The following is a 71926-nucleotide window of genomic DNA, read 5'->3' on the forward strand; positions in this document are numbered from 1 at the left end:
CCAGGGCCCAACTGGAGGTTGGCAACCAAATACCTTGTCAGATGAAACATAATACTTTTGAGTTTGTATTGCTGTTGTTATTGCTAACTATTGTTGTTGTCCTGCTGTCCTTTTGTTGGGGAGGAGAATCCCATACTTACTCTGTGGTTCATAAAGTCGCCACGTCTCTTTTTGCTTCCACCATATTCCCATCCAAATTCAGGCTCATACTTTGCCTGAACGCAAGTCAACCGGGTCATAGACCCAGGGCCGGTGCTACCATTAGGCGAACAAGGCGGTCGCCTAGGGCGCAGGCCTCAGAGGGGTGCAGAACTGGCCTGAGCGGCACAGTTTTAAACCGATTCGTTTCTTGAAAAAAAATGCAACTGTCAATTTAAATATATATTTTTTAATTTTAAGATAAGTAAATCAAATCAAACCTTTATCGGCATAAATCTTTTAAATACTATATCCAATTATTAAAATACAATCTTTGAACAGTGAGATACCAATAACCTAGTTAAAACCTCTGAGTCTTAAAGTGCTATATATTCAGTGATTAAAATACAATCTTTGAACGATCAATAAACTGTTTGAAACTAAGTCTTAAACTGCTACGTAATCAGTTTGATAAGGGTTTGACGCTGTGGAGGAGCTTGGCGCAGCTTTAAGATAAGAACCACAACAGCGCGATGGAACATAATTAATTATAACGTCTTATTAAAAAATTTTGTGCTTTTATTTTTCTACAAGACATCTGTTTTTGAAAATTGGTTAGCAATGTGGGGGGGCACAGTAGTTAGCCTTGCCTAGGGTGTAAAAATGACTTGGCACCGGCCCTGCATAGACCCCCACTAGGGTTGCCAGGTCCCTCTTTGCCACCGGCGGGAGGTTTTTGGGGTGGAGCCTGAGGAAGGCAGGGTTTGGGGAGGGACTTCAATGCCATAGAGTCCAATGGCCGAAGTGGCCATTTCCTCCAGGGGAACTGATCTCTATTGGCTGGAGATCAGTCGTAACAGCAGGAGATCTCCAGCTAATACCTGGCAGTTAAAGTCAATCACAATTACAATACAGTCTCAGGTATACAAAATTTATCGCAATCTAGTGCTCAGTGCAGTGAAAGACATAAAACATACAACACACGATACTATTTGCAATCCTATGCTCATGATCCTACAAGGTAATAGTCTCCACAATCCTATCTAGAGTAGTCTTCTCAATAGTTGGTTGGAAGATTCAAAAGTCCCATAAGGGTAAAGTCCAAAGCGGTTCTCAGAAGACTAGTGAGGGGGACGATCGTTTCAATTCTTCTTCAGCCCCTTTTCAGTTTAGTTCAATAGTATTCACTCAGAAAGACATTTTCATTTCTCCCATCCGGGATGAAGGCGCTACCACGTATAAACTAATGTCAAAATGCCCTCCAAGGGTATATATTTCTCGGAACACGTGGTCGCTCAGAGGCTGCTAACCGTTCCCATAGGGATACAAACGGCTTTTAATACAAGATAGGAGGCGGCTTCTGTTTCCCAAGTGCAGAAGAAAAGAAAGGGGGTCCTTTTGTTCATCTCGGGGGGCTTCTCTGCGGAACCCCATTCTTCCAGCGGAGGGGACGGCCGGACCGGTGCAGCGACACTCCTCGTCCGGGTCGCGACGCCCAGCTCCGGGGGGGGGGAGAAGGGCGGAAATGGCGGCGGCGGCCGAAGAGCAGCCGCGCGAGCCGCCTGGGGCCGGCGCCCCCTCCCCGCAGGGCGCAACTGGCACGTCGGGATCCAACCCGCTGTCGCGCAAGCTCCGCAAAGTGCTGGAGACGCGGCTGGAGGCGGACAAGGTGAGCGAGCCGGCCAGGCTCTTGCGCCTCCCCCCCCCACACCCTTTCTTCCCTCCTGCCCGGCGAAGGAGCTTGCGACGCCCCCCCCCTTTCTCCCCCTAGGATTGGCGGGGGTGGGGTTTGAGCCAGTTCCCTCTTCCATCGCAGCCCCCACCCGACTCCTCTCCCCGGCTCGGCAGGGAAGGCTGTCTGGTTTTTGCAAGCTGGTAGCAGGTGGCCACGTTACATGAGAACATCAGGAAAGCCCTGCTGGAGCAGACCAAGGCCCATCAAGTCCATCAGTCACAGTGGCCAACCAGGGGCCTCCAGGAAGCCCACAAACAAGACGACTGCAGCAGCACCATCCTGCCTGTGTTCCACAGCACCTAATATAATAGGCATGCTCCTCTGATCCTGGAGAGAGTAGGTATGCATCATGTCTAGTATTCATTTGGACTACCGTAGTAGCAATGGATAGCCCTCTCCTCCATGAACATGTCCTCTCCCCTCTTAAAGCCTTCCGAGTTGGCCGCCATCTCCGCATAAGAACATAAGAATGGATCAGACCGAGGTCCATCAAGTCCAGCTGACTGTTCACACAGCGGCCAGCCAGGTGCCTCCAGGAAGCCCACAAACAAGACAACACAATCCTGCCTGTGTTCCAAAGCAGCTAATATAATAAGCATGCTCCTCTGATCCTGGAGAGAACAGGGATGCATCATAAGAACATAAGAAAAGCCCTGCTGGATCAGACCAAGGCCCATCAAGTCCAGCTGTCTGTTCACACAGCGGCCAGCCAGGGGCCTCCAGGAAGCCCACAAACAAGACAACACAGTCCTGCCTGTGTTCCAAAGCAGCTAATATAATAAGCATGCTCCTCTGATCCTGGAGAGAGTAGGTATGCATCATGTCTAGTATTCATTTGGACTACCGTAGTAGCAATGGATAGCCCTCTCCTCCATGAACATGTCCTCTCCCCTCTTAAAGCCTTCCGAGTTGGCCGCCATCTCCGCATAAGAACATAAGAATGGATCAGACCGAGGTCCATCAAGTCCAGCTGTCTGTTCACACAGCGGCCAGCCAGGTGCCTCCAGGAAGCCCACAAACAAGACAACACAATCCTGCCTGTGTTCCAAAGCAGCTAATATAATAGGCATGCTCCTCTGATCCTGGAGAGAATAGGTATGCATCATAAGAACATAAGAAAAGCCCTGCTGGATCAGACCAAGGCCCATCAAGTCCAGCAGTCTGTTCACACAGTGGCCAACCAGGTGCCTCCAGGAAGCCCACAAACAACATGGCTGCAGCAGCACCATCCTGCCTGTGTTCCACAGCACCTAATATAATAGGCATGCTCCTCTGATCCTGGAGAGAATAGGGATGCATCATGACTAGTATCCATTTTAACTAGTAGCCATGAATACCCAGAGTCACTGGAAAAGACAGTCATGCTAGGAAAAGTTGAGGGCAGCAGGGAAAGAGGAAGACCCGATAAGAGATGGATGGACTCAATAAAGGAAGCCACAGCCCTCAGTTTGCAAGATCTGAACAAGGCTGTCAAAGATAGAACATTCACAGTGGGTAGCCACGTTAGTCTGTCTGCAGTAGTAGAAAAGGGCAAGAGTCCAGTAGCACCTTAAAGACTAACAAGAATATTTTCTGGTAGGGTAGGAGCTTTTGTGAGCCACACGAAAGAAGTGAAGTGAAGAAGTGAGCTGTGGCTCACGAAAGCTCATACCCTACCAGAAAATATTTTTGTTAGTCTTTAAGGTGCTACTGGGCTCTTGCCCTTTTCTACTAAAGATAGAACATTTTTGGAGGACTTTGATTCATAGGATCGCCATGACTCGGAAGCGACTTGACAGCACTTAACACACACGCGCACACACACACACATGCACACAGAGCAGGTCAGGTGGCTGCCCCCCCCCCCTGGCCTGAGGTCTTGTCATGCATTTCTCATTCAAAAATAAATAAATAAAAATAAAATAATAATGAACTGCAAGATGTATGGCTCTCACATGAGCACACACTAAGCTGCCAAATACTGAATCAGACCATCAGGGTCAGTATTGTCTACTCAGACTGGCAGCTGCTCTTCAGGGTCTCAGGCAGAGGTCTTTCACATCACCTACTTGCCTAGTCACTTTAACTGGAGATGCCAGGGATTGAACCTGGGACCTTTGGCATGCCACACAGATGTTCTACCACTGAGCCACAGCCCTTCCCTCTCAAGGGAAAGGCTTGTGGATGCACTAGCCCCAACCCTGAAATTAGGATGCTTATCTAGTTTAGCAATACTCGACCAGTACAGGTACTAACCAACTTAACATAATGAGGGAATGGCCCCTGTATATTTCTGGAGTAGTTCGGATTTTGCATTATTAAATGTCACCCTGTACTTCCTGTATTGTATGGCCCGTTGACCCTGCAGTCTAGCTGTGTTTTTGTTTAACATCCCCTAGTATGGAGCTACTCATTTAGAGTTGCCAACTGGCTTCATTCATGGAGACGTCATGTGTGAAAATGGGCAGCTACAGCTTTTCTTGGTATGGAGGGACATAACATCTTGAGTCTCCGGACAAAAGGCAGCTGATAAATAATGTAAATAATCTTTCCTGTAAATTACATCCCATTAAACCTCTGTTAAAGGGACAGGGCAACTTTCTCTAGGCCAGTTGGCAACCCTACCGTCTGAAGAGGTTGGCTGTTCTCCATGGAAACATATGCTGAAATAAAACATTGTTAGTCTTTAAGATGCCTCCAGGCTCTTTTGTATTTTTGCTGCAACTGACTAACATGGCTTTTCCTCTGGCATTACTACATTTCACCTTGTACTTCCTGCATTTCATGGCCCCTTGACCCTGCTGTTTGTGATAGGTTTTTTTCTTATATCCCTACATAAAATAACAACATAGCGAGGGTCCACTCATTGCATCTAAATAAATGAACTGTAGTCCACCAGAGTTTAAAGTGGAATAAAATTCTGTTAATCTTTAGGGTGCCACAAGATTCCTCCTTGTTTCAGCCCTTGAACTGTTGACTCTCAAGCTGTCCGGTTAACTTTTGTATTTGTGTTAACCCAAGGATCACTGCTTTAATGCTCCTATCCCTCTGGTGCTTTTCTTTTCTTGTTCTTTCTTGGCACTACATTAATGTGCTTTGCAAATAGCTTAACCTGTACTGGCTTCTGAAACAAACAGATATCTTAATTGATCTGACCAGAACCATTGTCACTTTTTAATGTTATGAAATTGTACTTTCCCCCTGCATTTCTTTCACTTTGTGGCCTTTTTGACTCTTCTGTTCACTGTTTTTTTCTTCCTAACCCTATGTGTGTCTCTGCCTAGTGGCAACCCACAACATGCATCTGACAAAGGCCTTTTATGCAGGGACGTTTCCCTGCGGTCACCCTCGCCGACTGCTTCAGGGCTTCCTTTTGATTATGCATGCCTTATCTGCCCGTCAAGGGTTGCCTCGCTCTCCCCGTGTGTTTTGCCCATGTTTTCCAGATGCTGTTTTAACCAGAATCTGGAAAATGCCGGCAAAATGCAGGGCGACCTCTGATGGGCAGATAAAGCGTGCATAATCAAAAGGAAGCCCCAAAACAGTCGGTGAGGGTGACCGTGGGGAAACATTCCTGCATAAACAGCCATACGAACATAAAAAGCTGGCTTTAGACCAAGACGACAAGAATGCCAGAATAAAATGCATTATTTGCATGGCTACAGGACTGTTGTTTACTTAATCTCACAGTAGATCCGGTTATACCTGTTAACAAAGAACTGCAACTCCAAATGTAATCCACAACATGTACACTATAGAGAGATGGTTATGAGGGGGCGGGGCAGCAGAAAGGGAAGCCAGTGGACACCTACAGATGTTTGTTTAGTGGTCATTCCTCAGGAGCCTGTTTGTTATAGTGGCTAGGGTGCTGGACTGAAAGACGTGGGGTTCAAATCCCTACATGGGCCAATAACATTCTTAGCCTAACCTACCTCACAGGTTGGTGTCAAATCTGACAAAAGAAATCAATACCTTCGCCAGTTGTGCTCAGACTGCTGGTTCAGGCATGGATGTATATTACTTAATGACGGTGGGGAGACTGTGGGGGAATGCATTGTGTTTGAGGTGATGGGCGTAGATAGGGAGGTTCTATCTGTGATGTATCTGGATGGCCCATTCACACATTGCAGGCATCAGGTGTTAAAACATTCACTTTTCCAGATGGTGCAAAATTTAATACTTAGATAACACATCCATTGAACAGTTATAATAAAGGCTATTAGACACATCAATCAGTGAAGTTACAGAACTAGGCTTATGAATTTATTGAAGGGGCAGTCCCTTTAGGGTGTAATTACTCTGCGGACTTACATGGAATACAGTCCTACTGCGATCTTCTTGGATCTTTTTGAATTGGCATGAATTTTAGAGATCGTAAAAATCCACACTGATATTACAGCTGACACTGATGTCCACAGAGGGCATTGTGGAACCTGGAGGTCTGGTACTTCATGTATCCCTTTCCTGAAGGAGGCATTAATTTTTGCTTTCCACTGGGTTACTTTCCCTCCTTGCAGATTTAATATGTCAGGATGAGTAAGGATCAAGTGAAGAAGAAGCAGACCTCAGATTTCCATGAATGCTATACACATGCTCAGTTTGTGCAGCCTAAGAGTCATCCATGTTAGAAGTCACCGACAGAAACCCCTGGGAGCATTAATAGTATCTACAGCTCTCAGTTTGGCTCGGTATAAGACAGTTCATTGCTTTTTAGCCATTACAGTACCACAGATGTCTGGGTCGGTTCTAAATTGCTAACCTGCCTATTTGAGATAGAATATTATTATTTATGGGGCTATTTTGTTTAGAAAATTTGTGGGCCGCCTGGCCAGAACTACAGGCAGCTCACAGTCAAAACCATAAAACAAAGCCAAGCATGACAATAAAACCATGTCAATAAAAAAACAATCAATGAAACGAGTCCGTAAAATAAATTAAGACCAAGTCAATAAAAACGTCAATGAAATAGGCCGTAAAAGCAAACCAGGGCCTGAAGAACTTAAAAACGGCAGTGCCTGGTCCCAAACTGGAGGCAATATTTTTGTGTAATTCTTTTTCTCTGGGATTGTTGGAAAAATTCTTTGGGAGGGGGAAAAACCCTGGTGGTTGAATACAGTCTCAAAAATCATGCTTTCATTGGACCAGAACGTATTGTTGAATTATAGGAGGTTTTTTTAAGCATGCAAAGTTGTTGCGGAGACAAAATATTCAGAATAAAACAAAGCAAAATTATTTAAAAGTGTGTTTTTTCTGTTCAGAACAAAACAAATTATTAAAACATGTTTTTTTTTCCTGTGAATCTCTTTGGTGAGGAAGAGTACTTTAGAGGGCTCACAAATCGAATACGTCTCGCCTGCGTCTCCTCACGCAGCTGCAATTGAACATCTGCCCTTTAATCCCACAAAGCTGGCTGGACCCGCAGATAGAGATGGGTAGTTGAACATAACTAATTGCATGTATCTAGAACTGGATTGAGGCCCTGGAATAATTCCATGCTACTCGGATTTTAGTCTGTGCTTGCAAGTAATTGAACTGGTTCTTGTAGGTTATCCGGGCTGTGTGACCGTGGTCTTGGTCTTTTCTTTCCTGACGTTTCGCCAGCAGCTGTGGCCGGCATCTTCAGAGGAGTAACCAAGACCACGGTCACACAGCCCGGATAACCTACAAGAACCAATGAACTCTGACCGTGAAAGCCTTCGACAATAAATTGAACTGGTGTTTGTTTGTTTGTTTTTAATCACTCGTAGTAATTAGTACGTTTTCATCCAGTTCAGTAGAATCCTTTTTTGTAATGAGGTGTAAGGTTTCACACTGAAATGTGATGGTATCGGACAACGATTAGTATCTCCTTTGACGTGTGTCTTTTGACAAGTTAAATTTGTGTATATCTTGTCGGTATTCTTCATTACGGTGTGTCATGCCATAGACCAGGGGTCCCCAATCGTTTTGAGCCTGTGGGCACCTTGTGCGGTGGGCACGGTCACAAAATGGCTGCCGCAGGAGGCGGAGACTGCCACAAAATGGCTGCCGCAGCATAACCTTAGTCACACAGTGAAGATCCTTGTGCTGTGTGGCCGCCGCTGCCAAAGCGCTGTTTTTTAAAAAAAAATCTGCACAGCCTATCAAATCTCCAGTGGCCAATCAGAAGCTGGCTGGGGAAAAGCCCCATCTGGCCCCGCCCACTCTCTCAAAGCTCTTCGGCAGCATTTATTTACATTGCTTTCCAGTCTCAGAGCCAAACGACACGTTACTGCAGCCACGGGATGCCATTTTAGAAGGACATTTAGCCATTTAAAAGCTGCTATGATAGACCTGGATTGATAAAAGCATACGAATATATAACAATGGCGCAATTAACTGAAACACTACAGAAAGAGACTCAAAAACAAAATAGAGACAAATGGAAATCCTTCTATGAAGACATTAAAACCAAAAAATAACAATAAAATCTTATAAGACTCAGCAGACTCATATTTGAGATCAAACCCAATTAATTAACAAGTTAATGTAATATGACACTCTATAAGGGGGCAGTACTAGTTATATTAACACTGCACAATATCTATGTATCTATTTTTATAATTTTCCTTTTCTTTTATTCCCTTGCCCTTTTTTCCTTTTGTATCCCATTTATTATCAAAAATCAATAAAAATATTTATTAAAAAAAAAGTTGCTACGAGGGCCTGATCCTGATCGGCGCCAGATGCTCTTTCTTCTCTCCCCTCTTTAGTGCCTTTTCAAGTGCCAAAAACTTGAAAAGGTGGTGGTGGGGGGGAAAGATCACCTAGCGCTGCCACGGTACGGCAATTTTTCAACAGCTACATTTTCCTCTAAAACAGCTTTGGCAGCCACCGATTAGACCCATGGCTGCCATAACATGTAGTTTAGCTCTTAGTCAACCTAGTCCCACTGCATTGTTTATTGGAGGTATTTGTTGTAGGATTGAATTGGTTTTCATAGTTTGTAGCCCAGCTTGAGTCTCAGTGATGATGGTGGGATAGGAATGAAGTTGATAGTTATAATGTGGTCTTTATGTGTGTGTTTTTCAGGAAATGTTAGAAGCTCTGAAGGCTCTTTCAGTCTTTTTTGTAGAAAACAGTTTGCGTACCAGAAGAAATCTCCGTGGGGATATTGAACATCGCAGCTTAGCCATAAATGAAGAATTTGTCTGCATTTTCAAGCAAGTGAAGGAGGTATGGTATCTAATTAATTAGCACTACGTGTCCACTGCAAAGTTGTTCCTAAAACTAACTGGTGTTCTCAGGGCAAATTAGTTTTTGTACTGACTATGATTTAGAGATCGATCACGATGGGTTGATACTTTCAGAACCTTGACAGGTAGAATAACACATATTGTCTCTCAAACAAAACAACACTCCACTTAATGGATACATTAATTGGTATAGTCAGATTTACAGGACAAATAGTAAAACTAAAAGACAAACGGTAAACTTATGTCTGGCCAGGAAAATTTGCCCAGTTTTGGACACAGCTGATCTGCTACACTGATCCATGTGACTGCAACCTCAAGACTAGGTTGTGTGTGTAAAGTGCCGTCAAGTCACAGCTGACTTATGGCAACCAGGTAGGGTTTTCAAGGCAAGAGACTAACAGAGATGGTTTACCATTGCCTTCCTCTGCATTGCAACCCTGGTATTCCTTGGTGGTCTCCCATCCAAGTATTAACCAGGGCTGACCCTGTTCAGCTTCTGATGCGATCACGGCTAATACTAGATTAAAAAATGCTAAAGATTGTATCCAGTCCTTCCATGAATGGACTGAGTTTTCTATACTAGCTCTAGAGCTGAAACGGATACAAACATGTACCACCATGATCCTATAATGAGGATAGGAGACCATAGGCGTGTCTGTACCTTATCACTTGACACTGGGTTTGTTTGGGGTTTTTTTGGCTGCTAGCACAATATTTTTGAAGCCATGTGGCAATCCCTGAAACAGGGAATTGCATTAAAAGTCCATTGCTTCGCTCAGCTGTCCATTTTTTCCTCTCCGTACATGGAGCTAAAAAAGAAGCTGGAGGGAATGTGGAGGAGGTATCCTGATCATAGCTATTGTTATTCCAGATGTTGAAAAGCTGAAGCAACAGTTAACTATCCCATCAATCCTTCTAGAGGGATGACTGTTTTAGTTACATGCCACAGTGAAGCATGGATGCTTAAACTCTCTGCATATGCACAGTCCGTTTTTTGAGGTTTGACAATGGGTATAACTGATAATGTCTGATAACTTTGGGGAATACTCTGGGTAGGAATATTTCATCAGATAGTTCTTGTGTATGAGAAGATGAGGCAAGGAGATGCGGCAGAATAGCCAAGGTTATAAGCTAGCATTTTAGAACAATAAGAACAATGTCTGTTTCTGTATATTTTCAGGAGCTTGAAAGCATTAATGAAGATGTACAAATTATGAATAACTGCTGCCAGGAAATGACCAGTCACTTGAAGGTACTGTAAGAAAAAGGAATATTTTATATTCTGCATCTTGAAAATTTTGTTTTCTGTTATGCAGTATTTAAAGTATCCTCCTTCCAATATGTGCAACTTAGATTTTCCATACAAAAAATGTATAAACATTATGATCTCAATAAAAGGTTAATTCAAACATAAAACATAACACTGTTGTTCCAACACCATTGTTACATTTTTTGGCTTGGATTCATCCTGTAACATTTTGATGGAAATAGATCCAAATTTGATTCTTGAAAAGATAAATGGAAGGACACGCTAGTGAACATTCTAGATAAGCAGTGGAAATGCATCTGTAAAGAGCCAATTAGAGATCTGGCTGATGTACCTCCCAGAGAAAATTATTATAACAGTTTGTACTAAGCTGCTATGAAATTAAGAAATATTTATAGACAAGTCTTGGAGGTTTCTCGGAGATGGAAAAGGGGAGAGGATATTTTTTTTCCCTGCAAGCTGGAAACATTTTTTTAAAAGCTGATTCTGTATGATATTACTGGATAAAAGCTTACAATTGTCCCTGTAGTTGCTCTGTTGAAATATCTAAGAAAAGAGATTAAGAACATGGAAAATTACAGTGCTATCAAAGACTTTCCTGGGAGTAAGCCCCACTGAGTAGATGTATGTAGGATTCTGAATAGGCCTGCTTAGGAATTCTTTCTGACAGTGCATTCCTGAGCCTGCGGGCACAGTGGGCTTAGGAGGCGCCCAGACCCCAACGCTGGCATCCGTGCTACTTGCACCGTGCAAACTGGCATGGACGCAGATGTAGTGCCACTTGCACCAGCCCCCCAGGACTGCCACGGCAGCACGGCCCACGGATGCCGGCTCGGCGCCCTGTAGGTGCAAGTCCTCATGCTGTCATTCTGGGAGGTGTTCTCAGGGTGTTCGGGGGGTGGGGTGGAGCTGCCGTTAGGCAGACTCCTAACCCCTTTCAGGCCAGGAATGTTCCCTTATGCGTCAGCGATGCTGTGCCAGGTTTTTGCTGGCTCAGCATTGCTGTTCTCTATAAAAAATTTCCCAATTTAAAAATTTTTAGCTGGAAAATACCCCCTTTCCCCCTTGCAGCAGCCACGAAACCTCCTTGGAGGCATCGTGGCAGTGCTGCGGCCACACTGTCCCCAGCTGCTGCAGGGCTTAGGGATGAGCTGTCAGTTGACGATTGATTATAATGTGCATTCTAGTTTCAATGTTCTGGAAACATCTCAGTTTGGGTACAACAATCAATGTAAGTACAACAGGATTAAAGTTGGGCATCTAATGCTAATGACTAACCTATATTTATGGGAAGGTAAATGTAATTCATCAATTTTTTTTAGCACATTAGTGTTTTATAGGATATTGGAAAAGGACAATGGCTAGAGGAAATGTAAAGATTGCATTTCTGTGTTTAATGTAACAATATGGTTTCTTCTGTCTCTGCCTTTTACGTTCTGTAATTGTTTTTGTTTTTTTATAGAAAATAATAAAGATGATAGGCAATGCTGTAAAAATATAGACTGAGTGTAGCAGAATGTTGGAAATGTGTATGCATTTTCAAAAGGATTCTCCGTACATAGTGGCTAGGGTTGGATCCTGCCTGAAATTTCCATGGACGGAAGGATTTCCTTCCACAAAAGTGGAGCTTTCCCCACTTCCTGATGCATCCTAAAATGCGCCCAAAGTATTACTCCTGATAGAGTGGAGTTTTGCTGCAGGAGGAGGGGAATTGAGAAATTGCCCCTCCTTTTGTATATGATTGTCCTTAAATAAAACCTATATCTAATAACAGCAACAACAACACTGGAAGGATGTTTTGGCAGTGACAGGCCAGATGTTAGCACACAGAGAAAAGACCCAGTGGTGGTTTTACTGAACTATTTAAAAATTATCGGAAGAATACAAAGAACATTTATTATGGGAATGCTAATAGCTTGGGGGGAAGAAAACTACGGAGCCAAATCTGAGAAGTTCTGATCTAAACCTTCCAGGAAAGAGAGGCTGTAAAAAGCCGGTATATTGCACAAATGGAAAAACAGACATTTTTGGCTGATGCCATAGAATGTAGGCATGGAATCTTATAATAATAGCTGGGCAAAGTCCGTGGAGTTCTGAAACAACAAATTAGAATAGATGACAGGTCTCAGGCTATGTTTATCCCTCCTAGTGTTGTGCATTTTTAAAAGATGTATATTTTGATTCTGGTGGTAGTGGTGGTTTATATAAATCAAAAAGTATGACGACGAGACAGAGGTCTGGGGAAAGGAGGCAGGGGAGGCATCATCCTGAGGGAAGGAGGGGCAGAAAAGTTGCAGTAAAGAAACAAAGAAAAGCTTAGGTTGAGGGAGAGCTGGCTGTAGCTAAGAGAGAAAAAGTAGGTGTGTTTAGTTCTTTTGAAACCAGGCAGTAAAGGGCTGGGGAGTTGTGGGCAGGGTATGCGTAGGGTTGCCAGCCTCCAGGTGGGATCTGGGGATCCCCTGGAATTACAGCTCATCTCCAGACTACAGGAATCAGTTCCCCTGCAGAAAATGGATGCTTTGGAGGGTGGACTTTATGGTATTGTACCCCACTGAGGTCCCTGTCCTCTTCAGGCTCCACCCCCAAATCTCCAGGCGTTTCCCAACCTGGATCTGGCAACCCACTCCATCCCCTGCCTGTGGCATATCTGGCAACCCTAGGTATGCTTGAAGAGGGATGGAGAAGCATTGTAGGGTTTAGGCATGGGAGGGGTTGTTCCGTTAAGATGTGTTACTGAGTTGGGGAGTCTTAGAGGGTGCAGAGATTAAGGGGGAAGGGGGTGGCAAGAAGACGGTGGAAATGAGGAGAGACGGCAGAGCTTGAAAGACACATTGTGCAGTACTTCAGTCTCTAGCATCCAGACTTCAATTAGATTCTGTATTTCTGCTGGGCAAGGAAAAGAAATGTTTAATTACTTCTAAAATAGAGCAGCTTTCTTCTGCCTCGCCGTGTTTAAATGCCATCTAATTACATTGAAATTAAAACCGTATAAACCATACCTTGAGGCAGTTCAAGTGCGTTAGTTTTAATTAATCTGATTCCATGTCCCAGGCAGCCAAGGAGCAAACCCAGGACTTAATAGTCAAGACAACTAAGCTTCAAGCAGAGAGGTATGTGTTTATTTTTGCTTATATTTTACATCAAACGGCAGGGGCTTTATGGGTTCTGCTTCTCTGGATTGATTCACATGATGCTTGTTTGCTCAGCTGTTTGTATGATGCTATGTAATACTGGAAGGTAAGACAATGTTGTTGGCTTGGCTCTGCCAAAGCGTTTTGCCAGACAGAAGGCCTTCCACCCACTGAACGCAACTTTATTTCCTCTCCCCTTCCACTGTAGCCCAACATGCTCCTTCCCCCAGGAACCACATTTCAGGGGATGCTTTGGGCTGTCCCAGGTGGGACCTGGGGATCCCCCAGAATTACAGCTCATCTCCAGACTACAGAGATCAGTTCCCCTGGAGAAAATGGCTGGTTTGGAGAATGGACTCTGTGACATTGTACCCCACTGAGGTCCCTGTCCTCCTCAAGTTCCACCCCCACATCTCCAGGAGTTTCCCAACCTGGATCTGGCAACACTACCCCTCATCCCCCACTGGTGGCCAGGGGGGACCTGGCAACACTTCCTCTGGGGTAGGGCCCCTAGTTTGCTATCTGGCATTTGAAGCTGGGGCTCTGTTTTTGTGAGCAAGCCGTGTGGTGCTGGATAATGAGAAAGCTGTGCGAGCAAGCCCCCAGCTGTAGCTGTTCCCCTGATGTCTGCCTTTTATTGGAAGCTGGAAAGTGATGGACTGCTTGGGTAGAGAAGTGGCCCCTGCCCTGGGGGCTTGACAGGCCATCAATAAATATGTAATAGAGATGTAGTCATAAAAATCACTGAATCAACCTCATTGGCGTTGGCGGTGGTACGACTTGGAATAGCTCATCATGACCTGTGAAATGTAGTTAACCGAATTACAGTAGTCCCTCCCCATTCACAAGGAATCTATTCCTGGGTTCCCCGCAAATAGCGAAATCTGTGAAAAAGGGGAGATTTCGGTCTGCAGTAGCGAAACAGCCGAATTCCCTGCAAAAACATGATTATTTAATGATTACAGTGATGGCACAGTTGGAGCAAAAAGAGGCTGGAGACCACATCATGCGATTGGAGTATAAATAAGCGAAATCGTGAGACACGAATCTGCAGACTTCGAGGATTTATAGTATTATGTTTGAAATTAGCACAGACAATGAGATTGTCAGGAGAGTAGGCGATGGTGGCAATGCTAGGAGTAGGTCTAAGTTTTCAGCTTTAACTTACTAAGTAATGGTTATTTATGTTAAAACTGAATTCTAGTTCCTAAACACAGGTGTTGATAAAATAAATGGCCTGTTATGCCGCATGTTCAGCGATACGGACAGATAAAATTAGCTGCTCTCTGCACTGACCCACAGTGACTTTCATGGGTCAGTTGAATGACCATCAGGGGAGGACTTTTTTTTTTTTTTTTTTTTAAATCCACATTCAGTTTATTAGCTGGGATGCCAGGGACACGTCAGTTTAGCTTGTGAGCTCTGAATCAGAATGAAGCAATGACCATAAAACATGTTGCCGACCTTCTTCTTGCAGCCAGAGATTAGAATTGAAAGCACAGGTGGCAGATGCTTTCATAGCAGAATTCCAGCTTTCTCCAGAAGAGATGAGCATCCTTCGAGGTGCAAGGGACGGGCCTATTACAGAGGTAAGTATCTTAAAATGCATAACAGGAAAAAAATCTAGCATTTTATGACAATTACTCTTCCAATTGGATCTTGTTTGAAACCAACCACTCTTTGAAGCATCTCTCCTGCCCCCAACCCTGCTGCGGCCTTCAGTTTTCAATCCAATGCTTCAGCGCAATGGCTGTACACTTCATTCATCTGAAGAAGTGAGCTCTGATTTACAAACGCTTGCGCTGGAATAAATTCTGTTCATCTCCAAAACGGCATTGGACTCTAGTTTTGTTTGGCATTTTGGGAAGAATTTTCCTTATTATCATTTTCATTTCACGCAGTATAAACAGTTCCAGTGTGGTATAGTGGTTGTATTGTAGACTAGGGCTGGGGAGAGACTTAGTTTCCAATTCCCACTCTACCGCTAAGGTCATTGGATGGCTTTGGCTCATTCTCTGTCGGCCTAATCCGCCTCATAGGGTTGTTGTAAGGACAAAAGTGGGGAAGGCCTGAACTCCTTGGAGGAAGGGCAGGATAAAAAAACATAACAGATAGAAAATTCTGCGAAGCATGAACCGCTCGAACTGTCAGAAAGTTCTTCATAATGTTTAGCCGGAAACTCTTTCGATTTCATTTAACCCGAGAGAGAGAGCCAGCGTTGCATCTGCACATCATCTGATAACCGTTCCGTGTTACAAAGGCAAACTCAAAAGAGTTTCCGTATAGACATTAAGCAGAATTTTCTAACAATTAGAGCAGTTCCTCAGTGGAACAGGCTTCCTCGGGAGGTGGTAAACGCTCCTTCCCTGGAGGTTTTTAAGCAGAGGCTAGATGGCCATCTGTCCGCAATGCTGATTCTATGACCTTAGACAGATCATGAGAGGGAGGTCATCTTGGCCATCTTCTGGGCACTGGGTTTGTGTGGGGGAGGTAGTTGTGAATTTCCTGCATTGTGCAGGGGGTTGGACTAGATGACCCTGTGGTCCTTTCCAACTCTGTGAATCTACCTCTACTTATTCTGACCGGCAGCAGCCTTCCAGAGGTCTTTTAACGAGTGATGCTAGGTTTTGATCCTGCTATCTTTCCAGCACCGTCCTTCCAAACTCAGGAACCTTACAAGTGAACACGTAGCACCACATAGTGATGCTGATGACATCCAGATTGGTGGCTTCGGGCATTGATTTCTACCAGTAGGTAGTAGAATACCAGAGACTGGCATTCAGGCATCCTGGTGACAGCTGATTCCATTACGTGTATTTCAACTGAGCCACAGTGTTCTGAAATAATGTGATATTCTGGAGCAAGGCGCGTTGAGAATCATCTATCCACACTTTCTTTAAGCTCAATCTTATAAGCACATTCATGGCCATGCAGGATCCCCTGGAGAGGAAGATAAATGACTGACAGCAGCATGACTCTCTTTGTTTCCCTGCTATGCCTAATATTAAATGTATAGGGATTTTCTTTGCTTCTGATGGATTTTGTACAGTATTGTGTAGCTGCAGGCTGGGTGAGAAGTGTATGTAACCTTCTTGGAAGTGAATGTCAGTAAAAATGTTCAGAGGTTTGCATTCAGGGAGTGTGACTCATTTTGTCTAAGTGGAGTTACCCATTTTTCTAAGTGTGATATGCACCTGCCAAACCGTGCTTCTTCTGTAGTGTAGAAAATCAGGAACGCTTCTGTGTGGACAGTTTGCTTTGTCAACGCTTTAAATCATGCAGTTTAATTTTCTTACAGGGTTTTTTCAAAGTGTTAGGAAGAGTAAAGCAAATTCACAACGATGTCAAGATTCTTCTGCGTACAAACCAGCAGAGATCAGGGTGAGCTCTTATAGAATACTTACAAAGGAACAGGTTTGCTTTATTGATTACATTAAGTAAGGCATAAATTGGTTGTTTAAGTCTCTATAAAATGAGCTGTTAACATGGTCAGAGGAATATATTGAGAAATATCCATGCGTATGAGAAGATTTGCAAGCCTTTTTTTGATTACGTGAAGCACGTTTTGTAAAAACATTTTACACATTTTAAATTTGCAGCCTGGAAATTATGGAACAGATGGCTTTGCTCCAAGAGACATCTTACGAGCAGCTTTACCGATGGGCTCAAGGTACCCTTAAGTTTTTGTGATTGGTCTTTTTCTTTGAACACTTCAATTCTAAAGCATAGGTGGTTCAGTCCCATTCTGCAGGCTCTTTAGTTTAACGCGGCAGCAGAATCATCATCACCAACATTATGACGGAGAGTGGCTGGCCCAAGGTCATCCAGCAACCCTCCATGGCAGAGTGGGGATGCAAACCTAAGTCAATCCGGTTCTAGTACAGCACTCTATCCCAGGGGGTCCCCAGACATTTTGAGTCCACGGGCACCTTTGGAATACTGACACAGCATGGTGGGCACAGCCAGAAAATGGCTACTTCAGGAGATGGAGACAGCCACTGCGCCTATGGGCACCATGCTGGGGACCCCTGCTGTTCTTAAGTGTCCCCTCTCCTCCAGGAGCTGCATTTCAGGGAGCTCAGAGAATTGCAGTGGGAGGGGGAAATTTATGCTCTGCCCTTTCTGCTGCAGAATTGACAAGTGGTTATTATTGTTGTTGTTACTGTTGTTATTACTGCTACGTTTATGATTTTGCTCTTTCATAGGCGAATGCAGAACTTTAACACAAGAATCATGTGATGTTTCTCCAGTTTTGGCCCAAGCAATGGAAGCTTTACAAGACAGACCTGTTCTCTACAAGTATGTTGGTGTGTTAGTTACAGCAATCGCGTGGTTTCAGGTAAAAAATCAGGATGCCTGGCCCTCTTGACGGAATTTTGTCAAGAGCTGCTCGCAGTTACGACAGGCTGCATGCACCACCACATGTTTTAATGGTGTGCGTAACAAACAAATTTCAAGCTCAGGACAGTCCCAAACATTGCAAGAGACCCAGAAGCATCGCCGGTCCATGTCTGTCTTCCCACTTCTCGATAACACCAAGAATAACGCAACACTTGTCAGGAAAACTGTGTGTTTCTCTGCCTCACATCACTGGCTGTCAGCACCGGGCGGGGGGGGGGGGGGAAGCGATGCATATTTCAAGGCGTGAAGTCACACATCCTATCTAGCTGTTACCAAGTAAAGCGGAGAGTCACAGAACAGAGCTAGTCCTGATTTTCTTGTGATATCTTGTTATGCCCTGAGTAAGGGCCTCTATTTGTTTTTAGGTGGGGGTTGAAACTCCAAAGCTGCACTCAGTAGATCAGAGAAATTGAAAGCTTAACACATTTCCTTTGTCCCACTCTGGGCATCATCAAGTGTTATTATTGGCAATATATACAGTTTTCTACCTTCACTTTTTCTGCCTGGCTTCTACAGTTTTCTATTCCTGTCTGCCAGGAAGTTATGGGAAATTTGCATCAAGCATGGTAAAAAAAAAAGGAATGGGGGAAAAAAAAGAAAGGTAAAGACTGGCAGGAAAGAAAGAAAAGTTGCCTTTAAAAGTTTGCATTTCCAGCACATCTATGAAAGGAGAACCAGCCCAAGGGGAAAGCTTAGTGGTACATGGGAAGAAAACAAAGAGCAAGAAGCCATGGCTTCGATTTTGTAGATTTGTTCCTCTAACTTTCCTCCCTCACCTCTCAAGAGCCTCTTGTATCGGGGAGGGCACTGCCATTAGCGAAATGGATCCACAGGGTACAAACCCTTGACTGGTTGCAAATGCAGCCAGTATCACAAGGGTGTACTTTTCCCGTGACCCTTTGTCAATCTCTATGATTGGTCCTCATCAGCGACAAAAGCAAAAAAATTAACTGCATTGCATACAACTTTAATATAGGAATTTTCCAAGTCACAGTGAGGCTTACAGAAAAAAAATATTATGAAAATAAAGTAGGAAATCACAAAAAAGCACCATGACATTCCAATTCTAATAAAGATGTAATGTCCCAGGTTCTGGAAAGGCGGGTGATAGAACATTTGGTATTAGTAATAATAATCTTGACTTGACCTGAATGGTCCAGGCTAGTCTGATCTTGTCAGATCTCAGAAGCTAAGCAGGTTCGGCTCTGGTTAGCACTTGAATGGGAGACCTGTTGGAATATGAGACTGCACATGGCAAGCAGATGGCAAGCAGATGTAAAAGATCTATGTGACAGCCAGGTGATTGGTGGTGTCACATGACAGCTCAATGACTGAGCAGAAAAACTGGCTTGTACTGGACTGAGCTAGATAGTCCTGGAGACAAGGCAGCCAACAGGTGATTGGCTGAGAGACTATGCCAGATATGTATATAGGTGTGTTATATATGTATTGGGTTGTGGGTTGTGGAGAGTTGATGACCAAGCGGAGCATTCTGTCACTGTGAATAAAAGAGCACTTTTGTACTACGTGCTGAGTCTTCTGTGCTTACTCGCCTGTAGAGCTGCAACGCTTTCTAACATACGACAACAGGGTTATGGGCCCAGAACAGCTCAACTGCGCTACATCCTGGAGGTTCTGAGCAGAGGTACTATCTGTGGAACAAGGGCTGTAGTGAGCAGAAGGCGAGTGGATGTCTGAGGTTGAGTCAGACGGAGCAGAGGAGGTGCCCAGCAGGTCTGTCAGCAGCAGTGCGTCTGAGGCGGAGGAGGAGAGCGACACGGAGCAGGAGCAGCAGGGAGCGGGAGAAATTATGGCTCAAGCTGCAATGTCCTTGCTTGTGGAGAAGCTCACTTCTACCAACTACAATGTGTGGGCGTTACGAATGCAACACTACCTTAAAAGAGAGGCACTGTGGATTTATGTCTCCAACCCACCGGATCCTGAGACGCCGCAGGACGTGGTGAAAGATGAGAAGGCACTGGCAAGCATAGTGCTGAGCGTGGCTGACGACCAGCTTGTCCATGTGACGGGAGCGTTGAAAGCGAAAGCAGCCTGGAACTCATTATCACAGGTCTACGTCCAAAAAACAGCTGGCTCTTTGATAGCCATAACGAGACGTTTGTACAGAACTTTTCTTTTGCCGTCAGTTCCTGTGAGAAACCATATAAATGAACTGACTGAATGTTTCCAAATGCTGGAGCAGAGGGGGAAGACTCTACCGGAGGATGATAAAGTTTATATACTCCTGAGCTCTCTGTCTGAGCAGTATAACATGCTAATTACAGCTCTGGAGTCGGTTGAAATTGATAAACTAACTTTACAGTATGTTATTGGAAGAATTTTGGAACATGAAAAGAGATTGCTTGCAAGAAATCCTGAGAAGCCTGCCAAGCCGGAGGGAAACCTGCCAAGCCAGGAGACGCGGAGGTTTGCCGGCGGAGAAAGGAATGCGGAGCAGAGAAAGCCGGGTGATTTACAGCAGCACGTGGCTCTGAGGGTCAGACGTTGCTACATCTGCAAGGCTACAAATCACTTAAAGCGTGACTGCCCAGAAGCAAGGAAGAAAAGCCGAAGGGACCAGTCGTCACGTGAGTTTGTGAGCGGTCAGAAGGCATCATTGGTGCTGACTGAGCACAGTGACACAGCCGGTGTCTGGATTTTAGACTCTGGTGCGTCACAGACCATTTGCCGGCATCAGGAACTTTTAAAAGACACACGGGACTCAAGTTTGCCGCACGTAAGCCTCGCTGATGGAAGGAATTCTGAGGTGACACGTGAGGGGAGTGTGTGGTTCCCAGCTTTGAACTATACATTTAAAAAGGTGCTATGTGTCCCTGAACTAGAGAATAATTTGCTAAGTGTAAGTGCCCTTGACAGGGCTGGATATACTGTAACATTTACAGACAAGGCTTGTAAGATATCCAAAGGTGGGAAAGTGCTTCTTACAGGGAAAATGTGTAATAATGTGTATGTGGTAGAAAATAGGCATGTGGAGGCAAAGATGATAACTAATAAGAGCCCCCATGACAATTGCATACATCTACTACATAGAAGGTTGGCTCATGCAAATTATGAGACCATAAAGAAAACGCTAGCCTTACTGGGAAAGGAAAAAGTTAAAGAGTGTGGGAACTACCTGGATTGTGAGGTATGCAAAAGTTCCAAATCTAAGGCTTACCCAGTGGCTAAGCATAGTGAGAGACTCTCAGACACTGCATTAAAGGTAGTGCATGCAGATGTAATAGGCCCCTACAGGGAGAGTCACTCAGGTAACCATTACGCGTTGATTCTGGTGGATGATTGCACCAGATTCTCCTGGGTGTATCCTTTGAAAAAGAAGTCACAGGTGTTTGAAACATTTAAGTATTGGGCCAAAAGAGTGCAGAAACAACTTAAATGTACCTTGGATTCTCTCCAAACAGATTTTGGGGGAGAATTCATGTCAAATGAGTTTAAGAAGTGGTTACAGGTGCAAGGTGTGAGGCACAGAGTTGCCAACGTGGCGGTGCCAGCAGAAAATGGTGTTGCTGAACGACATGGGGGAATGCTACAAACAAAAATGTATTCCATGTTGCAGGATGCAGGGTTGCCAATGACATACTGGGCAGAAGCAATAAAGGCCGCCTCCTATGTTTCCAACAGGATCTGGACCAGGTCCATACAAGACATACCTTATAGGGTTTTGTACCAGAGGGATCCTAGCTTAGGTTACCTCAGAGTGTTTGGTACAAAAGCCTGGGTTGATGTGCCAATATCCAAGAGAAGGAAAGGAGGAGCGAGAGCTAAAAAACTAACCTTCCTTGGGTATCAGTCTGGCATGAAATCATACAGGTTTGCTGATGAACATAATTCTCTCAGCTACAGCAGAGCTGCGAATTTTTGTGAGGGTAATAACTGGGCCAGAATTCATGGACAGGAGGAGCCAAAAGAAATTGGGCTACCATTGACAGATCTCTCACAGGATGCAGATGGGGTGAAGCAGGAGGGGTCTCCTCAAAGGGCTTCATCGCCAAGGGCTGAAGAGGGGAGACAGATTCCTAGGGTGTCAAGCAGGAGCACTAAAGGAATTCCCCCGGAGAGGTATGGTTTTGAGACCACTGATGTAAATCATGTACAAGTCAAAGAACCAAAGAGCTTTCAGGAGGTAATGGCTTTGGAAAGCAGGGAAAAGGAGGCCTGGCTAGAAGCCATGCAAACTGAGTTTGATTCCCTGAAAGAGAATAAGGTATTCTCTGTAACAAAACTGCCAGCTCAAAGAAAAGCCATAGGGTGCAGATGGCTTTACAAAGTCAAACAGTGTCCAGAAGGGAAGATACTCCGTAAGGCCAGGCTTGTGGCTAAGGGTTATTCCCAAGTTGAAGGGCAAGACTTTGATGAATTATTTGCTCCCACTGTGAAGGCTGATACTATAAGAGCTGCATTGTGTAAAGCTGTCAGAGATAACATGTTAGTGCACCATTTTGATTTCACCACTGCATATCTGAATGCAACAATAAGTGAAGAAATATATATGGAGCAGATCCCTGGGTTTGAATGCAAGGGTAAACAAGGAGTATTAAAATTGCATAAGGCTCTGTATGGATTAAAGCAGAGTGCACGTGCATGGTCCCAATGCATTAGTGAAGCATTGGCAAATCTTGGGTTTAAGCAAGGTGTTGCTGATCCTTGTATGTTTACCAAATGTGTAAAGGGCTCTGACTGTGTTGTATTTTTATATGTTGATGATCTTTGTTTGTTGTGTCATACAAAAGAACAACTAAACTGGTTTAAGGAGGCAACTGGAAAACTGTTTAAAATGAAGCATCTTGGTGACATTCAAAATTATCTGGGGGTAGAAATTACCAGGAACCCAGAAGGATATTTTGAATTGTGCCAGGAGAAAAAGATTGAACAGCTCCTAGAAAAATTTAAAATGACAGAGGCCAAAAGCACTGAGACTCCCATGACAACAGGGTATGTGAAAGAGGTGGATGACAAGGTATTCCATGATAAAAATCAATACCAATCGTTGGTGGGTTCATTGTTATATCTGTCATGTTGGACAAGACCAGACATTTGTATGGCAGTACATTTGCTTTGCCAGAAATGTGCATGTCCATACATGAAAGACTGGAATGCAGCAAAAAGGGTGCTGCGATACTTAAAAGGCTCAGCTTCAGCCAGGTTGTGTTTAAAGGCTGATGCAGAGGAAACAATCACAGTGTATAGTGACTCCAGTTGGGGGGAAAGAGAAGAAGGAAAGTCTACCACTGGGTACGTGTTATTTCTACATGGGGCACTGGTTATGTGGAAGTCTTTAAAACAGACTCATGTAGCTACCAGCACATGTGAGGCAGAATATTCTGCATTAAGCGACAGTGAGATTCAGCTGGAATGGCTGTGTCAACTGGCTAAAGACCTAAATCTTGAATATGAAATGCCTATAAGTGTTTACTGTGATAATACTGCAGCACAGCAATTGGCTGGATATCAAGGTATAAGAACAAGAAGTAAACACATCACAATAAGATACCAGAATGTCAGGGAAGCGGTAAACAATGGTTTAATGGTTCTGAAACATTGTGCTTCAAATGTAAATATTGCTGACGTTTTCACCAAATGTTTGTCTACTGAAAAGTTTGAACTATTTAGAAGCAAATTGGGGCTTGCAATGTCAGTCTAGGAGGAGTGTTGGAATATGAGACTGCACATGGCAAGCAGATGGCAAGCAGATGTAAAAGATCTATGTGACAGCCAGGTGATTGGTGGTGTCACATGACAGCTCAATGACTGAGCAGAAAAACTGGCTTGTACTGGACTGAGCTAGATAGTCCTGGAGACAAGGCAGCCAACAGGTGATTGGCTGAGAGACTATGCCAGATATGTATATAGGTGTGTTATATATGTATTGGGTTGTGGGTTGTGGAGAGTTGATGACCAAGCGGAGCATTCTGTCACTGTGAATAAAAGAGCACTTTTGTACTACGTGCTGAGTCTTCTGTGCTTACTCGCCTGTAGAGCTGCAACGCTTTCTAACATACGACAACAAGACCTCCAAGGTATACCAGGGTTGCCATGCAGAGGAAGGCAATGACAAACCACTTCAGTGAGTCTTTTGGCTGCGACTTGACGGCACTTTACATACAAATCATAATCTTAGCAGTGGGGTGAATACCCACCAGATTCTTGATTTGAAAGGGGCGCTTGATAGATTTTCCTGCAAGGAGCGTCCAAATTCCTTGTCATTTCAGTGTTATGAATTATTTTTCTCAGCGGTATCTGGCTAATTCCTTTTTTTGCTGTTTTGCAAGAAGAATGTGATACTAACCACAAGGTGGCAATGTTGGAACAACAGGTTTGTTTTTGTAGGCATCTTCTAGTAAGTTCAAGTAGCGGAGTGCAGCAGGTATTTAAAAACTAGAATAGTTTCAAAATTATTTCTTAATAATTGATGTGCTTCCACAAGAGTGCAGGTTTTTTGTTTTTGTTTTGGCAAAACCTAGGAGCCAACTTGAAGGAAAGAACAGATGTCCCAACCTCTGCAGCAGCCCCAATACAGTGTATAGGCTCAGGTGTTTTTTAGGTACCATTGGCTACAAGATGGCTGGATTTTTGTATTCCCTGTGCATAAAATATCTGGATTATGAGAAACCTGGGCAACAAAAAAAAGATACATGGCATTCCCAATGAGATTATTTTATTGACCACTTCTGTAGTGACGATCTATGTCCCACATAAAATTCTAAGTACGTTTGGTGATGGCTACCAACTTGAAAGGCTTTAAGAGGGGAGCGGACATGTTCATGGAGGAGAGGGCTATTCACGGATACTAGTAAAAAGGGATAGTAGACATGATGCATACCTATTCTCTCCAGGATCAGAGGAGCATGCCTATTATGTTAGGTGCTTTGGAACACAGGTGGGACAATGCTGCTGCAGTTGTCTTGTTTGTGGGCTTCCTGGAGGCACCTGGTTGGCCACTGTGTGAACAGACTGCTGGACTTGATGGGCCTTGGTCTGATCCAGCAGGGCTTTTCTTGGGTTCTTAAGCCACTATTGGATATGCCTCACTGAATAGCCTAAAAATTATGTCTGCATCTTTTGTGGCTTTATAGTGTTATTTCTTTTGATAATTTTGTAAACAGCCATGATTCTTCTCAGGATCATGCATTGCTTTGTGCTGATGACATTCCTCGGCGGAATCTATATGATTCTTATTATCCACGGTTTTGCTGATTCAGGCGTTGGTTAAAACTTGTTTCTAGAAATGGTATTGAATAATTCCACTCTTGCATTTATCTTCAATGGAAATCTGTTTTTTATGTGACCTGTTGTCCTTGTACCTGTAAAAACAGTTGCAATAGCTGCATTTAATGCCCAGCTTTTCCAGCATATGTTACTGAATTGGAGATAATCCATTTTTATTTAATCATATATCTTGTGCCTGGTCAGTTGGTTAGCTTATACAGCCCCATAACTAGATCCTCTGGTAGGAGGTTGGGGCACAATTTCACACAAGAATTACTTAGCCATTAAAAGCATTTTGAGAGTCAGCTGATAAAACTGCACTGTAATTCTATTTGTGGTGTTTACATTCCCCATAAAATAAGGTACCTAGATTACTGTGGTGGGAATAACTGTGTGCATTAACGGGTTCATATAAATTGTCGTTGTAGATATACCCTTGATGAATTTGGAACTGCCAGACGAAGTGCCGTAGTCCGGGGCTTTATAGATGCTCTTACTAGAGGTGGTCCAGGAGGTACTCCCAGGCCTATTGAAATGCATTCCCATGATCCTTTGAGGTACAACTGTGTCCGTGTATGTTGCAAAGAAATTGGGGTGTGGGGGGTGTTGCTGGCAATGTAGCAGCCTTTAATGCAGCAGAGTATTTTTGTTTGTTGCTTTTTTAGGTATGTAGGAGACATATTGGCCTGGCTGCATCAAGCTACCGCTTCTGAAAAAGAGCACCTGGAAGCCATGTTAAAACTTGTAACTGCTGAAGGTATCCCTGAAGTTTAAATCTTCAGAGGAAGAAGTATGTAGTGGAAAGCAAGAGAACGGATGAGTCAGAGGTTGACAAGGGGAAGGCAGAGGGAGTCGCTCACACTCATAGAAATGTGGAGCCAAGATAGTAGTGTTTAAGGATGGGGTAGCTTTGGGCATCTTTTAGGGGAAAAATGCAGAGTAGTAAGCTAGTCAGAGCAGGGACCAGATCAGCAGAATGGAGGCAAGGAGGGGCCAGGAACAAAGGAATGAAGTTGTGGGGCTGGAGGTGAAAAGGGAAATAATAATAAAAGGAAATGTAATAAAGGAGAGGGCATGCAGAGGAGGAAATAGATGAAGGTTATGGGCCCAGTTATAGGTGGACATTCTTCTTGAAGAAGACTGCAAGATGTTAGACAGTGGAAGATGAAGGAGGGAATGATTAGAGCAGGTCCTTGGGGGAGAAGAGAAGGGGACTGTGAGGGAGGGAGGATCAGTAAAGATATTCAATGAGGATGAAAGCGAGAGGAGGAGTAGAGAGGGAGCTTACAATAGAGGAAACCTGTTCTGTCAGATATTCCCAGGTCTGTGATCCTGATTGCTGTCCCAGGGGCAAGGGAGGGAGCAGTGGTGCCAGAAGTATAAACCACAGACACCTAGCTAGAGGAGAATAGGCCATGGCTTTTATGGAGTACAGTCACAGGAGCATTTGGCACAGCATCAAGCCCAGATCTGGTTTCAGGGGACCTACCTGCCAGTCAATGACACCAACCCTCACCCCAGCCCAGCTGCTGGAGGAAAACCACATGGGATGGCAAGTTCTGAGCATGAGCCACTGCGTAGTTCCCTTGCTACCTGAGGGCTAGAGCTAAGCGACAGCCCCCAGACTGGGCATCCCCAAGACCCCTTACAGGGGTCCCCAGACCAAAAGAAGCAGGCACACACGCTCAGCCTCCCCGCAAGATTGGATCTGGTCCAATGCCCCAACCACCTCTGAAGAGCTGTGACAGGAGCATACAGTACACCAAGCCCTACCACCGCAAAATGACAAACCAAGGGGAGAGGGAGTGGGGAAGCCAATGCAGACTGAGGGGCCTGGTTCCCTATGGCGGCTTCTTAAATCTTATGAGGGCGGACCCCCAGTGAAGCCTTGGGCCTCCTAGTCTGCCTGGGGGGCCTTCTCCCCCACCCAACTGGCCTGCTGCTGATTGGCTCATATCTTGGAGCCTGGGCCTGATCGCCGCCACCCGTGAGCCACCTCCAAGGAGCCTGGTACAAACCCCCTCCCCTCCCTGGCTCCATGCCCTCTGATCGCAAAGGCAGCTGGGCTGACGCTTCTTTGTAGTAGTCTGTGAAGGGTGTTTGTGAAGAATCACATCTGTTGGTTGTAGTCGTGAGGAGAAGTTGATGACGTTGTCGAACGTAACATCAAAAAATAATCTGTGGAAAACTGAATACCTTTTGTTGTTTAATTTTCAGGTGTGGAAGAAACTATGCAAGAAGTAGTTGGACACATCACAGAGGGTGTTTGCCGGCCTCTTAAGGTAGAATATTTTGATTTATGTGAATCCTCAGTGTAAACATATAGTTATTTTTTAAAAGCATTTCCTCATATGCCCATAAACATGAAAAAGCAGTTTACAGGGTATTTTATAAATGTAGCTATCAAGTTTACTGTTGTTATTATTAGTAGCTTATTCCCCTAAATGATTTCCACATATTTGTTGATGCCCACAATACCATATGAGGCATAGACTATTTTGAATGGCCACAGTTTTGCTGGCCACAGTCATTTTTAAAAATCGAGCCTTCTTATATTTCTTGAAGCTGACTTGTGTGTAGATGTTGACTTAAAGAAGAAGTGTCTGCATGATTAAATGTCTATTTTTGTCCCATCTTGTTGCCCTCAGGTGAGAATTGAACAGGTGATTGTGGCTGAACCAGGAGCAGTCCTGCTATATAAAATTTCTAACCTTCTCAAATTCTACCACCACACCATCAGGTAAACTTGGAACTGACCCTGAAGAAAAAGCAAATTACCTTTGGCTTTAGGTTATAAAGGTTAGCATTTTTGAGGCAGTAGAGGTGGTTGCACTCGATGGGGGCGGGGATGGGAATCATATTACCCTCCTTCGAATAACTATGACTCTTCTGTTTTTAGTAAAAACAAAACTCATTATTAAAAGATAATCTCCATATCGATGGCTCTTTGAAAAAATCAGCGTTGATTTGATCATGCAAAGCCCCTCTAGGGAGTATTTTCACATTAGCTTTTCATTTAAGGTACCTTTCTGGTGGTTCTTCTTTGTGTCAGTCCACACTTCAAGCAGTGGTAATTGCAGTACTACCCTGGGCCACTCAGTTTGCCTGGCTTTAGTCATAGCATTGTTTTTGGGAGAGGTCCTTGCTTCTCCACGGGACTCAGCGTGGTTTAGTGGTTAAGAGCGGTGGACTCTGATCTAGTGAACTGGGTTGGTTTCCCTACTCCTCAGAACTCTCTTAGCCCCACCTACCTCACAAGGTGCCTGTTGTGGGGAGGGGAAGGTAATGCGATTGTAAGCTGCTATGAGACTCCTTACGGTAGAGAAAAGTGGAGTTTAAAATCCAATTCTCCTCCACCCCCAAACCTCCTTCAAATAGGGCATAAATTCACTATGCAGGAGACAGTGTTCCTTAGTTTTGGATATCAAGTATTACAATTTTTAAAAACCTTACTATGCTAAGTAGCAGGACCGGATGTGTCTTTCTGGGGTATAATTAAACCCCTCTCTCTATTTTGTTTGCCAATTTTCAGTAATATTGTGGGAAACAGTGCAGCCATGCTGTTAACAACGATCGAAGAGATGCACCTGTTGAGTAAAAAGATATTCTTCAACAGCTTGAGCCTACATGCCAGCAAATTGATGGATAAGGTTTGTTTCGAGGATCAGTCACTCTCCTGTTCCTACAGCCTGCACTCCCATCAGCAGGGATGTTTGGATCTCCCAGATCCTAGCCTTGACACTCTCACACATTTTGCGCTGTTAATCATACGTGCTACTTTAGAAACAGCGTTGGAATTTTAAGTTACCGGTATATGCATTAATCCAGAATTTTTAAAAATTAGTAAGTGATAATAAAAGAAAAGAAAGGAAAAGGGGTTGAGGGAAGGAGAGTGGCAAGAACAAAGTAATCTTTGTGAAATCACACGGTTACCTCAGAACATAGTGTTTCCGTTTGGGTGTTGCATGCATGGAGATGGAAAGTGCTGTTAAGTCGCAGCCAACTTATGGTTTGCCACTGCCTGCCTCTGCATAGCGACCCTGCGCTTCCTTGTTGGTCTTCCATCCAAGTATTAAACAGGGCCGACCCTACTTAGCTTCCGAGATCTGAGAGATCGGGCTAGCCTAGGCCATCCAGGTCAGGGCAGTGCATCCATACTCAAGCAATTATTTCTGTACCAAATGTCTTAGTAGCGTTAATTCAAAAGAGTTTTCCGCAAAGAGTCATTTCCTAGTTGACTGAACTAGTTAAGTAATTTGCCCACAAATCTGTAGAGAGAGGATATTTGCTCTTCTCACTTTTTACTGTCAGAAGGGCTCAAATCAGGCTGTTTGAAGATTCCATTCGTAGAGTAGACACTACCTGCAGTTAATCGAATGCTCTGGCTTCACAAAAATATTGCTCTTTGGCAGTTCAAAGAATATTTTATTTATGTATTTACTCCATTTATACCCCTCCTTTCTTTCTAGTAGGGACCCAAAGTGTCTTAACATTGTTCTCCAGCTTGGTGTAGTGGTTAAGAGCAGTGGTTTGGAGCGGTGGAGTCTGATCTGGAGAACCGGGTTTGATTCCCCACTCTTCCACATGAGCGGTGGAGGCTAATCTGGTGAACTGGATTTGTTTTCCCGCTCCTGCAGACGAAGCCAGCTGGGTGACCTTGGGCTAGTCACACACTCTCAGCCCCACCTATCTCACAGGGTGTCTGTTGTGGGGAGGGGAAGGTGATTGTAAGCTGGTTTGAGTCTCCCGTAAGAGGTAGAGAAAGTCGGCATGTAAAAACCAACTCTTCCCCTTCTTCATTTTATCCTCACAACATCTAAGAGTGTGTGACTGGCCCAAGGTCACCCAGCAAGTTGCCATGGCAGAGTGGGTATTCGAACCTGGTTTTCCCATATCCTAGCTTGACATTTTAACCACTACACCACACCTGCTCTCTTGGACAGCTGAACAAAGAAATTTGCGGTCCATTGACAATAATGAAGCAGTTTCCATGTGTGCTATAGGAATACGAATGCGTCCTTCCCACTCCCACCACCTGATAGAAAGTGGAGCAGATGGGGTGCTCAGAACGCCCCTGCTCCTTCGTGGCAAAGAGAGCACTTCTGCTGTCAACAAACCGGGCAGAGGGGTTAAGGTTATGCCAGAGATAGTTGGAAAGAGGCTGGTGGGAGCTTTGGGCTATTTAAAGTATTTGGTATGTGCTGGTTGTCTGTCCCCTGGCATGATAGGGTACCCCTGTATTGTTTGGTATAGATAAATCTGATTTTGAGAAAATACATTCACAACAGGATTGTCGCTCGTTTTTCAGATTGAGCTCCCCCCTGCTGATCTCGGCCCAAGCTCTGCGCTGAATCAAACACTCATTCTGCTGCGTGAGATCCTCACATCCCACGATTCCTGCATGGTCCCAGTGGATACTCGACAAGCCGACTTTGTACAGGTAGACTTTTGTTTTGAAGATCTTGGTGTGTGTTGATCTTAGCCGCCTGGAGGCAGTGCAGTGTGTGAATTGGAAATGCTAGAAATTGTGTTGTTGTTGTTGTTGTGTGTGTGTGTTTTTAATAAATATGACGAATGGTTAACTGTGGTCAGTATCAGGCGAGTTGAATGCAACTAAACTGCAGCTCAAGAAAGATGTGGTGGTGGGGATACTGGGAAGGTAGAAGAAGACGAGTTGGTTTTTTATATGCCGACTTTCTATACCACTTAAGGAAGAATCAAACCAGTTTACAATCTCCTTCCCTCCCCCTCCCCACAATAGACACCCTGTTCCTTAAGTGGTAGAGAAAGTCGGCATATAAAAACCAACTATTTTTCTTCTTCCTTTTTATTGAAGTTGAATCAAATATAATGTAACCATACGTCCTAAGGAAACATAACATAAACATCAACGCCCTTTGTATATTACCAAAACACTGTGAGCCGAGCGCACAGTAGATTGTAGTGTTGGAAGTTGTTCTTGGAGATGTACGCCATCTTTCCCTTTCAGCCTCTGTCCTTTGGCTTTGGAGTAATAATAGAACAGAAAGCCAGTGTAGTGTAGTGATTAAAGTGTCAGATTAGGACCTGGGAAACCCAGGTTCGAATCCCCACTCTGCCGTGGAAACTTGCTGGGTGACCTTGGGCCGGTCACACACTCTCAGCCTTGACCCTGGCAAGTATTTATATGGGTGACCTCCAAGGAATACCAGGGGCGAGATGTGGAGGCAAGCAATGGCAAACCATCTCTGGACCATCTCTTGCCTTGAAAATCCTATAGGGTTACTCTAAATCAGCTGTGACTTGATGGCAAAAAAATAAAATAATAATAGAGCAATGCATGCATTTCTTCTGTGGGCTTCTCTTCCCCTCTCTAGGAGAGCCAGCATGGTGTAGTGATTAAGAGCGGTGGTTTGGAGCAGTGGACTCTAATCTGGAGAACCAGGTTTGATTCCCCACTCTTCCACATGAGCGGCGGAGGCTAATCTGGTGAACTAGATTTGTTTGCCCGCTCCTACACACAAAGCCAGCTGGGTGACCTGGGGCTAGTCGCAGCTCTGACAGAGCTCTCTCAGCCTCACCTACCTCACAGGGTGTCTGTTGTGGGGAGGGGAAGGGAAGGTGAATGTAATCCAGTTTGATTCTGCCTTAAGTGGTAGAGAAAGTCGGCATATAAAAACCAACTCTTATTCTTCTTCTAGGTTCTGTCCTGTGTGCTGGACCCTCTGCTGCAGGTGTGCACCATGTCTGCCAGTAACTTGGGGTCTGCAGACATGGCGACCTTCATGGTGAATTCCCTTCATATGATGAAGACGACTCTGGCCCTGTTTGAATTTACCGACAAACGACTAGAGATGTTACAGTACCAGGTAAACGTCCAAAGTCAACCTCTCGATGTTTTCTTTGCCATTAAACATTAACGCTTAATAAATATGACACAGTCTCCTTAAATGTGTGTATCCTCGCAGCCTTCGTATGTAAAGTCAACACTCAAATGCATGCGACCATGGGGGTGGGGTAACTTCCATTAATGGGGAGTTAAAAGAAACTCTCAAATGAAATTCAACGGAGCAGGGAAAAGCAAAGGTCAGCCAGAGCTGCAGCATCAACTATTTTTAAAAGAACGGAAAGTGTCTAAAAATGGCTACCATCTTCCAATGTGTGTAATTGGGGAAGGGGGAAGGCAGAGTCTCCATTTTTATTTTATAGGCTACCTCTTAATGTTAGGACTAACCAAGGTTTCATCATTCCCCCCCCCCCTAACCAAGCCATGCTGAAGCCAGGATCCATTGGGTCTCAATGGCTTGATGGACAGATACGATCAGTCAAGGAGTGGAGGGAAATCTGCCGTCCTGGAAAGTGATGACTGAGTCAGCCGCAGTACGGCCACCACAGCTTACCTTCAGTCACACAGCAAAGATCCTTGTGCTGGGGTAGCAGCTGCTGCCAAAGCACCATTAAAAAAAAAATCTGCACAGCCAGTCAAATCTCCAGTGGCCAATCAGAAGGCTTGCTGGGCAAAAGCCCCACCTGCTCCTCAATTTCTAAAAACACTTGGCGGGCACCAAGAAAGGTGTCGTCACACACCGTGTCAGCGACCTCTGTTTTATGGCATTAAAGTGAGTGATCGCTTCTCTCTGCATTCCACGTGTTTCTATTTCTGTGGTCTTCAGATTTTATGCTGTAGTTGGCTGGCAGCTATTAGAGAAAAGGGCTAGATCAGTGACGCTCCCTCAGCGGCATTCCCTCCGTGACTCTTCGGCATGCCACCTGTGTCTCCTCTGAACGCTCTTCCCCAGTATGGCTCTTGAAACATGGGGCTGGTGTATGGGCAAGGCCCTTGCCCATTACGGCTTTGTAGCTGACAGGTGGTTTCCAGCTTGACAGAGCCATTGCCAGAAGAACAGGTAAGCTGTGAGCCTCCTGGAGGTGCAGAGGTTGTGCCAAGGATGGAAGTAAATGTGGCTCTTTTGAAGAAGAAGAGTTGGTTTTTATATGCCTATTTTTTCTACTGCTTAAGGAAGAATCAAAACAGCTTACAATCACCTTCCCCTCCCCACAACAGACACCCTGTGAGGTAGGGGGGCTGAGAGTGTGTGACAAGGTCACCCAGCTGGCTTCGTGTGTAGGAGTGGGGAAACAAATCCAGTTCACCAGATTAGCCGCCGCCGCTCATGTGGAAGAGCGGGGAATCAAACCAGGTTCTCCAGATCTGAGTCCACTGCTCCAAACCACCGATCTTAAGCACTACACCAAGCTGGTTGACAGTAAGTGCAAATGTGGCTCTCTGCAAGCTGCTGAGTGAGCACCCCTGGGCTGGATACGTATACATGATGGATCAGTCCCAGCGCTGTGTGCCAAGCAGATGCTCTACCACTGAGCCATAGCCCCTCCCCAACAACAAACAAAACAAACAGCAGGCTCAAGATTTTGACATGGTGAAAACAAATTATTTTACATATATGTTGGCAGCTGCTTTTTGAAATGGTTTTTGGCTAAGGCCTTGATAGCTGAATAACTTCATTTCGCAGCTTAGTCAGAATTCCATCCATTGCTTTTAGCTGATTTCTTCCATCTTTGTTTGGCCAGCAAACTGTCACCTTGCATACATTTCCAGTAAATGAAGATGTCTTCCTTTCATATTTTAGATCGAAGCACATTTGGATACACTTATAAATGAACAAGCCGCCTTTGTTTTAACAAGAACAGGCCTAAGTTACATCTACAGTGTTGTACAGCAACACAAACCAGAGCAGGTACGTACTAATTTGGGGAACCAGCAAAGACCCTACCTTTCTGGTCTAAACTGTGTATGGTGCTATTAAATATGGTCTCATGATATATCAAGTAAATATAGAGGAATTATTCTGTTTGTATTAGATATATATATCATTTGGGATGTCACTACAGGTTGAGTATTCCTTATCCGGACTGCTTGGGACCAAAGGTTGTCTGTATTTCGGATTTTTCCGTATATTGGAATGTTTTTGAATTTTTGCATATACATAATGAGATATCTTGGGTATGGGACCCACATTCATTTATGTTTTATATACACTTTATACACATAGCCTGAATGTAATTTTAAACAATATTTTTAAATAATTTTGTGTACACTGAACCATCAGAAAGCAAAGGTGTAACTATCTCACCAGAATCCCTGCAACAGCTGTAAAACGAGAGCAACAACAAACTAACATCGGTAGGATTTCAGTCTCCACCTATGATGCAGCGTACACTGTATTTTCTTTTTTTAGGTGAGAGGAAACATTGAAAGCAGGCAGCACAGATCTGCCTGCATGCCGGCTCAAAGGGTCCAGTTTTCGGACCAGTCCGGATATGGGATGTTCGGATAAGGGATACTCTACCTGTGTTGTGATACAGCAAATAATTTGAGCTAATCAAGTACACTGACTTCCAAACACAAATTTACAATATTTTGCTGGTCGTCCACTTCTTCAGTTTTTACGAAAACTCTTAAATGCCCCTCGATGTGTTGCTGGCGTTACCCTTCGCTCCGAGTTTGGCCAAATGTCGCTCGAAGCCAGGGCATGGTTGGCCGCCTTTAAGTTACAACTTAAGGTGCACTGTAGCACTGAGGGGCTCCTAGCTTCTCTGAAGAACGACCCTTTTAAATCCTCATGGGGAAAAATCTTAGATGAGAAACTGTCATTGTTGGGCTTCTCGCAGGATATGTTATTAGATCTTGGGAAAACTGTAGCTTTCATCAAAATTAAAAAGCGCATTAAAGAGCTTGATTATAACAGCACTACCTTTCGTGCTCGCCGCGTTTGTTCATCTCAGGTTTTCGGAATACCACCACCACGCGGTTTGCCTGCTTACACTTACTAGCTGACAACTCCTTGTCTTTCTAGAGCCTTCTGTTTAGCTAGACTGAATGCTAACTCTTCTATGGTTATGCAGGGCAGGATTTTGAATATACCATACCCAGACAGGACCTGTCCTTGCTCTTCTGGTTCTATTGATTCATTAGCTCATGCCCTCTTGGAATGCCGCTTTTATGAGGAACTTTGATCACATTATATCTCTCCCCTTTTAACATATAAATCTAATGCCTCTGTCTCTGACATAATGCCTTTTTTATTATAGAATCATAGAATCGTAGAGTTGGAAGGGACCACTAGGGTCATCAAGTCCAACCCCCTGCACAATGCAGGAAATTCATAACCACCTTCCCCTCCCACACCCCCAGTGACCAGAAGATGGCCAAGATGCCCTCCCTCTCATCATCTGGCTAAGGTCACAGAATCAGCATTGCTGACAGATGGCCATCTAACCTATTAAGTGACAGGGATCCCAAGGCTACATTTTCAGTGGCAAGATTTATTTCAGTCCTTATATCCCTCAAACATTAGATTTATGCTGCTCAGGATCAATGGATCAAGGAGCTTCTAAGGGATAAAGTATTTTGCTGGGTTTCCAAAGAGTTGCACCTAAAAGGTTGAACCTTTCTTTAAACAGGAGTCACACGCATACACACAATGCCATATAATAAGGTGCTTGTAAGGGTCCCCACAGTATGAAAAATGAGTTGCTCTGAGGCATGGAGGTGCTGCTGTTTAAGAAACAAGCTCAAAGCCCCCTTCACTATCCCAGACCTGGGTTTTCAAGGCAAGAGACAGTTCCGAAGTGGTTTGCCGTTGCCTGCCTCCACATCACAATCCTGGTATTCCCTGGAGGTCTCCCATCCAAATACTAGCCAGGGCTGAGAGTGTGTGACTGGCCCAAGGTCACCCAGCAAGCTTCCATGGCGCCAGTGGGGATTCGAACCTGGATACGCTATGATAAACTAAATAATAATTATGGCCAATCCAATGCAGTCTATTGTAACTCTGCTTATCAGCCTGTGTGAGTCTTGCGCTATAATACAGACACACAAGCAGGGACTCACAAGGAACTCACAGGGGAGGGGACATTCCACCTACCATTCTTCCTCTTGCTTCATTCTGCTCCCACCCCCTCTGCTGCCTTTCTCGCCTTCCTCATATCATTTCCCCCCACTGTTGCTGCCTCTTTCCCATTAGCCTTTCTCCCCATAGCCACTGCTTCCTTCTCCTCCGTTTGCTTATTTCTCTTGCTTCCCCGCTGCCACCACCTTTCTCTCTCTCTTCTTCACTTACTTGTCTGAATCCACCTCCCCCTGCCACCACCACTGACACCTTCCTTTCCCTTCTCCTGTTGGCAGCAGGGGTGAGTCCTGTTCAACAAAGTTTATGGGGTTGGTAAACAACCCTCAAAATGACAGCTGAGAGCATGATGTCATGTTGCAAGATCTCCATTTTCTTTCCTTTAAGCTGCAATTGTGGGGTCATTAGAAAAACTCACTTCTCTTTTTCTGTTTGTTCTCAGAGTTTTTTTTTTTTTTTAAAGCCCTGGAGTTCCCCCAGTCTGTACATGGTCCCATTTTGTAGGGGTTTTTTGGTACGCACTCTGGGGCCATAGTCAGCATTGTATATAAATCAGCAACTTTTATCATGTGATTCATGTTAGATTTGTTAAAAAACAACACTTTATACTCTCATTCCACCCTAGAAGCTTGTAATTGTGATTCACATGTTACATTTCCCAGGATCATTCCTCTGTACAATCCAGAGACTCACAATAATGTTGCATCTTATGATAACTGAACCCCTGTGTGAACTCTGAGGACTGATCTAGAGCAAAGCTTCTTAAACTGTGGTTCGCGACCCCATAACTGAATGTGGGGGTAGCAAAAAAATTGGGAACAGTAAATGGTAAAATTATATGTATACCAAAGAATTGTTTTAAAATAAATTTCTTTATGATTTATTATCAGTAAATGTTTGATTTGTATACCTATTTTATATACCTATATACCCGGGGTCGTGTACAAATTTTTCAGGCGGAAAGGAGTCGCGAGTGGAAAAAGTTTAAAAAGACCTGATCTAGAGTACTGTGGGGTAGCAAAGACTGTCGATTTATATTTAAAAACAAACATGCCACAGGAGGTTTTCATATATCTGTGTGCCACAAATTGGGCCTCTCTTGTCTGGTTAGGTTTTAACTGATTTATTTATTTATTTGCCTGGGTTTCTGTACTTTTAGGGCCCCTTAGCAAATGTACCCAGTATGGATTCCACATCACTAAAAGCTGCAATGGTAAGGCGTACTATTAAGTTGTTCGGTGGTACATGTTGTTTTGTTACTGTTATGTTGGGGGGAAATCCTATGAAAAGTTGAGTTAAATAGTGGTTTTATATATATTTAGTGGTATTTTGAAGGCATTTTAAAATGTAGCTTCATCCTGACATGGTTAAGCTGTTACATAGCAATTGACAAAAAAAAGACTTTGGCCTTTTATGCATGGCTGTTTCCCTCACTTTCACCCCTCCAACGACTTCGGGTATTTGTTTTGGTTATGCACCCCAATTGTGACCGTCAGAGGTCGTCTTGCTCTCCCCCTGCGTTTTGCCTGTGTTTTCAAATTCGAAATAAAAGAAGTCCCTGAAAACACGGGCAAATACAGGGGGAGAGCGAGGCAGCCTCTGACAGAGGGGTGACAGCGAGGGAAACAGCCATGCATAAAAGACCTTTGAAGGAACCTCGCTGAAGTTTGTACCCTGTGTTTTGACATTTTCTCTAATCATATTATCATGAACACATATGAACACATGAAGCTGCCTTCTACTGAACCAGACCGTTGGTCCATCAAAGTCAGTATTGTCTACTCAGACCGGCAGCGGCTCTCCAGGGTCTCAGGCAGAGGAAGGTCTTTCACATCCCCTACTTGCTAAGTGGACTGTTATAAAGTTACACTTCATGAAAAAATGTTTTAAAATCCCCAATATAAAACAAGACAGCACACTTTGGTACAGATGGTCAGATACTTTTTTTAAAAATGACATTTGCCAGCAGTTTCTCATAGCAGATTCCTGGTGCAGAAAATTATTTTGACTAATAACTAGTACGTTCAGTGTTGTTTCAGATCCCGTAAGAGTTTCTGGCAATTCCTAGAGCTTACCCTATGTCACTTCTGGGTTTTTACCAGAAGTAATGTAGTGTCGCATGTGCCATTGCCTATTTACCCCCTACTGTCACTGTTCAGAGTAGCGGCAGGCAACAAGAGCTGTGGGCTGAGAATCCCCCTCCCCCACCAGGCGCTTGGTAGCACTAGCACATGCACAGATATAGCTCTTAACATGAATACAGCTTACTCCCAGATTATTATTGGAAATTATATTTTTAATACATAGAAATAGAATCTTTTTGAAAAGCTTTAGATTTCCCTTGCAGGGTTGAATTTTAAACTGTGGCCGTGACTTGCCTTGTTCTGTGGGTTTTTCTAATATGCACATCGGCTATCCTCTGGCGAGTAGCTATAAGGATTTGTATACCATTCTCTGGCTGAATCACACAGTTCCTATATACTATATGTTCTTCTTTTGTTTAACAATAGGTTCAGTTCGATCGTTATCTGTCTGCTCCTGACAGTCTGTTAATGTCACAAATAAACTTCCTTCTAAGTGCTTCTGTTAAGTAAGTATTTGGGTTTCCGTCCTGTTTTTTCATAGTCAACGAGGATGCAGTTCATAATGCCTTGTTCTCTTGGGTTGTCTGCATGAGGCTGTTTTGGCCGTGTGCTGCAGATGCTGAAACACCAGGGAGGTTCTAGAGCTTGAGGTCTAGGTCCAGAGCACCCACCCACTTGGCTGGCCGCTGAGTATGGGCAGAGGATGACAGCGGGCCTTCCTGCGTAATTCATTCTGAACTGTCAAGGTAGCTACAGATTCTTTGATCTGAACTAGTCTTGCCTCAAGACGCCTGGCAAAGTCTTCCCCTTCCAGTTAGTTGTTGTCTGTAAAGTTTCTTAATGGGTGGGTTACACCCGTATTTTACTCCCAGCCCTTCTGGGAGCCAGCATGGTGGTTTGGAGCGGTGGACTCTGATCTAGAGAATTGGGTTTGATTCCCCACTCCTCCGCATGAGTGGTGGAGGCTAATCTGGTGAACTGGATTTGTTTCCCCCACTCCTACACATGGAGCCAGTTGGGTGACCTTGGGCAAGTCACACTCTCTCAGCCCCACCTACCTCACAGGGTGTCTGTTGTGGGGAGGGGAAGGTGATTGTAAGCCGATTTGATTCTTCCTTAAGTGGTAGAGAAAGTTGGCATATAAAAACCAATTCTTCTTCTTGTCTCAAGACGCCTAGTAAAGTATTTCCCTTCCAGCTAGTTGTCCTCTGTAAAGTTTATCAGTGGGCTGGTTACACCTGTCTTTTACTCCCAGCCCTTCTGGGGAGGTTCACACCCTCCTCCCCATCTAGCAGACTGTGTTGAGGCAAAGCGCAGCTCTTCTTCTGAAAGGATTCCAAGAAAAGGAAATGGGGTTGATTCCATCCTACCCCCTTGATTGATAAAAGCTCGCAACTTTACCTCCATTATTAGCACAGAGATGGTGAAAAGTCATGGAATCTCAGATGGACCCCTCCCTAACCAGCTCTTTCAGTGATGATCTTCTGGGGAGGGGCGTGTTGGGTTCAAGGGGGTAGAAACCAAACAGCACACGTTCCAACTCCAATGCCACCTGTGATTACTCCTTCACCTAGTAGGTCAAGGCAAGCACCTACAGGCCCCCTTCTGGTGCCAGGGCTATCCCTGGGGTCACGAGGGAAGCATGTGGTCATCCATAGTGGTTTTGGGGAGCAGCAAGCCAACCCACACTTCTTTTGCTGTAAAGGGGTGGGAGTTAGACACACGGCTGCTAAAGTTTATAGATAAATATTTGTCTGTGCGTTATCCATTGTGTATTCATATAACATACTGTCGCTGCTGTTGTTTTTAGACAGCAGATCATAAAACAGTCCACGGAGCTGGTCTGCAGAGCCTACAGTGAAGTGTATTCAGCTGTGATGCATCCAGACAATGAATATAAAGATCCTGAAACAATATTACAAAGATCTCCCCATCAAGTTCAAGCACTGCTGTCCTAAGCTTACCAGCCACAAAATTTGTCCTTTGGGTTTTCTCAATGTTTTAGGGCGGGAACATATTCATGCCAATGCAAAACAGGTTAGCGATGGGTCGGTTGTCTTCTCATCGGCAACCCGGCTCAGAGCTGCACGCTGGGGTTGCAGTTGTGCGCTTCCGTACGCTGAAACCCTGGTGATCGATGCAAGGTTTAAGTCACCTTGGTGTTTGCAGGGTTTGTGGCCATATCGGTAGATGCATGAGAGAGAAAGAAACATCAAAGCGTTCATTAGATTTCAAATTACATTTGCAATATACAGAAACTGGGGAAAGCGTCGTCAGAAAATCCAGGTTTATTTTGGGTGAGAAATAACCCATGATGATTTTTTTTATTGTAAAGAGAAATGTAGTGTGATGACAATATTTTCTACTTCTGTTGCTGATATTCCAATCTCTGCCCAGCCTTACCATATTGTCCCTGATGCTGTTGCAGAGAAGGTGCAAACCTTATGAGCAAAGCAGGGTCTGAATTCCACATATGTGTTGTTGATTTTTCCAATTATCTGTTGACAGTGAGCATGTTGAATTTCCAGAACTGACTGAGTCATTTTTAAGTATGAGAACTAAATGAATAAAAATGCCAACAATTGTGAAACTAAGTACTTGGTTGTGTGTGTGGGAGGTGGTTGTTGTTTTTGATATTCTACGAGTCAAAGATTCTCAGATTCTAGATGGAGTTTATTATCTCTACGGTCTGCCTTACAGATTGTTTATTGCCATAGGGTTAACACATACGGTCAAATTTCAGATTTGTTCTTAAAAAGTTTAGTACTGTAGAAGAAGAAGAGTTGGTTTTTATATGCCGACTTTCTCTACCACTTAAGAGAGATTCAAACCAGCTTACAATCACCTTCCCTTCCCCTTCCCACAACAGACACCCTATGAGGGAGGTGAGGCTGAGAGAGCTGTGACTAGCCCAAGGTCACCCAGCTGGCTTCATGTGTAGACATGGGGAAACAAATCCAGTTCACCAGATTAGCCTCCACCGCTCATGTGGAGGAGTGGGGAATCAAACCCGGTTCTCCAGATTAGTGGATTCTCCAGGATCCACTGGGGCAAGAGAGAGGAGCGGCCATTTTGCCTGGATCTTTTCCTTCATGGCAACCCCGTCCCATGCAGCTTTTGTCCATGCGGGGCCCCGTGATCTCCATAATTGCTTTTACAGGGTTCACAAAGGGCCCCTGCTCTCCCTGTGTACCCACAGAAAAGCCAGTGGGATCCAGCCCCATACATTTCAGCCACCGCTGTTCAGCAAGATTGCCACCACCTAGCCTCCAACAGAGAGTTTCTTTAGTTAACAAAGAGAGAGAAAGAAGAAGAGAGCCAGTGGAAAGTAGGTTCAGATACCATTTGGCAAACCTGTAGCAGAAAGAAGAAGAGTTGGTTTTTATATGCCAACTTTACCACTTAAGGAAGAATCAAACCGGCTTACAATCACCTTCCCTTCCTCTCCCCACAATAGACACCCTGCGAGGTAGGTGGAGCTGAGAGAGTGTGACTAGCCCAAGGTCACCCAGCTGGCTTCGTGTGTAGGAGCGGGGAAACAAATATGGTTCAGCAGATTAGAGCCCGCCGCTCGTGGAGGAGTGGGGGATCAAACCCAGTTCTCCAGATCAGAGTCCTCCGCTCCAAACCACCGCTCTGTAACCACTACACCACGCTAGCGGGACCTCTTGGCCTCAGTTGCTCATGTGTAAAACAAAACAAAGGAGAGAGAAACAATAAAGGTCAGCGTGCTGCCACTTCTCATGAGCCTTAGGAATGGAGTGCAAATCTTAAGGTTGTGAAAGAGGGCACGGTAGCAATTATCACCGACTTGCTTAAGTCGACAAAACAAGATACAGGGATTCCGCAAAGTCATTAGTACTTGGCAAGCAAAGCTTTCCTTGACGGCCTTGCTCACGGCTGTGGTTTTGCCAGACAGTAGAAGGTTTGACAGACTGCACCGCCGGTTATATTTAGAAGGAAGTAATTCAGAACGTGCTATTTATAGAGGTTAGATAAATAGGCGCAATCTTTCGCAGCTAAAGGCAACGCCAGCAATGATTTTCTTCTAAAGTAGTGTTGCTAATTTAAATACTTTTTAAAAAAAGGATAATGCATATTGTTATTTTTAAAATCCATTTAAAACAGCTTGCCTTGTGCCACTATTGCAATTCACTAATTGCTTTTGTTGTTAAAAAAAAAAAAAGTATCTGGCGGCAATGGGATTTAGGAAAAGTATGCAGTGGATATCAGCATGCAGTTGCAAACAGATTGGTCATTATGGATTGAATGAGTTGGCCCGGCAAAGGTTCTCACACAAGACTCAAGACTAACAGCCCATTCCTGAGGGGAGGGGCTGCACTGGTGGCTAAAGTGGCAGCGGAGCCACGCCGCCTCCAAAGGAGGATTCACACACACCCCAAAGGGAGAAAGCTGACCTTACTTGCAAGCCCCTTGGAACCGCTCCATAGCATTCTACGGGGCTCTGCCACCTAAGGTAAAGGTAGTCCCCTGTGCAAGCACCGGGTCATTCCTGACCCATGGGGCGACATCACATCCCGATGTTTACTAGGCAGACTATGTTTACGGGGTTGTTTGCCAGTGCCTTCCCCAGTCATCTTCCCTTTACCCCCAGCAAGCTGGGTACTCATTTTATCAACCTCGGAGGGATGGAAGGCTGAGTCAAACTTGAGCCGGCTACCTGAAACTGACTCCCGTCGGGATCAAACTCAGGTTGGGAGCAGAGCTTGGACTGCAGTTCTGCAGCTTAACATTCTGTGCCATGGGGCTCCTACGCCGCCTAAAAGGTGGTGTAAATGCAAGTAAGGGCAAAGGGAGCATTCCCTAGTTATTTGCTGCAGCATTTCTACTAGATGTGTATTAATGCTTCTGTTGATGCCACTAGTAAATTACACATTCAATAAGAACAATGGGTTTTGAATGAGGAATACAGACTTGCTCAGGGATACCTAAGGATTTGCTTCCACATGAGAGCCTATAATTTTTGGATTTGCTAATTTAGAGCTCTGTAGTGGTTTGGATCTAGTGGAGCATTTCCATGGGCAGGAGGATTTCCACCCGTGGAGAATGACTTTCTTGTTGTCCCCTTCCTCCTGCAGCCCCAAATGCCCCTCCCCCAGTGCTGCTCCTGAATTACAGGGAATCTCCAGGAACAGCATTTGGAAGGAAGACATTTGGGACTGCAGGAAGAAGGGGAAAGTGTGAAAGTTGCTGTATGTGCACAGAAATCCTCCCACCCATGGAAATGCTCCAATGGATCCAAGCCATCCAATGGAGCCAGCGTGGCATGGTGGTTAAGAGCAGTGGACTCTAATCTGGAGAACCAGGTTTGACTTTCCCACTCCTCCACATGAGTGGCAGATTCTAATCTGGAGAACCAGGTTCAATTCCCCCTCCTCCAAATGAAGCCTGCTCGGTGACCTTGGGCCAGTCGCAGTTCTCTCCGAACTCTCTCAGCCCCACATACAAGGTGTCTGTTGTGGGCAGCGGAAGGCGATTGTAAACCACTGTGAGACTCCTTAAAGGTAGAGAAAAAGCAGGGTATAAAAACTAACTCTTCCTCCTCAATAGACTGACTCTGTCGGGTGCTTGTTGGTACATCTATGTCTGGTTGGTTACAGAGCTTTGGCTTTTTATATATACACTTGGGCCATTTATGCTTGGCAATTAGCAGCCCGTTCCAGGCTGAAGTGCCCCGCAGCTTTTTTTGAGTTTTGCACACTGAACCGTCATTCAGGAAGTGACTGCGAAGCCGGTGCATACTTACTTCGCATTTCTTAAGAGCCCCATTAACGTGACCTTTTGGGTTTGCTCGGCCCTCGCCTTGAAGAATCCCCTCAAAGAAGCATGCAAAATTCACAGCTGCACGTTAGCTATGCAAACGGAGGTTGCTAATGGAAGGAACAAAGGAGCAGGCGAGTGTGGGGGTGAGTGGAATTTCTCCTTTGGGACCATAGAACGGCTAGATTCGAGTCCAGTATCGCCTTAGAGAACAAAAAGATCTTTAGGGTGTAAGCTTTCGAGAGGCAAAGCTCCCCTTCGTCAGGCTACCTTCTACTGAATCAGACCCGTATTGTCGGTTCTGAGGGGCAGCGGCTCTCCAGGGTCCCCTACCCGATTCTTTTAACTGAAGATGCCACGGCTTGAACCGGGGACTCTCTGCGTCCCAAGCAGATGCTCTGCCTTTGAGCCATGGCCCCTGTCACTTTTTGTTCTCTAGGGCCTCGATGCCAAATAGTTGCCAGGACGAAGCTCCCTTTGCTTTCACCTCTCCTAAGTATAACTCAATGACAGCAGTAGGCTTTACTTGTTGCCAGATTCCATTTGCCACATAAAAGCATGATGAGTTATGTGTACAGTTCATTTAGGCAGCAGGGATGCCAAGCTAACTTCAGCGCCCCTTCCAGGACCGCTGCTGTGGACTCACAAGTGTTTACTCATTACCGGTGCATGGGGTTGCCAGGTCCCTCTTCACAACTGGTGGGAGGTTTTGCGGGGTGGAGCCTGAGGAGGGCGGGGTTTGGGGAGGAGAGGGACTTCAATGCCACAGAGTCCAACTGGCAAAGGCGGCCTTTTTCTCCAGGGGAACTGATTGTGTTTAGGATTGCGCTAGGGTTGCCAACCTCCAGGTACTAGCTGGAGATTTCCTGCTATTACAACTGGTCTCCATCCAATTGAGATCAGTTCCCCTGGAGAAAAATGGCTGCTTTAGCATTGGACTCTATGGCATTGAAGTCCCTCCCTTCCCCAAACCTTGCCTCCCTCAGGCTTTGTTCCAAAAATCTCCCGCTGGTGGCGAAGAGGGACCTGGCAACCCTAGATTGCGTTTAGGTCTCCTGCCAGGTTTGCACCTAACCTAGGGCAGGAGGCATTCTTCAGCTTTCCCCCCTGCCTGAATCTATAGGGTTGCCAACCACCAGGTACTAACAAAAAAAACAGCACTTATGGCTAACCAATTACAAGCAATACTCACAATATGCCAAAAATCACATGTATTAGCACTCTGTAAATGACTGAAACACTCTAGCAGTTGCTAGATACTTTTACAAAATGTACATAGTACAAGGAACATATAATCATGGATACATATAAAGAAATTGTCATTCGTCCATGTATGCCAAAAAAGCAGATGGGTTTCCGGTAGCTAGTCCCATTTCGCTCAAGCTTGATCAATTCTGGCAATCCCATGACGATTAGACATGTATTCTATGGAACATCTGTTAATTCTTAACAAATTATTCTTATATCGGTTTTTCAAATCCCCAGCATCATTATTTCATTCTTGCCATTTCCTACATCAGGATAGTTGACTTGTTCCCCTTAGGGATACCTACACCAAGTAGCAGTGAACCTATGAATCTATGAATGGTGTTTACACATTGCAGAAAAGGAAATGTGCCGGTGCTTCAAGGGAAATAAAAACTGTTGTGGTGTATCCACAAAGTTAAACAAACCGCTGTGAATAGAGGCATTTCTGTCAAGTGCTTTCCAGCCATGGGAGCAAAGGAATCACTGGCTTTTTGTCTGCTGTAAGATACTGTAAAGAAAATGTTTATCTGAACTTTGAATACCGAGAGTTCCTAAAGAGAGAGTGACGTCATTGGTGACAGGCTTGGCTCAAACTGCCCACGTTTATCAGCGTTCAAGGGGCCCTCTTAAATGTACCTTTGTAAATGACCAACGTGGATGGAAGTGAACCATTTCCTGTAAATCAATGTACTTTGCATTAGACTTTGACTCCACAACATGTCTGTCCTTCGAAATAAATGGCACAATCATTATTTTTGACCTCCACAAGAAAAAAAAAAGTAGTTTCCCCCACTTCTATCTTATACCGAGGACATTTATGCTCATTATAAACCTCATTAGGCTTTTAAAAAAGGTATAAATGGAATATCTCAAAAGAGAATTATTGGACAAAAATAATTCCTTGGATGTTTTGTTAAAGGATATGCCTTTATTAAACAAACACATGCTTTTAAGTCAGTCAGAAATTAAGGGCTGTATTTGATTCTTCCATTTCCTTTCCCTCCCCTTCTAGTTTCTAATAGTGGCTTATTCTGTCCATTAAGCAAAGGTAAATGAGTCAGCAGCTGCTAGAAAGAGCAAACATCCAGTGACAACATGAAAAGCAAAAGCCTATTAATTTTCTTGATAATGTGCAAGATAGCAGGCTGGGATTTTTTCTTTTTCTTTTAGACGTACACGATTTGCGTGTTTCTATGGCTTCTGAACTGTTGAGCTTCAATAGAGTGATGAAGTAACTGGTTGCTATAACTAACATGCATACCTAGAAACTCCGGTATAGGCCTTATCACTTTTTCATTCATTTGATTTGTTTAAATAAACATGTAGTTCACCCTATCCCAATCACCTGGAACCGGCACAGGTAATTCCTTTTTTAAAAGTTTAAACTTGTGGACTATATAAACAAAATATAATTATAGCACTGAAATAACCTGGCAAGGATCCTGCCACCCTGCTCGGCAAAGTTCGAAGCCTTCCTTCAGCTGAATTAGCTCTTCCGGCAACCCCTTGGCCAGTTTCCGTTCTCCGAGATTTCCACAAAGAAAAAGGATCCCTGTCCACAAAGTGAGGCTTTCCTGCTGTTCTCTGATGCCCAAAATACCCCCTGGAATACTGCTCCTGGGTGGGGGGGAGAAGACGGCCACCATCACCAAAAATGGGGTGGGGGTCAGAGGTCTATGGTGGGAAGGAGTGGAGTTGATGGATGCCCATGGAAACCTAATGGATCCAAGACAAAAACTAATTCAAGCACCAGGATAATGCAACCACTGGTCTCATGTATTCCCTGTATCTTATGACACATTGGTGATTTATGCATAGGAGTTTTACCTGAGGTTTGTTGCTGGCTGGACCCACCCTTTCTTGTTGGGAGTCTGTGCACCAGCAGTCTCCAAGCTCACATCAAGCCCCGCCCTTTAAATGCTGCTTTGTAATTGGCTTACTTTGTAGTGCTTACTGTGAGAGAAAATTCCCCATCCTCAAACCCAATTGCCACTTACAAAAGCATTTTAACAACAACAGCATAAAAAAGGAGCAATCTGAAAGGGGGGAGGGGGAAAGAATCATAGAATCATCATAGAGTTGGAAGGGACCACCAGGGTCATCTAGTCCAACCCCCTGCACAATGCAGGACATTCACAACTACCTCCCCCACACACACCCAGTGCCCAGAAGATAGCCAAGATGCCCTCCCTCTCATGAACTGCCTAAGTTCATAGAGTCAGCACTGCTGACAGATGGCCATCTAGCCTCTGCTTAAAAACCTCCAGGGAAGGAGAGCTTACCACCTTCCGAGGAAGACTGTTCCACTGAGGAACCGCTCTAACTGTTAGAAAATTCTTCCTAATGTCTAGATGGAAACTCTTTTGATTTAATTTTAACCCGTTGGTCCTGGTCCGACATTCTGGGGCAACAGAAAACAATTCAGCACTATCCTCTTTATGACAGCCCTTCAAGTACTTGAAGATGGTTATCATATCCCCTCTCAGTCTTCTCCTCTTCAGGCTAAACATACCCAGCTCCTTCAACCTTTCCTCATAGGACTTGGTCTCCAGACCCCTCACCATCTTTGTTGCCCTCCTCTGGACACGTTCCAGCTTATCAACATCAACTGAACACAATACTCTAAATGAGGTCTAACCAGAGCAGAGTAAAGCAATACTCTGAAATCCAACCCTGACTTTTAAAAATATTTTCTTCTGCTTAGAAGGAGCTCCGAGGTCCTTTCAATCCCCGCCTCTGGACATGCTGCTTTGTAATTGGCTGTGAGAGAAACCAAGCTTGCGTGCCCTGCACTTTGCCTTATGCATGGGGATTTACCTGGACTTTTCTCAGGGGAGAGGGGAGAGTCGGGTTAACAGAGGAATGGGAAGACCCAGACATTGCGAGGGCTGGCAGCAAGGTCATCTCTAATGGATGGAAAACTTATGCATAACTCCAAGGAACAACTTGGGGGGGGGCAAACGTGAGTGAAAGTACCCATGGATAAATGGCCACTGTGTGCCATCTTAAGTGTCTAAGCAGTCTTCAAGGGTATCTCCACACAATAAAGTAGCAAAGGCATGAAGTGCAATTGCCAAGCTCCGCATCTGACCAAAAATTAAAAATGTTTGGAGCCTTCTCATCAATTGACGCGAGAGAAAAGTGCTTCCAGCTACTGATCAACCCTGGCGTTCCAGACACAGTGATTAATCTTGGAATGTGCATTGCCTGTGGGCCGGAGCAACCAGAGGCGGCTCAACCCCAGCAGCTATAGACCTCCCAACCGCACCACACACACACAGTGCCTGCCAATCATCATTACTTCATGTCTATGATCGGCTTCAGCCAATTCACGCTCATCCAGTCTTCAAAGTATACCCTATACTGCTTGCATGGCAAAGTAAGGTGGTGCTTAACTCTATTATATATGCTCCACTAAAAGTGACCTCTTGTATTTGCTCATCTGCTTCTTAATAGATGAATTGAGTCTTAAAGTCCAGCTCACGCAACCTCTAAATGAGACAGGCGGCGTAATGAAAAATAAATACTAAAAACATAAGAAAAACCTGCTGGATCAGACTGAGGCCCATCGAGTCCAGCAGTCAGTTCACACCGTGGCCGACCAGGTGCCTCCAGGAAGCCCACAAACCAGACGACTGCAGCAGCATTGTCCTGCCTGTGTTCCAAAGCACCTAATAGGCATGCTCCTCTGATCCTGGAGATACTAGGTATGCCTCATGACTAGTATCCATTTTTATTAGTAGCCTAGAATAGCCTTCTCCTCCATGAACATGTCCACTTTTGTGCGCCATTTTGTGTGATCAGCAACCAGACATCTCTTCCAGTAGAGTTAACCGCTGCATTAGGAGACCTTCGTTATTTTCTTACCGCGTAGTGAATGAGAAACATAGGAGGACTCAGCTTTGCCCTACTGCTGTTTGGAGGCAACGTCTCTTACCTACTTCAATTGTTGTCCCTGTCCTTTCCATTGCAGAGCTGGAATTTCCAGTGGGTGTGTCCAGAGGCATCCCCTTCCTCCAATGGGCTCAGTTGCCCTTGGATGGGTCCGTGTCTACAAAGCATTAAAGTCACAATCCTGTATTGTCCGCCATGCTCTTCAATCTCTATGTGAAGCCCATAAACCATTTGTGGTTTTGGAATTCTACATTTCTTTATCCAAAATCACCTGGTGACTCTTTAGAGCAGGGGTGTCAAACAGAAGGCCCATGGGCCGGATCCAGCTCCTTGAGAGCTCTTATCCGGCCCACAAGCTAGCCAAGGCAGCCACCCCCCCACCCCACTCTCAATCTGGGCTGGTAAAAGTGGCATTTACATCATATCCGGCTAGGGTTGCCAGGTCCCTCTTCCCCACTGGTGGGAGGCTTTGGGGGGGGGTGGAGCCTGAGGAGGGTGGGGTTTGGGGAGGGGAGGGACTTCAATGCCATAGAGTCCAGTTGCCAAAGCAGCCATTTTCTCCAGGTGAACTGATCTCTATCGGCTGGAGATCAGCTGCAATAGCAGGAGATCTCCCGCTAGTACCTGGAGGCTGACAACCCTAAATCTGGCCCTTGTAACAATTGAGTTCATCACCCCAGCTTTAGAGTCTCTGAATCAATGCCTGATTGCTGTAGTTGAATGGCCAAGGGTAAACAAGCTCAAACTGAATCGAGACAAGACAGAGGTGATGTGGATTGGGAAGGCCAAGGCCCTGAAGGACACGGGATCCTATTCTCTCTCAATGACTCTCAAAGCCTTGGGGTGATTTGGGATCCAGCTTTATTGTTGGAGAAGCAAGGTGATGCCACTGCAAAAGAAAGGGCATTCTACCAGTTCCACTTAGCTCAAAAGATGGCTCCCTACTAGGGTTGCCAACTGCCAGGTAGTAGCAGGAGATCTCCTGCTAATTCAACTGATCTCCAGCCAATACAGATCAGATCACCTGGAAAAAATGGCCGCTTTGGCAACTGGACTCTATGGCATCAAAGTCCCTCCCCTCCCTAAACCCTGCCCTCCTCAGGCTCCGCCCTCAAAATCTCCCACCGATGGAGAAGAGGGACCTGGCAACCCTACTGGCAACCCTAGGCTTACAACATTTTTCTCCTCTTCTCCAATTGATCTTCACAACATGCACTCTGGGAGGTAAGTTAGGCAGAGAGAGAGCACCGGGCCCAGGGTCATCCAGCAAGCTTCCATGGCAGAATGAGGATTCGAACCTGGGTCTTCCAGATCCTAGTCCAGCCCAGGGATCTGAAAAGGTGGCCTGCCTATCCTCCCTTCCTTGGGGACTGCCTCCTAGCGACAGGCTTTAGGAATGTGCGGGGCTATCCACATTCCTCTGTCAGCCATACAGACAGGCCCTTGTGATTCCACAATTGCGTCAGGGCTGTTGTGTCTTTCTGCCACAGCAGCACAAAATTGCTAACTCTGCTCTGCAGCTCTGTTATGTCATCGTCCCACTCAGTAGGGTTGCCAACCTCCAGGTACTAATCCAAAATAGACACCTCTGTGTACGTACATAGTTATTCAAACTCTGACACAGATAATCTATACACCTAGTATAGCTAAACAAAGACTGTATTGTACAAAATATATATAACATACACATAACATACAACATATACAAAACTATCTATACCTGAAAGAGAAAGAATAATTACTGGTCTACAGGACTGAGTCTTTTGAATAATACTTACCTACAATTTATATTTGGAAGATAAATAACCATTATTGGTATACAGGACTGAGATTTTTGTACTGTGAAAAATATTCAATGTAACAGTTTTGTATATGTATGTATGTTATGTGTATGTTGTGTGTATTTTGTACAATACAGTCTTTGTTTAGCTATACTAGGTGTATAGATTATCTGTGTCAGATTTTGAATAACCTCCAGGTACTAGCTGGAGCTCTCCTGCTATTACAACTGATGTCCAGCCGATAGAGATCAGTTCACCTGGAGAAAAAGGCCGCTTTGACAATTGGACTCTATGGCATTGAAGTCCTCTCCCCTCCCCAAACCCCGCCCTCTTCAGGCTCTGCCCCCAAAACCTCCTGCCAGTAGTGAAGAGGAACCTGGCGACCCTACCACTTAGACAACACCTACCACTTAGACAACCCTACCACTTAGACAACACCCGTTCCAGCAATGTTATGTCCTTGAGTTTCTCTCTTCTTGATGCAAAGGTTGCCTTGGGAAGGTTATCTGCCAGATCCGCGCTGCAATAGATGTTTGGTCACATTTGTCCAGTAGGTAAGTAGGATGATCCGTTTCAAAGCAAAAAGGGTTCCTGGCTGCTTGTCCCGGTGTGTTTTGGAACCGCTGAACTCCTCATAGTTTGGGGAAATGGTTCGTCTGATTTTACTATCAGTCACTAGATGGCACCCAAAATCTATGCACTGGAAGGGAAGCTGTTCAGATGTGGCTCAGGAACCTTCCAGTTTCTGCAGGAGCTCCAGGGTTGAGGCCAGAACTACCTCTGTCCAGCAGCAGGTGCATTTGTTTCAGCTGCAGCCAAGATCGGTCCCTCCCTGTCCTCCTACCCTTCTGGCTCAGTCTCCAGTAGGGAAAAAGCCAGTCAAGTCAGCACTCTTGCACATCTGGCTTCTCCTGGAAACAGGAAGCTTGCTAGTTTGCCTGCCCCAAAATGGCGGAGGAGAACCACAGCACATTCATTGCATAAGCTATGTATAATCAGCCTTCACCCCTAAATATGTGACTCTACTTTCTATGACGTATAACACCTAATCCTTTTGATTTGTTGTTTCTCTGGCTCTGCAGAAGAATTCTTTGAGATCGCTGCATTTTGTCTGCATCCTCAGAGAGCTCTTCTTTCTTATACGAAGTGTGGAAAGGGCCATCAACTTGACCCTGTAGGGTTTTCAAGAGAAGAGAAGGACAGAAATGGTTTACCACTGCCTGCCTCTGAGTAGCAACGCTAGGCTTCCTTGGTGGTCTCCCATCCAAGTAACTAACCAGGACTGACCCTGCTTAGCTTCTGGGATCTGATGAGATCAGGCTGGCCCGGGCCATCCAGCTCAGGGCCTCCTCTATAGCTTTCTTCTTAAATTTCTCCAACTGTGTAATGCAGTCATTTGACATTGTCCAAGGCCTTGTGGAAAGGAGAGGCTCCTCAAGAGCTGGGTGCTTTGCGATTTTTTAATCTCTCTCATCAGGATGAAGGAGAAGTTTGTTCATGACCTTTGGGGTCAGGAAGCAATTTTCCTCCAGGCTAGATTGGCTAGGGATCCTGGAGGGTTTTCTTCCCATCTTCTGGGCATGGCGTAGGGGTCACTGGGGGTGAGGGGGATGAGGTAGTTGTGAATTTCCTGCATTGTGCAGGGGGCTGGACTAGATGACCCTGGTGGTCTCTTCCAACTCTACGATTCTAAGAATCCAGTCCTCCGTGTTGCCCTCCTTTTCTCACGCCCCAATAGTGCGGCTGTTACTCTGTCATTCTGTACCCTCAAGGTTAACTCACTTCTCACTCACTGAACACCTGAACACACATGAAGCTGCCTTATACTGGATCAGACCATCGGTCCATCAAAGTCAGCATTGTCTACTCAGACCAGCAGCGGCTCTCCAGCGTCTCAGGCAGGGGTCTTTCACATCACCTACCGGTCTAGTCCCTTTAACTGGAGATGCCGGGGATTGAACCTGGGACCTTCTGCATACCAAGCAGATGCTCTACCACTGAGCCACAGCCCCTCCCCTGAAGTTATCTCCGTGTGTGGTTTGTTGCTGTGGTGCTCCTATCTTCTGCATCTGGCAACATGGCGTCCATAGTCACACCCTCGGCCCCTCGTTTGTTTTCTTTCATACTGTATCTCCATGGCCAGATGACTGATATTATCAGGATTGTTTCCATAGCGGTGTCTGGAATGTGTATGTCCATTGCCACACATTTCCTCATTTCCCCAGCGCATTCCTGCTGATGCTGCTCTCCTCATGTAACGGAGCAAGGTTCTCCATGTTGCTGCTGTGGGGTTCCATCCTGGATTCTCGCCTCATTGTGTTTTCACTTGAAATTCCTTTCTTTTCCAGCCCTCCTCCCCTTAGAATCAGCCTCTGTCTTGCCCTACTTCCTTATTCTAGATTCAACAACCCTGGTAAGTGAGTTCAGATGTGCATCAATTTCAGGCTCTTGCACTCAAGCCTGGCTCTAGGCAGCCTTGAGAGCCAGTGTGGTGTAGTGGTTAAGAGCGGAGGTTTGGAGCGGTGGACTCTGATCTGGAGAGCCGGGTTTGATTCCCCACTCCTCCTCCACATGAGCGGCAGACTCTAATCTGGTGAACCAGGTTGGTTTCCCCACTCCTCCACATGAAGCCAGCTGGGTGACCTTGGGCCAGTCACAGCTCTCTCAGCCCCACCCACAGGGTGTCTGTTGTGGGAAGGGGAAGGGAAGGTGATTGTAAGCCAGGTTGAGTCTCCCTTAAGTAGTAGAGAAAGTCGGCTTATAAAAACCAACTCTTTTTCTTCTTCTATAGGGAGGGCTTGCCCTTATAAATTACTGGTTGGGTTCTATACAGTACTGGGGGAGGGTTTTTTTCTCATCTTCCTCTTCCCCCCAACAGCTGTCTGTACAAGGTTAAATGACCCTAGAGATCAATTCTCCAGGTGGAACTTGGGGATCCCCTGGAATTACAGCTTATCTCCAAACTACAGAGATAGTTCCCCTGGAGAAAATGGATACTGTGGAGGGTAACCTCTATGGCATTGTACCCCATTGAGGTCCTTGCCTTCCTCAGGCTCCACCCTCAAATCTCCAAGAGTTTCCTAATCTGGAGTTGGCACCAGTACCCCACCCCACCCGTCACCGGTGCCCAGGGGGGACCTGGCAGCCCTAATGGCATGTTGTGTTTTGTGAGGTATAGCGTAGTAGAGAACCAGTGTGGTATAGTGGTTCAGAGCGGCCAACTCTAATCTGGAGAACTGGGTTTGAGTCCCCACTCCTCCACACGAAGCCTGCTGGGTGACCTTGGGCCAGTTAAAGATCCCTCAGAACTCTCTCAGCCCACATGGAGGCAGGCAATGTCAAACCACCTTGGAACGTCTTTTGCCTTGAAAACCCTACGGGATTGCCTTAAGTCAGCTGTGACTTGACAGCACTTTCCTCCACCACCATCATAGTGTCTGGGTACTCCTAGGGTTGCCAACCTCCAGGTATTTGCTGGAGATCTGCTATTACAACTGATCTCCAGCCGAAAGAGCTCAGTTCTCTTCCACCAAATAACCCCATCCTCCTCAGGCTCTGCCCCAAAAATTTCCCGCCAGAGGCGAAGAGGGACCTGGCAACCCTAGGGTATCCCTAACCTGACTTTCATTGAGACAAAATCTGAAATGGCCCTTAGAGTTATTTGCCCCATTTGGTGGGGGGGAGCAGCACAGAGGGCAGAAGAAGTGGTTGCCAGCAGGGGCTGTGGGGGAACTGTGAGGACTAGGAACCTGGCAGCTACAGGGAGGAGGTAGAAAAAACTGCCCTTCTTGCAGCAGCATTGTGCCCAACCCATGGAAGGATTCTTGTTCTGGGGGAAAGAAGGCACAAGACCCAACCCTACCTTTCAATTGCCATCCTGCCTTTCAGCCAGTCCTAGAATGGCTTGCAAGACCACCAAATACGCAGCCTCCCGACCTATGGTTTCAGTTGCCGCACAGATGCTTGGCGTGCCATTCCACAACACACAGTATTATACAGCCCAGGATAATGTCAAGGAAACGTAAACAAAGTCGATCCTGTTTCAGGACAGAACTAGACGAGGATTACCCTCTCCTAGTCGATCCTGTTCCGTCCAACCAAGGGAGATGGGTTGAGGCATACGATTGTTACGTAACAAGCCCATGGCGTGTGAACGCATGATCACAATGCAGCATAATAAAAATTAGCAACAGAGAGACACGGAAAGCAAGTCGCATGTGCAAGCCCTAGTATAAACAAACCCTCAGGGGACCAGCGTCTGTTGTATTTAAGCAGGAATTCAAGGGGCAGGAGAGCTAAACTTTGAGCCTGCCGCGTTGAGCAACAGGGGACTATGGAATGCTCTTCTCTGCCCCCCGTCCCCGTTTTCACCTTGTTTTTTGAAATGCAGCTGGAGTTCCCGAAGGCCACAAAGTGAATTAGTTGCCGGTACATCCCTAAGACGCCCACAGGGTGGAGGTGGGTGGCAGGAGGCAGGTGAGGGTTATGAAAGCGCCGTGCGAGGAACTACCAAACATTTGTGAGAAATGTGAAAAGGGACAGAGTGAGGCAATGTACACCTCTTGTATATGTGCAGCCAGCCCGTCGTTGCTGTTGTGGAAGGATTCGCACACAAGACTGCTGCTCGCCTCTTTGAAAATGTGTCTAACAGCTGCCTTGGCTGGATGTTCCCACAGAGGGGCTTGACTGTAGGGGAATTCACTACCTCCAAAGGCTAAGAAACAACATCATGACTCAACCAACAGTGTTCAGAAGAAGCAGACATACGATTGCCAACCTCCAGGTACTAGCTGGAGATCTCCTGCTATTACAACTGATCTCCAGCCGATAGAGATCAGTTCACCTGGAGAAAATGGCTGTGTTGGCAATTGGACTTTATGGCATTGAAGTCCCTCCCCTCCCCAAACCCCGCCCTCCTTAGGCTCCGCCCCAAAAGTACCTTTTGGGTACTTAATTCTGTTGTTTAGGGTTAAGTTTTTTCCTCCATTTTTTGCTGGTCAAGCCAAGATGAGCCATGTATGCAAAACCAGTGAGAAAAATGCTCAAACTTTGTGAAGAAAGGGCTGCTGCTTGTGAAAATGTGTGGACTGGGGGCAGGATCTTAATTTTATAAGTGAAGAATATTCATATTGACTAAATCTGGCAGGCAGTTCCATGCTTCTTCATCATCCCCTTTCCACAATCAGCACATCCCTTGTTCACATAAGCCTGGTCCACTTTGCTACATATATTCATTGTGCTTCTCCCTGCTCTTTGCTGTAGCACATGGATGTGGGAGCTGAACTGTTAGCTGTGTTCAGTACAGAGACCAGAGGATGAGCTCAGGAGCCAGTTTTCAACCCCATGGCTCTGATTTTTTTTTTAAAGGAAAAAATTATCTGAGCATGAACAGAGCGCCTTGCCTCACTTCTTTGTCAACAGAATGTTCAAAGGCGATCTAGGTAATGAGTCCTGCCCTTGATTCTCAATGCCGGTGATTTGGAGAAGTGGTTTGGAGCGGTGGAGTCTGATCTGGAGAACCAGGTTTGATTCCCCACCACTCCACAGGAGCAGCGGAGGCTAATCTGGTGAACTGGATTTGTTTCCCCACTCCTACACATGAAGCCAGCTGGGTGACCTTGGGCTAGTCACAGCTCTTTCAGCCCCACTTATCTCACAGGGTGTCTGTTGTAGGGAGGGGAAGGGAAGGTGATTGTAAGCCGGTTTGATTCTCCCTTAGGTGGTAGAGAAAGTTGGCATATAAAAACCAACCCTTCTTCTTTTTCAAAATTGTTTGTACGAAGGGGGGATGACGTATTAATTGATCGAGATCCTGCTTTTCTCCCCAGTTGGGGCTCAAGGCAGTTTAGAACATCATTCTCCCCTCCTCCATTTTATCACCACAACAACCCTGCGAGGGAGGCCAGGCTGAGAGTTTGTGATGGGACCAAGGTCACCCAGCAAGCTTCCAGGGTAGAAGTGGGGATTCGAACCCGGGTCACCCAGCGTCCTACTCCTCCACTCTATCCATTACACCACACTGGCTCTCACTAAGGACTCTACCCTTGCGTGACCACTGCTACCCTGACATTCTGTGATCCCAGGCGGAGTGTTTACAAGATTGGTGAGTGATGGAAATGTCTTCTGACGCCCTCTGAATTCTGGCATTGCTTTAAGTGTTGATAGTTGCACAGGATCAAGGTGCCCTAACAGCTGAACCACATTTCCCAGCTGATCTGGCCTGGCTGCTTTAGGTTAACAAGCTAGTTCTTTCACATTGTGATCGTATTATCCATTTTCTTCCCCTCTTGCAATTTGTAGACTTCTTTCACCAGCTTTGTACTGCAGCCCAGTGCTAAACGGCAGTGTAATTGGTTAGGAAGGGGGTCAGGTCTCTCTGCCCCCCTAGCAGCGTGGAATGCTGCCTCCGGTGGTGTGATGCAAAGGTTTCCTCCTATGGAACGCAGCCCTGACCTGGGCCTTTTATGCAGGGACGTTTCCCCACGGTCACCCCCGCCAACTGCTTAGGGGCTTCCTTTAGATTATGCATGCCTTTTCCGCTCCCAGAGGTCACCTCATTCTCACAGTGAATTTTGCTTGGGTTTTCCAGATGCTGTTTTAGCCAGAATCTGGAAAATGCAGACAAACCGCGCGGGGGTGGGAGTGAGGCAACCTCTGACAGGCGGGAAAGGCATGAGTATTCAAAAGGAAGAAGAAGAAGGAGTTGGTTTTTATATGCTGACTTTCTCTAGCACTTAAGGAAGAATCAAACCGGCTTACAATCACCTCCCCTTCCCCTCCCCACAACAGACACCCTGTGAGGTAGGTGGGGCTGAGAGAGCTGTGACTAGCCCAAGGTCACCCAGCTGGCTTCATGTGGAGGAGTGGGGAAACAAATCCAGTTCACCAGATTAGCCTCCACCACTCACATGGAGGAGTGGGGAATCAAACTAATCTCCAGATTAGTCCACCTCTCCAAATCGCCACTCTCAACCACTACACCACTACACCACACTAGAAACCCCAAAGCAGTCAGCGGGGGTGACTGCGGGGAAACGTCCCTGCATAAATGGCGCTGGATAGCCCAGGATAGCCCAATTTCATCAGATCTCAGAAGCTAAGCAGGGTTGGCCCTAGTTAGTACTTGGATGGGAGACCACCAAGGAAGACCAGGGTTGCTATGCAGAGGCAGGCAACGGCAAACCAGCTCTGATTGTCTCTTGCCTTGAAACTTTGGGAGTGAGACTCAGCATGCCTTGACATTGGGGGGTATTAATTTACTCTACATTTGTAGTTGTTATCTCTTAAATGGGATGTTCCTCTTTGACTGAACCTGGGGACTGCCCTCTAACTCCTCCTCCTCCTCTCTCAGTAGCCATTTTGTTTTTCTCTTTTCCACGTGGTCTGCATGGAGGCAGACATTTCTACAGATCTTCTTTAAAAACCAATGCAATCATACTTGCACTCACATGACGTTGGATTAGCTAGCCACTTGTATAGGGAAATGTATTCTTTAGATGAGGCTTTCTATCTTTTATCAACTGCAACCAGAATGTTAACAGACTAAACTTGAATAAATGTAAGTTCTACTTTTTTGCAATTTACTTCTTGGGAAGATTGATTTTATTGCACTCAATATAACGCTTCCGTGACTGGGCAAACTCTGCCATACTAACCATATATAAAAACCCCAATAGAAACTACTATGGGGTCGCCTTAAGTCAGCTGTGACTTGATGGCCCTTTCCACCACCACCACCATGAAATGTAATGGATCCACATGGGGAACTTTGTTGTACTTTGTATAACTGATCTATGCCTCAGCTCTGGACTGCATCGTGAAAACAGCAACTTGGGGCTGTCAGTGAGACCAGATCCTAGCTCAGTCCTTTGACATCATTGTCCAAAAGGACACCAGCAGATGGAGACCAGAGCAGATAAGAGGTCCCAAAGAGAGTGACTGGACCAAAGAGCAGACCGATGCATTTAGACATATTGCGGGTAGAATCGGACTGAACCACCTCAGAGGGCAGGTTGGGCATCTTCTGCTGAATGCTCGCCATCTTAAAAGTTCCCCGCGCAGAGACAACTAGGACATCAGGGAGTAGGCACAACAGCTCTGAAATCCCTGGAGTGACCTTTGCACTCTGTTGCCTTTGCTTCAGCTCCTCCTTGGATCTCAGAAAGGGGTTTAGAGCCACCGTTAAGCCAACTGCCCTACAAAATCCCCACCTCCAAATGCAGGACTGAGATAATCAAACTAGGTCCTTTGATTTACACATCTGAATTTGGCACCAAGTCACAAATCCTCTGTCATACTTCCAATCTCTGTATTCATTTCCCATTCAAAGGTGTGCGCACACGCACACACATATGCACACAGAGTAGCTGCTTCCACGCAGAAATTTTTCTCTGTGTAGCTCTTGCTGCTACAAATGCAAAGGTGTTTGCAATCAAGCATCCACACGGGTTTTTCATGCATTTTCCTTGCCTCCGTCCACTGTGGCAGCTGTTCCTCTCCACCTAGGGTTGCCAGGTCCCTCTTCGCCACCAGTGGGAGGTTTTTGGGGCAGAGCCTGAGGAGGGCGGGGTTTGGGGAGGGGAGGGGCTTCAATGCCATAGAGTCCAATTGCCAAAGCAGCCATTTTCTCCAGGTGAACTGATCTCTGTCAGCTGGAGATCAGTTGTAATAGCAGGAGATCTCCAGCTAGTACCTGAAGGTTGGCAACCCTATCTCCACCACCACCACCAGAAGGCTTTTGAGGACAGTTTTTAACAATCAGTAATGGCTAGATTGTGATAGTGATCTATTGCAACAATGTACTAGGTCTCAGCTTTCGTCTTTTAAAATAAAAGTAAGACTCTAGCCCATTGGTTGCAGAACTGTCAGGGGAAAGGTACTGGCTGCACATTTCTCCTTATAACTCCACAACAAAACTGGCAGCCACAGAAGGATGAGGCAAGAAATGACAGGAAAGACATCTGTATGTATTCTTTGTTGCCTCTGCATTTGCAGCAGCAACAAGAGCGACACAGAGAATAGTCAGCGGGTAGAAGCAGCCCTGAAGGTCTGGTCAGTTTTTGGATAGGACCTGTCCAGGAACACTAACCCCCTCTCACCATAGAAAAAGGTAAGTCTTTTTGTGTGCCAGTTGGGTGTTTCCAGAGTATCTTTAACCAAAAGAACAAACACCATTGTTGGCTTTTCAACTGACAGAGGACTGGCTATGGAAGTGTTAACGTTACTTAGAAAACAGTAGGCTGAACAGATCCACCCTCGATGTGTTATAATGGTGGACTGGGGTGGTGGAGGACCGGGGCTCCATCCTTGTGAGGTGAGAACTGAAGGGTTAAAAGCTTAGCCCTGTTTTCATCCGTGAAATGTTAGAGGGCATGTTATTGCCAGGAAACAGCAGTTGGACCGCATGTCTTTTGTAAACGGAGCCATTTGGCTCAGGCAGGTCAAACGTCATAAAAGGTTACACACAATCCAGGTCAAATTGTCTCTTGCTTCATTTCTCTCCCTTGGCTGAAAACTAATTCAGAAGCCTTCTCCTAACATGCTAGCTTTCTAGAGGATTTTTTTCCCCAGTCACCCAAATCTGTATTTCTGAAGAGGTATCCTTCTCATAATGTTTATGAACATGTAGTTCATCTCCTATTGAACAACCATAACCCCCACACCTTAATGAACATAAGAACATAAGAAAGGCTATGCTGGTTCAGACCAAGGCCCATCAAGTCCAGCAGTCTGTTCACACAGTGGCCAACCAGGGGCCTCTAGGAAGCCCCCAAACAAGACAACTGCAGCAGCACCATCCTGCCCTTCCCTGGTCTCTGCCAGCTTTGCTACTTGGCTTCCTGACACCTCTTTAAGGTGTTGAGGGAATGGGACAAAACAGTCACTTGTCTAGAATGGCAAAAATAATTGCAACAGTCCCTACAGGGACATTCAACCTGGGAAACTAAATGTCCACTCCCTTCTCATTCAGAATTTCATCAAGTGACTGAGGGAAATCTGGGAGCCAGCGTGGTGTAGTGGTTAAGAACGGTTGTTTGGAGCGGCGGACTCTAATCTGGAGAACCGGGTTTGATTCCCCACTCCTCCACAGGAGCGGCGGAGGCTATTCTGGTGAACCAGGTTGGTTTCCTCACTCCTACACATGAAGCCAGCTGGGTGACCAGCTTTCTCAGCCCCATCTACTTATAGGGTGTCTGTTGTAGGGAGGAGAAGGTGATTGTAAGCTGGTTCGATTCTCCCTTAAGTGGTAGAGAAAGTTGGCATATAAAAACCAACTCTTCTTCTTTTCCCCAGTTCCAGGTCTTTGCCTTTAAAGGGGGATGTATGGTTTATACGGGTGGGTGGAATGGTATGGTATAGTTTGATCTCGTCAGATCTTGGAAGCTAAGCAGGGTTGTAGCTTTGATGGGAGATCCACCAAGGAAGGCTCTGCAGAGGAAGGCAATGGCAAGCCACCTCTGCTTCTCACTCCACTTGAAAACCACCCGGTGGGATTGCCATGAACCAGTTGTGAAATTGACAGCACATACGTATGTTCCAACATCCTCCCCCAAGACATCAAATCCCAGAACCAAAGTTCATTGAGTTTATAAGTCAATGCGTAGCTGTTGGGTTATCAAAATCATGCCTGCTTTCTAACTGGACGAAGTCACAGTCACCCACGTTAATCCCAGAGGCAGATTTAGTGTTAAGAGCCATTCCGGCAACACAGTGCTCACTGTTGGCTCTTATAAACGGCAAGCCGGCTTCGCCTTGCTGGCACCTTGGAACAGCTTGAAGTGTTCTGTGAGAGAGCAGTACGGTTGGGGGGCACTTTAGTTTCTTCAGTGGAACAGGCTTCCTCGGGAGGTGATGAGCGCTCCTTCCCTGGAGGTTTTTAAGCAGAGGCAAGCAGAGGTTAGATGGCCATCAGTCAGCAGTGCTGATTCTGTGACCTTAGGCAGTTCATGAGAGGGAGGGCATCTTGGCCATCTTCTGGGCATGGAGTAGGGGTCACTGGAGGTGTGGGGAGGAGGTAGTGAATTTCCTGCATGGTGCAGGGGGTTGGACTAGATGGTGATCACTTCCAACTCTATGATTCTATGAGTCTAGGTGCTGTTGTGGACTGGGCTTTGGGCAAACTGACAAACACACATCGTAACTGGCTGCACCAAACCGAAACGGCTCACAATGCCACCTAATTAAAACAACCCAGTTTTACAGACATCTGGAGTGGAGACCATACCAGAACAGACTATATTTCTCCTCATTTCGCAGTATCTACTCCTATACATTTTTAGCAAACTTGTTAAGTGCATAGAAATAGGATCTGGGATATGACCTGAGTCTCTCTCAGAACGTTCACTGAACCTTACCTAACAAAAAAAACCTGCCTATTTGCTTTCGGGAACAATTCAAGGTGCTGGCTGTCACCTTTGAATGTTAGAAACAGCCTAGGGGTGGCCTTGAAGGATCACATGCTTTTGTCTCTGGTGGTGGAAAGCGCCGTCAAGTTGCAGCGAACATATGGCGGCCCCGTAGGGCTTTGAAGGCAAGAGACTTTCAGAGGACTTCCTGGACTTCCTTGGTGGTCTCCCATCCAAGTACTAACCAGGGCCGAGGCTTCTTAGCTTCCAAGATCTGATGAGATCAGGCTAGCCTGGGCCATCCAGGTCAGGCACTTTTTTGCATGTACTGCATGACAATTAAGCATTTCTTGTCAGGCCCTTGTGTGTGTGGCCCCACTGTTTGAGGTAAGACCAGAGAAAGGGCCTTTTCAACGGTGGCCCCTCGCCTTTGAACTCTTACCCACAGAGATGCACCCAATCTTGTTCTCGTTTTAAGTATTTATTCATTGGATTTCAAACCCGCCCTCCCCAGCCAAGGCCAGGCTCAGGGCGGGTAGCAACTTTAAAATCACAGATATCCACATAACAATAAAGCATCTAAAACCTGAAGTATAATCTCATAAATTATTAAAACAGATGGCACACTAATTAGGACCATGCCCGTTGCAGCAATATATGTGCCAAATCAGGTATAAATCTTGCTGTTGTGCCACGGTCTTAATCAATTGTTTTGTTATTGTCACTGGCTCTGATTTTACATTTTTTTAATGGTGGAAGATTTATCTTTCTGATGTTTCTCATTTGTTTTTAGGCTGCTGGGTTTTTTTGTCTCAACTTGTATTAATTATTGTTGTCTGTGTATGTTTTGTAAAGATATTTTCATTGTTTTACATCAGCAGCTCGGAAGCCATGTCCGGAGACACTTTAGAATAGGAGTAAAATACGAAATTTATATAGGGCTACAAATAACTAGCACTTCAGAACCATCTGATGGGCAATTGTATAAAATGCATTTGAATCAACTGTAAGAGGCAAATGCGTTGGTATATATTGATATCCAACGACTAAAAAAGAGATTCTAAACAGGATAAAAAAACAGTTGCATCAAAGCATAAACTGAAAGGGGGGAAACGCTCAAAGAATCCTATCTAAAACAGGCTCATTATGGGAAAGGGCAAGCTTTTAGCTTGGTGACTCTCCTGGAAATGGAAACTTAATATAATTTCCTGGCAGAACAGCAAAGGGGATGAATGGACGCCTAATTCTACCGAAATAGCTAATGCATTTGCTAAATACTGCATAAACGAGTCTAACTCTCATCAGCGATCCTTCGGTAATGTGCAAGAAAAAAGAAACAAAAACTCTTGCAGAGAAACATGCTAATTTTTTTGAAAGACCAGGATGTCATCCAGATTATTAAATAAAACAATATTACATACCCAGTTCACGTTACGGTCTACACATGTTGCGTCTGAGTTCACCGCTATGTTTTTCCGTCAGACGTGAGTTGCGAGTTCCCCTCAATTCCCTTCATGTGCACAGTACCTGAAGGGTACATGTGAGTTTCACCAAAGGGGCAAATAACACCCCCTGGGCCCAGGAAAACCACCCAGGAGAAGCCAGAAGGCCTTTCTCCTCACGTGCTCCGGTCTGGATCCAAACTGGGTGCCACAGATGCAGGAATCGAGAGGAGCCTAGGTGTGAATTAAAGACAGAGTGAGGAGTCCAGGCACGACCTGTGGAGATGGTAATGTATACACCGGCCCTTCGAGACTCGAGGCTAGGGTTGCCCACCTCCAGGTACTATTGGAATTCTCAAGCACTTAATGGCAGAAAACACAGACAAAAATATGCTGCTACCAATATATTGTACATACAAGCACAAAACACAAAATAGACAAAATACAATTGATGCACTAGCATGCTAATACATGTATAAACTCCAACTGAAGTAGCATATTTTTGTCTGTATTTTCTGCCATAAGTGCTTGAGAATTCCAATAGCCACATTTGGGGCACCAGTCCTAGTTTCGGTTGCACAACCTCCAGGTACTAGCTGGAGATCTTCTGCTATTACAACTGACCTCCAGCCGATAGAGATCAGTTCACCTGGAGAAAATGGCTGCTTTGGCTATTGGACTCTATGGCACTGAAGTCCTTCCCCTCCCCAAACCTCTCCCTCCTCAGGCTCCACCCAAAAAACCTCCTGCCGGTGGCCAAGAGGGACCTGGCAACCCTACTCAAGGCAGGATTGTTTCTTACTGAGATTTAAGAAATCCAAAGAGATTAACTGACCCCTGAGACAACGTATTGGCCAAAGGAACAGTTCTTCTCTGGGTATGTCTGGGTATGCCGAGGAGACCCGGTCTGCTCTCCAGCAGGCCAGTTCCTCTTTAGTTCAAAGTCACCAAATGTTTTCCTAAGAAAACCCAAACTTCCCACTTGGCTTCAGGATTCCCCCTAAACCACAATGTAGGTAGATTCTGCCACCAGCTCTTAGTTCCAAAGGGCTAGCTTTCCCAGCTAGTTTCCCAAAAGTCAAAAAAGGCAAAAACTGTCCCTGCAGAGTAGAGCTTCTGCCAAGGGAGGCTTGTTGCCACAAAACACTAAGGTAGGTAGTTTTCACATACACTCGCTCTCACTCCAGCACTCTTGGAGAGACGCACAGATTATAGTAATTCCAATGTCAAGATGGGATTGTTCTTTGGTTGCATCAATAGTTAGGCCCAGTTCACACATGCAGCAGAATCAGTTGGTAGAATTCGGAGGTGGTAAGAATGGGCTGCACCACTTTGCAGCACAGGTGTGAGAATTGTATTCTTAATGCTGACCCCATGTAAAAACTCTGCATCAGGTGAAGCATCAGGAAAGGCACCGCCAATGGTTGCATGTGAGACAAAGAGCCTCTCACCTTCAAAATTATAGCCCACTGCAGATGGGTTTGAGGTTTCCAGGTCCCTCTTCGCAACCGGTGGGATATTTTGGGGGCGGAGCCTGAAGAGGGTGGGGTTTGGGGAGGGGAGGGACTTCAATGCCATAGAGTCCAATTGCCAAAGTGGCCATTTTCTCCAGGGGAACTGAACTCTGTCGGCTGAAGATCAGTTGTAATAGCAGGAGATCTCCAGCTAGTACCTGGAGGTTGGCAACCCTACTGTGAACACATGGGTGGGAGAGCTCACAGCAGGCAGGGAAGGAGATACCGGCAGATGGGGGGCAGAAAGGGGGCTGATAGTGGACATATGGGGATAGCCTGGTGTAGTGGTTAAGAGCGGCAGACTCTAATCAGGCTAACCGGGTTTGATTCCCAACGCCTCCAGTGACCTTGGGCCAGTCCCAGTTCTCTCAGAACTCTCTCAGGCCCACCCACCCCAAAAACCTCCCACCGGTGGCAAAGAGGGACCTGGCAATCCTACTCAGAAAATGCCTGTTGTGGGGAGAGGAAGGGATTGGGACTGTAAGCCACTTTGAGACTCCTTTGAGACCTGGAAATCAGCTGTATCCCCAGGGGATCTCCAGCCTCCAGCAGGAGGTTGGCAACCGTAAGTCCGACTCATGTGTGAGCCAGTAGCACAAACACCATACTAGAACCGATTCTCTCAATGATAGCAGTGATGACATATTCTTATATGTTGCTGAGGCTTGGGTGGGGGAGCAGTCAATGTGCGCTAGCGCATCAGAGTTCTCTGAGCTGGACCTGGGGATATGCCTCCAAGTATTAACATAGAAAGAGGCCAGTATATATGCTTTGAGTTTAAATAGACCCATCTGTGTTATTAAACACAACACATGATTAAAAATTTGCTACCCAGCAAATGTTGCAGGAACAATTCTGTTGTGACCTGAAGTAATCGGGATCATACTTTTTCTCATAAGGGGACTCGACTCCCCGCCCCAAATACGTGCTTTCTATTTTTTAGCATAGAGTGGGTCTAAAGGTGCTGTATATGGCAACAGGGCTCATGCTGAGAAAAATAACATTGATGAAAACACGGTTGTTTTTCACACATTTTTCTCATGGCTTTATAGGACTTCTAGGAAATAATAAACACACTTTTGCTCTTGTTAATCTGTTGCCCAAAACATAATAACCCTAGATGGTTGAGTCTACATCTTTTCTTTTTTTAAATTTTAACTTTATTTTTAAAAAAACCAAACAAAATACAACAGTCTAGAAAATAAATTACTAAATATATCAACAACAAAATATACAAGCACAAACTAACTGTACATTCTAGACAAAAAAAACCCCATTCAATTTTACAAATTTTTCGGACTTTTGGCCGTGTAAAAGACAGGCTAGTTTACCCAGGGGCTTACCGCACTTAGTATTTCCAGCGATTTATTAAGAGTTTGAAAGTGTTTTAAAAAATGGTGTTCGCACTTACTTTGGCCCCTTCAGCTGTGAAGACGTCTTTCAACCGTTTATTGGCCGTGGTATCCAAAAACCCTTTACAAGCGGTGTATTGGTTTGCTCCGTTTAAGTGACGTCACTAATAATGGGGTCTACTCCCACTTTTCCCATGTGCCCTGTGTAATGACCCGGGGCGCTTCTCGGTGCGGCATCAGGACCCACAAGTCTGGCGAGAAGCCCTCACCACCCCCCAGCCCAGCCCAGCCAGCCGCCCTTCTTTGGGGTGCTTCTCGGCGCGGCAGCAGTGGGCCCCGGGAGTCCGGCGAAAAGCCCTCCCACCGCCCCCTTCTCCGGGGCGTCTGGGGGTGAGGCGGGGCAGTCTACCCTGGAAAGTATCTCCCCTTCGCCCGTCCCCCCCACTCCCTGGGCTTCTTGGTGCGGAGGCGGCGGGCCCCGGGAGCCCCACGAGAAGCCCTCCCGCCGCCCCCCCCCCATCCCAGCCAGCCGTGCTGGAGTAGAAGAGTGCGGTAGGGAACACATCGGAAACGTTTTATTATATAACGTTGTCCAACTTTAAAAAATCCCCTAGAAGGCTGAGTGCGGTAAGGATCTCAGAAGAATACACGACGCTTTCACGAATGCCGAATAATACACTTTCAATCCACTTTAATGATGGTTTGCAAGTGGATTTTGGCATTTCACACAAATCCAGCTACAAAGTGGATTGAAAGTGCATTATTCGGCATGTGTGAAAGCTCCCTTCTGACAGCTTCTCCATTCCACTCCTCCTCCTTGGGAATGTTATTTTTCGTCCAATTTTGGGCAAGCATGAACCTTGCCAACGTTACTGCATTAAGCATTAAGCACAAATTCACAGGCTTCTTTTGGAAGTAAATCCACGTAATTCAACAAGAAAACCTTAGGGGAGAATGGTAATTCTTTCTTTATACCTTGTGAGATCACCAAAGCAATTATATTCCAGAATTCCACCGCTCTGTTTCATTCCGACCATAAATGTATAAAATTTGCATCAGCTGCTCCACATATCCAGCAATCCCCATGAGCCCCTTGATAATTTTTTGCCAATTTAGAGGGTGACAGCTGCCACTGGTATAGCATTTTTATTAAATTTTCTTTGGCAGAAATGTTTACAGAAAACGCTAACCCACTTCATAACACAAATGCCCAAGCCTCTGGATTTTCTGGGTCTTTCAGATCATAGAATCATAGAGTTGGAAGGGACCACCAGGGCCATCAAGTCCAACCCTCCGCACAATGCAGGAAATTCACAACTACCTCCCCCCTCCACACCCCTAGTGACTAGAAGATGGCCAAGATGCCCTCCCTCTCATCATCTGCCTAAGGTCACAGAATCAGCATTGCTGACAAATGGCCATCTAACCTCTTCTTAAAAACCTCCAGGGAAGGAGAGCTCACCACCTCCCGAGGAAGCCTTTTCCACTGAGGAACCGCTCTGTTAGAAAATTCTTCCTAATGTCTAGAAGGAAACTCTTTTGATTTAATTTCAAACTGTTGGTTCTGGTCTGACCTTTTTGAGCAACAGAAAACAACTCAGCACCCTCCTCTATATGACAGCCCTTCAAGTACTTGAACATGGTTATCATATCCCCTCTCAGTCTTCTCCTCTTCAGGCTAAGCATACCCAGCTCCTTCAACCTTTCCTCATAGGACTTGCAGACCCCTCACCATCTTTGTTGCCCTTCTCTGGACACGTCCCAGCTTGTCTACATCTTTCTTAAATTGTGATGCCCAAAACTGAACACAGTACTCTAGCTGAGGTCTAACCAGAGCAGAGTAAAGCGATACCATCACTTCGCATGATCTGGACACTATACTTCTGTTGATGCAGCCCAAGACTGCATTTGCCTTTTTAGTTACAGCATCACACTGCTGACTCATGTTCAGTGTTTGGTCTACTAAGACCCCAAGATCCTTTTCACACACACTACTGCTCAAACAAGTCTCCCCCATCCTATAAGTATGCATTTGATTTTTCCTACCTAAATGCAGAACTTTACATTTATCTTTGTTGAAGTGCATTTTATTAGTTCTAGCCCATTTCTCCAGCTTGTCTAGATCATCCTGCGTCGGCTCTGTCTTCTACCGTATTTGCTACCCCTCCCAATTTAGTATCATCTGCAAATTTAATAAGCATCCCCTCTATTCCTTCATCCAAATCATTTATAAAGATGTTGAACAACACAGGGCCCAGCACAGATCCCTGAGGAACTCCACTAGTCACTTCTCTCCAAGTGGACGAGGAACCATTAACTAGCACTCTTTGGGTACGATCTGTCAACCAGTTGCAGATCCATCTATCAATAATAGGATCAAACCCACATTTTCCCAATTTGTCAACTAGAATACTATGTGGAACCTTATCAAAAGCCTTACTGAAATCTAGATAAACTATGTCTACAGCATTCCCCTGATCCAGCAAGGTAGTAACTTTCTCAAAAAAGGAGATAAGATTAGTCTGACATGACTTATTCTTGAGAAACCCATGCTGGCTCTTAGTGATCAGATCCATCCTTTCTAAATGCTCAAGGACGGACTGTTTGATGATTTGTTCGAACCCTTTTCTTTTGTCTTTTTTCCAGAGCTTTATAATTTATTTTCTGCGGTTTACTGTCAGTCTGCAATAGATCATTATAAATCTTAGGGAGTACCTTCCTTTTGCCAGCTAATGCAAATTTTTCCAAATCTGTTATCTGGGTTCTTATTTTCCCCTTACTTAGCTGCATTTGCAAGAAACTTTTGATCTGCAGATATTGGAACCAAGGAATCTGCCCATTGCTTAAAGAAGATAAAATATGTCTGCAAAGGTTATAATGGTTTGCCTGTTAGGGACTAAAGATTTATAATTGGACATTCCCAGTGCTCATGCGGAGAAAAATAACACTGATGAAAACACTCTCAGTTGTTTTTCACACATTTTTTCTCATGGCTGTATAGGACTTCTAGGAAAGAACAAACACACTTTTGCTCTTGTTAATCCATTGCCCAAAACACAATAACCCTGGATTGTTGAGTCTACATCTGACCGTAAACATACCCTATTAGCAAACAATACATTGAATAACTCTTTGAGTGACCTTCAGAAAAGTAACATAATGGGCTCCGATTACTTATTATCATTGTGTGACTGTTTACCTTCACCACCACCATCCAAACCAGGCGTGGCGTTGACTCGCTGAGGCATAAGGTGCAAATTGGTGGATCTCCTTACTGCGAACTGAGAAAGAGCGACCACAGCAAAGCAAGAGGTACTGCAAGAAAGGATTTAGCAAGAAGCGAGGCCAAACCAAATTAATTGCTCCTTGGTAACCGGATATAACCATTATGCACCAACTGGTGAATTCTGACAACAGTTTTAATCATTGACAAGAACACCTCGTTCACTACCTTCACACTGCCATGCCTCACTAGCTTACTTTGCCAGGGCAAGAGGAACAGTTTGTCTGCACCAGCTAGACTAAAGCCATACCCATTTGTAACTACGCACTTTAAAAAAAATAAAAGTTGGGTATGTAGTTATGTGTTATGTTATGTTTGTATATCTGGTATGTTTTTATGCTGGTCTTGGACCGTAATAAACTCTCTTTGTACTTTGTACTTTGGGTATGTAGAATGTTATAATGTTATAACACTATCATGTGTGTGTGTGTGTAAAGTGCAGTCAAGTCGCAGGCGACTTATGGCGACCCCTTTTTTGGGTTTTCATGACAAGAGACTAACCGAGGTGGTTTGCCAGTGCCTTCCTCTGCACAGCAACCCTGGTATTCCTTGGTGGTCTCCCATCCAAATACTAACCAGGGCTGACCCATAACACTATCATAGGGTTGCCAAATTCCAGGTGGTAGTTAGAGATTTCCCCCTATTACAACTGATCTCGAGGTAGGGTTGCCAACCTCCAGGCAGTTGAGCAACCAAAAAAACCTATGCCGTGAAGTAGGTATCCTAAAGATAATGGTCGGCACTATGGTTCTGTTTTATCTGTTTTATAATCCCTCAATAAAGAAGAAGGGAAGACATGACTTAAAAATCAATGAAAAATAGCCATTAATATTCATGCCGTGTTTTACTTCTATTATGAAAATACACCAACTACTAGCATCAACCTAATAACCTAATTCTGATATCCTAAGATAACAACAGTTCCTATACAATGGATTCATTCATACAATATCAAACCACAAATACAAAAACAATCATTTTGTGTGTGTGGTTTTTTGTTTTCGAAATAAAAAGTCGTGTGATCAAACGGGAAAAGCCTAGAAACTGGCCATGTGTTAATGGCCTTAGTTAAGGGGAAAGGACTGAGATAGGTGAGAACAGCAAAATCAAGAGGGGGGGCATAAACATAAAAAGAAGGGAAGCCAAAACAGAGCTTTATGCAAACACATTATGGAAAGGAGAAAATCATAAACAGAATCTTCAAAGGAACAATGAGAATGGTGGGAATGGATACCTGTGAAATTTAGAAAGCATAGAGCAGGCATGAGAAAACTGTAGCATTAAAAATCAAAAGATTAAAGGGTGAATATAGGTTCTTGTAGGTTATCCGGGCTGTGTAACCGTGGTCTTGGAATTTTCTTTCCTGACGTTTCGCCAGCAACTGTGGCAGGCATCTTCAGAGTAGTAACACTGAAGGACAGTGTCTCTCCTTCAGTGTTACTACTCTGAAGATGCCTGCCACAGTTGCTGGCGAAACGTCAGGAAAGAAAATTCCAAGACCACGGTTACACAGCCCGGATAACCTACAAGAACCAATGAACTCTGACCGTGAAAGCCTTCGACAATATGGTGAATATAGGGTTACCAACTCCGGGTGGGGAAATACCTGGAGATTTTTGGGGCGGAGCCTGAGAGGGCAAGGTTTGTGGAGGGGAGGGACTTCAATGCCTTTGAGTCCAATTGCCAAAGCGGCCGTTCTCTCCAGGTGAACTGATCTCTATCGGCTGGAGATCAGTTGTAATGGCAGGAGATCTCTCCAGCTACTACTGGCTTATAATCTCCTTCCCTTCCCCTCCCCACAACAGACATCTTGTGAGGTAGGTGGGGTGAGAGTTCGGAGAGTACTGTGACTAACCCAAGGTCACCCAGCTGGCTTCATGTGTAGGAGTGGGGAAACCAACCTGGTTCGCCAGATTAGAGTCCACCGCTCTTAACCACTATACCACACTGGTTCTCTAGTTCCCTCCTGGCCTCTCTGGTATCAGCTGCTCGTATCTGCAATGCCAGAGAGACGAAGGAAAGGAAAAGAGCAGGAACAGGAATTTTTCTTTCCGGCCAACAAACTGTAAAGTGCTGTGCTGCCATGAGAGTTGGCAACCAGAAACAGTGGCTTTTGTCTTGGCCAACATCAAGGAGCAGATTGTACTCTGGTAGCAGTGGAGGCCTCTCTTGGCATGGCTGCCTGGAGCAGCTTTGGGAATTA

The 71926-nt window shown here is 45.3% G+C and overlaps 1 protein-coding gene and 1 non-coding gene across 2 annotated transcripts; one reads left to right on the top strand and one right to left on the bottom strand.

Moving 5' to 3' along the window:
• The first annotated feature begins 1714 nt into the window (after window positions 1–1714).
• On the top strand, window positions 1715–40081 carry COG6 (component of oligomeric golgi complex 6). The gene is made up of 19 exons (XM_056856334.1): window positions 1715–1807; window positions 8903–9046; window positions 10247–10318; window positions 13385–13443; window positions 14942–15053; window positions 16763–16845; window positions 17064–17134; window positions 17670–17763; window positions 25521–25649; window positions 25758–25849; window positions 27310–27374; window positions 27741–27832; window positions 28625–28742; window positions 30401–30532; window positions 31773–31940; window positions 33720–33827; window positions 37159–37212; window positions 38510–38589; window positions 39894–40081. Exons 2-19 carry the CDS (start codon window positions 8906–8908, stop codon window positions 40039–40041), a joined length of 1818 nt encoding a protein of 605 aa, XP_056712312.1. The 5' UTR covers window positions 1715–1807; window positions 8903–8905; the 3' UTR covers window positions 40042–40081.
• Window positions 40082–52727: 12646 nt separating this feature from the next.
• On the bottom strand, window positions 52728–52799 carry TRNAT-GGU (transfer RNA threonine (anticodon GGU)). The gene has a single exon. It is a non-coding gene; the product is annotated as a tRNA-Thr (tRNA).
• Between the last annotated feature and the right edge of the window lie 19127 nt (window positions 52800–71926).

Source organism: Euleptes europaea, chromosome 10 (assembly GCF_029931775.1).
Source record: "Euleptes europaea isolate rEulEur1 chromosome 10, rEulEur1.hap1, whole genome shotgun sequence".
Taxonomy (NCBI): domain Eukaryota; kingdom Metazoa; phylum Chordata; class Lepidosauria; order Squamata; family Sphaerodactylidae; genus Euleptes; species Euleptes europaea.

Excerpts from the sequence above, each read along its gene's own strand:
- COG6 (XM_056856334.1), top strand. The coding sequence starts at position 8,906 with ATGTTAGAAGCTCTGAAGGCTCTTTCAGTCTTTTTTGTAGAAAACAGT. Across the intron at positions 13,444-14,941 it reads ACTAAGCTTCAAGCAGAGAG|CCAGAGATTAGAATTGAAAG; the intron begins GTATGTGTTTAT and ends TTCTTCTTGCAG. Across the intron at positions 28,743-30,400 it reads CCAGCAAATTGATGGATAAG|ATTGAGCTCCCCCCTGCTGA; the intron begins GTTTGTTTCGAG and ends CTCGTTTTTCAG.